This window comes from Mustela nivalis, assembly GCF_964662115.1.
Source record: "Mustela nivalis genome assembly, chromosome: Y".
In the NCBI taxonomy this organism is placed as follows: Eukaryota; Metazoa; Chordata; class Mammalia; order Carnivora; family Mustelidae; genus Mustela; species Mustela nivalis.
Genome location: NC_139041.1, coordinates 28,926,299 through 28,998,387, shown reverse-complemented (window position 1 = coordinate 28,998,387; position 72,089 = coordinate 28,926,299). Strand labels below are relative to the sequence as shown.

Below are 72,089 nucleotides of genomic sequence, written 5' to 3'. Positions count from 1 at the left end.
GGGATCTTTGTGTTCTTACTCAATAAACTTTGCCTGCTGCCTAGCACTCTTTTTCGGGTCTACATCTTCCTCCCTCAAAGTGGCATGACCAAGAACCCAGGCACTGAAGGAAAACAAATCCTGAAATGCTTCCAGTTATGGAATCAATAAATTAGAGGAACAAAAGGTACAGATAATACAGTTGATGTTGTTGTAAAAGTGTTGTATGGTGACAGATGGTGGCTAACCTTGTGAGCATAGCCTAGGTACAGATTTTTCAAATAATTACTGTACACTGAAACTAACATAATATTATATGTCAAGTACACACTAAAAAATAATATAATAAAATTTAAACATTTTTTAAAAACCAAAGGGACAAATTCAGAATTGAACATAACCTCTTTTTCAGTGAATCCCCTAAGAAAAAGCCAGGGATCTATTCTCAGATACTGGCTAGAATAAAAGCTAAATCCTATTGAGAGCCTTGAACTTTCTAGACATGAACTTAAAAAGGTCCTGAGTTGTCCCAACAATGCAGTCTCACACTGCTAGAATCCATGTTAAATCTCTTACTATAGGGCTTTCGATGCAGTGCTTATAAGGACAGTTTTTCAGTGCTTACCTCTAAATAAGTAGCCTATAAATAGACCCCAATGGTCATGACTTTATGATATTTAAATCCTTTAATCATTTCCTTCCTCTGAGTATACTGGGGTTGTGACCATCTAGTTACAAATAGAAAGCAGTAATAGTGATGGGATGTGCTTTCTGATACAAAGGATCAGAAGGATACAAAGACTATTATTTCTAACTTCTTGTTTGCTTTCTCAATGTCTCTTTGGGAAGAGAACTGCTGTTATGTGTTGAATATAAACAACTTTGTTATTGTTAATGGGAGCTCTTGATCTTTAAAGACATTACCACTCAGACAATGGACATTTTATATCATCATATCAAAACCTTTTTAATTCTAAATGCACAAAATACTACAATAGTCACAAAGAAACTGAGGCCACTAATTCCTTAATAACGGAACTTAAAGATGGAAGCAAGAAGAGGGCAGAGATGCTATGGCAACAATCAAGATGAAGCAACAGTGACTACGGTGGAGAAAGTGAGAAGTGGTTTGACTTCATTAGTATTCTGAAGATAGAGCCATCAGGATTTCTCAGATGAAAGTAGAAGGGAAGGAAGAACTCAAGGATGAGAGCAAAATTTCTGACTGACCAACCGGAAGGATGGAGTTGTCATTTCCTGAGATGAAGATGACTGCAAGAGGAAAAGAGCTGAGGAAGCAGGGGAAATCAGGCACTCTGGGTTAAGTCAAGATAGTGACATGTATTAAATACCTAAGTGGAGCTGTCTAGTAGGTACTTGGATAAATCAGTCAAATATCAAGGGTAGATAAATAAACCTTTGGCATTTACTGGGATACAGAAGAGACTGCCAAAGGCTAGATAGACATAAATAAAAGAAAAAAGCACAAGGAATGAGACTTGGCTTACCTCAAATTTAGGGAACAATCCTGGAAACTAGGGACAGACAAGATCAGACAATGCATGTGATATACCAAGAGCTAGATAGATACTGTAAATTACTTAACATCAACTATTTAAAAAAAAAGAATGTTAACATTTTAACTAAGATTTATTTTGAAACACGTGGACAATTAAGTAATAAAATAAAAAGAACAAATTCAAATGAAATGAATCTGTATTCTCTATAGACAATTAGATGTAGTATTATACTTAGGAAAACTTAAGTGACAAACTAAGTACATGTGTACATACACATCTATGCATGCACACACACATCCTAAGTGTGAATGCCTTAGAGCTGAAAAGAAATGTGGCACTGAAACACTGTTATCTATTACTTGTAAGAAAGAAATGGAAAATGAAACAAGATGGGATTGGGAGGGAAACAAACCATAAGAGACTCTTAATCTCACAAAACAAACTGAGGGTGGGGTGGGGAGGAGGGTTGGGTAGGGAGAGGGTGGCAGGGTTATAGACATTGGGGAGGGTACGTGCTATGGTGAGTGCTGTGAAGTGCGTAAACCTGGCTATTCACAGACCTGTACCCCTGGGGCTAATAACCCATTATATGTTAATTTAAAAATACAAAGAAAAAATAAAAAGAAAAATGGAGAAGAGCCTTTAGTAACTACTGTTATTTTAAGTATGACTTTAGTGTTGGGATTCTAATTAACAACAGAGAATTGTACTGAATTTAGACTCTGCAGTTATTTAGAGTTCTGTCATCCTGGAGACTTGTAAGCCCCCTAAACTCAGAATTGAACCCCTGAACAACACCTCCTAAACTTAAGGATGACATCCTGATCTCAAGAAACCACTAGAAGCTTCCACCTCTAATTTCATCTTTTAGAAACCAATGAATTCCTGAGCCTGTGCAGATGTACTAGAATGTGTTCCAACAATTAATTCCACTTCAGTACGACAAGATAAAGGAAATTTTCAACTTTTAATATCTATGGGCCCTATTGCTGGCTCCCAGGGAAGGAAACTACACTTTGTCTCCCAAGGTCAAAATGACTTGGCAAAACCTCAAAGCATCGGCTCTATTTCTGCCCTGAGCACACATTGTCTATCTCCTTTGTTTAAAAAAAAAAAAAAAAATAACATCTCAGTGGCTCATTTGTTAAGCATTTGCTTTTGGCTCAGGTCATGATCTGGGGTCCTGGGATCAAGCCCCACATCAGGCTCCCTCCTCCATGGGAACCCTGCTTCTTCCTCTCTCACTCCCCCTGCTTGTGCTCCCACTCACACTGTCTCTGTCAAATAAATAAAACCTTCAAAAAAAAAAAATAACAAAAAGCCTTCCAAACATTAAAAAAAAAAAAAAAGAAAAGACCTTCCTTATTCCCAAAAGATTAAAGTCATACAGCCCTGCATATACTAGAGACTTGATAAGTTGAAATGTGCTTTGTCTAAACAAGGTAAGCTGGATTGTCCTTTGTCTAAAATCTTTTAAGTTTTTATGTAAAAAAATGTATATAACCCTATACAAAATGTTCCTTTGCAAGAGCACTTTCTTCTCTTTTTGAATATTTTGTATCTTGGGCAGCTGTCCTAAACTTGAGTCCAAATAAAACTTTATTTCCTTGAGAAATTCTAAAATACTTGTTTATTTTGTGTTGACATTTCTTGGCATAGTCATCAGGGTATCAGAGCAACTCACCTGAAATCACCTGTGGGTCATCTGGAACTCAGTGCTCAGTACCAGCATGGGCCTTTTGTGACCCCGAAAGTTCTCAGCACCTTATAGGTATATGAGTTCTCCTTATATCTGGATCTCTTCAGTTTGACTTGCAGGTCCTACTTCTATTCAAGGTGTGATGTTACTAGTAATATTCTCTAGGTGGGAAGAACCTAAGAGGGATTGGAGTTGATGGGTTGGCTGTTCAATTTGCATTATATTGATTTACATTATGGAGATAAGTCAATCAGTAATTGGAGGTAACTAAAAGGCTACAAAAGTGTCTGAGGATACTCTTCCAAACAGACAGTGGTTCCATAAACATCCCCATCTTTCAAGGTAATTAAAAACAGGCTTATACAGGGCCACACTCACATAAGGATTGAAAGTCCACTGCTCTGAACACCCTTGATGGTCTCAGACCTTATTGGGAGAAACTGAGACACATTAAGGGAGTACGGCACAACTACTTGGAAATAACAGAAACAGCATTCTCTAAATTCATTACACCCTTACATTTTGCTCAAAGTTTATTCCCAAAATGAAACTAAAAAAGTGGAGAATTGTGCTTTAAAATACAGACAACTCCTGGAAAGCCAGCCACCTCCCTCAGGGATTCTGGCAGGCTCTATGCACAACACATATGAGCCTCAACTTCTAAGAACTTACTTAAATGGAAAATTTAACTAAGGATAAGCTGAATCTCAGGTAGCCCAAATGGCCTTTTTTTGAAACGTGTGAATTAGTTCCTTCCATGCACAATTACAGAGAGTGGGCGATAAGACTAACCAACCAGAAAGCAGGACGCCATTTGGTTCAGTCAATGACACCAACTTTTGAAGAGAAATCAATGCCCAAAGAGATACTCTGCAACTTTTGGTATTTTGGGGTAAAACTGGACGTATTCTAGTTTAAAATGGAAAATAACTAACTAATGGATCCATAAATTACAATGCTATCTTGTGATTAGATTTGTTTCAATAAAAGGGAGATATTTGGAAAGTAGGTCTTTAATGTCCACTTACAAATGTTAGTGAAAAGAAAGGCAGATTTTGTTTGCATCCTCTGGATGAGATTGCTTAAAATTAATTTGTAAAGGAGCTCTACTTATTTGGTTTAAAGGAATGCACTTATAAAAAGTGGGCATTCTAAAACTCAGAAAGATAAGAACTAGCCCGAATATTTTTCATGTTCATGTGAACTGAGATGATCTTTGATAAATTAAAAGTCAAGGTTGTTGGTTTACTTAAATTAGACTTGTCTTTAGTGTTACCAGTACTAAATATAAAAGTTATCCTAAAACTGTGGAAAGAGCCAAGACGCCCTTCAACAGACAAACTGATAAAGTGGATGTGGTCCATATATACAATGGAATATTACTCAGCCATCAGAAAGGATGAATACCCAGCTTTTGTACCAACATGGATGAAACTGGCAGAGATTATGTTGAGTAAAATAAGTCAAGCAGAGAAAGTCAATTATCATATGGTTTCACTTACTTATGAAGCATAAGGAGTAACATGGAGGACACCAAGAAAAGGGAAGAAAAAGTGAATTGAGGGAAATCGGGAATAAGAGATGAACCACCAGAGACTGTGGACTCCAAGAAACAAAATGAGAGTTTCAGAGGGGAGGGGTTGGGGGACGGGTGAACCTACTGATGGGTACTAAGGAGGGCACAGATTGCATGCAGCACTAGGTGTTATACACAAACAGTGAATCTTGGAACACTACATCAAAAATTAATGATGTGGGGAACCTGGGTGACTCAGTGGGTTAAGCCTCTGCCTTCAGCTCGGGTCATGGTCTCAGGGTCCTGGGATCGAGCCCCGCATCAGGCTCTCTGCTCAGCAGGCAGCCTGCTTCCTCCTCTCTCTCTCTCTCTGCCTGCCTCTCTGGCTCCTTGTGATCTCTCTGTCAAATAAATAAATAAATATTTTAAAAAATAATAATAATCTGTTCTCCTGGGGCGCCTGGGTGGCTCAGTGGGTTAAGCCTCTGCCTTCGGCTCAGGTCATGATCTCAGGGACCTGGGATCGAGCCCCGCATTGGGCTCTCTGGGAGCCTGCTTCCTCCTCTCTCTCTGCCTGCCTCTCTGCCTACTTGTGATCGGTCTGTCAAATAAATAAATAAATAATCTTAAAAAAAAAAATAATAATCTGTTCTCTTTGTAACAGGACACCAATGGAAACACTGGTTATTTTAAATAAGACTTTGCCTGGATGCTGTCTTTGAGAAAGACATGCATAGACTCAAATATGAACAGCTTCGAGGGACTACAATTGACTTTATAAAACATGGAGCCATAAAGCCCTTTGGAACTGTTGGTCTAATACCTTCCTTAGAAAGTTCCCAGCAGCCTTACCAGTAAAGAGTAAAGAATGTTACTTCCTGGTAGATGCAGGAACATCAAGATATATTGGGGACCTTGCAAAGAAAGGAATTCACCCAAATTTACAGGTATTGCTGGCAACTCTGATAACAAGTATGTAGTTTGGCTTCTGGCCTTCTAAAAGTCTATTAAAAATGCAATCAAAGGGATGCCTGGGTGGCTCAGTCGGTTAGGCCACTGCCTTCATCTCAGGCCATGATCCCAGGATCCTGAGATTCAGTCCCACATCCTGCTCTCTCTGCCTCTGCCTGCCACTCTGCCTGCTTGTGCACATTCTCTCTCTGACAAACAAATAAATAAAATCTAAAAATGCAATCTAAAATTACTTGTTAAAAGTTCCAGCAAAGCATGTTTTAGAAAGTTTGTATGATCAATCACTATTCTTGTTGCATGTATATAAATAATTAGGCCAAGTTTGTTAAAACTTGGGTTGTTTTACAAATTAGTGTTAATTTGGGTGTCTTTGACAGAAATGAAGATGATTTAATTTTTAAAAGACTTATTCATTCATTCATTCATTCATTTGAGGGAGAGCACTTACCAGGGGAGGGGCAGAATCAGAGGGAGAAGGCGTAAACATACTCTCCACTGAGCACAGAGCCTGACACAGGTGCTGAAACTCACACCATGCAATTATAACCTGAGTCCAAAATCAAGAGTCAGATGCTCAGTCTAATGAACTAACCACATATACCAGAAATGAGATAATTTCAGAAAGAAATCCATCTTCACTCTCCCTAATACACACAGAGCATGGGGGTACCCACAAACCAGTTCTGTATACTATGCACCAAATATGGCACTGCTGGAACAGCCTGTTGCACAAGGGACTTCTCTCACTTGCTGTCCTCCCACTGCTGTGAGGATTACAGCCAGGTACACCTAATTCTGTATCTCTAGAAGTGGGCACACACCCAGCCACACTTGTCACCAGCATCTCAAACTTGCTACATGACACCTATATGGACAATGATACCATCATTCACAGCACTGTGACCTCCTATAGTTCCATACAGTACCTACTGGACATGCGCTGCCACTATCCATTAGGTATTTGGACCATAATTCCATCGCCTCTCCTGCCTACAGTCTGTATATCCCAAAGTGCTACCCCCCAATCAAGATGACCAAACTCAAAGAAAACAGGCACCCTAACTACAATTATCCAGCCCTCTCCCTGGGGTCTGAGGCCTAGAGACCCCAACAGGGCTCAGGAACCAGGTTCCAATGCTTAACATGCCTGGCTATAGCCCTGGTGCTCTTCAAAGGAGAAGAAAGCTCTCTTGAAACTCCCAATGCCAGCAATTTCATGCTCAATGGGAACCAGTGCAAGGGCACTTGCATTGGAGACCATACAACATATTCTCACCATCCTTCCCCAGGAAAAGTTCAGCTATCAGGTACATTGCTGGAACCATGGCCACATTGCTATGATAAGACCAGGCACCTAAGATCATTGGCTCTGTGTTGGTCACACACATATATCCACAAACACAAGGGCATGAACACACAAGCTGCTGCATTCAGCCCTAGCCCCAAAGGCCTAAATCTTAGGGGTAAGGACTGCCTGGGACACCCCCAGATTTCCGAAGAGAGAATAAAGTTAACGTCTTTAAAAGTTTCAATAACACACCTTTGTGGATGTTAGAGTCTAATCCTGATGAATTAACTTTGCTTCTTGTTTGCCTGTAAAATTGGTCTGGATCCTGAATTATCCTGGTTTCCTCAAGTATCTTACTGACACTCTCCAAACTAAGGCTTCAATCTGGCTCCCATTTTCTTGACATGGAATCATCAAGAACTAAAAGTGCCCTTTTTCCAGAAACCCTGTAGAATGAAGCCGGACAACAGGAGGTAAATTTCAGAGAAACAGGTCATACATAAAGAACCTTCATGCCTCTAGCTCTATGGGCCTTTAAATTACCAAAGAAATCTGAACTAAAACCAGAAAAACCCATCAGATTGCTGCTGCCTTCTCCCACTCCATCTGAGGATGCTTGGAGCCTGACATCTAGAAATCTCACTGCCAGCACTCGGAATTCAGACAATGGGTTTATAACTTGCTCCAACTGTTAACTTGTGCTTTTTCTGTTGTTTCTGCTGTGTCCATCCATATTAATTACTTGATTGCTTACACAACATAGGCCTAGCTTTGAAAGGCTGCCTGCAGGGCCACCTCATAAAATGAGAATACTGTTTAAATTACACTAAGCCTGGTTCACAAGATATGGAACAACTTCCTACATGAGGTCAAAAGAGAATAGTCAAACTCCAAAACTTTACCCCATTTCAACAGGAAGGACCCAAAGTAGTAATCATCCCAGTTCAAGATTAAGAGATGATCATAACCAGAGGAGAACCAGAACTGTGTCCATAGGGTTAATGAGGTTGGAACTGATGAGAACAAAGGCAAAAGAAATGTAGATAAAATTGTATTTCCAGGGCGCCTGGGTGGCTCAGTGGGTTAAGCCTCTGCCTTTGGCTCAGGTTATGATCTCAGGGTCCTGGGATTGAAGCCTGCCGCTCTCTGCTCAGCGGGGAGCCTGCTTACCTCTCTCTGCCTAATTGTGATATGTTTCTCTCTCTCTCTCAAAAAAAAAAAAAAAAAGATGTTTTTAAATCTTAAAAAAAATTTTTTTTAATTAAATTTCCATACAATCTGTAGCCTATTGGCAAATACTTGATACAGAGAAAGTAAAATCCTCCTCAAGGAGCTCACAAGACTTTAAAGTTAATGCTTTGCTAGAGGTAAAGGCTTGATAATAGCCACAGCTGCAGGATTCTGTAAGTCTTCCTCAATATATCAACAAAAGACAACCCTTTTAGAAGCTTCCTTTATCTCTGCAAACCCTACCCACAATACACATTAAGAATCTTCCTTCAGTCTTACAACCCACTGATCTACATCTGAAGATCTTACTATTTTACCAAACAATAGTGTATATCTTTATCTTAACAGCAGCTAGCCCCTCAAGGTCTTAGAAACTTTGCTTCCAAATTCCTTGGGGACTTACACTATCATTATTAACTCTCCACTAATTAATATCACTCCTCATAATCTCAGTGCAGTTCTTTCTGCCCATGGGTCCTATCCCTGTGCTTTAATAAAAACACCTTTTTGCTCCAAAAACATCTCAAGAATTTTTTAACTGTTTGCTCCATTTGCTTCACATCCCATCAGAAACTAGCAGAAGTTAAGCTTGTTTTTCTAAGAAGCATTTTCCCCTATCAGCTACTATGTCTTTTCAGACCCCACTAAGAAACCCACTAGCTCTCTCTACAGAATCCTGGACTCAAGATCAACATGCAAAATCAATGGATGCAGTTTTAGGCTATGAATTAGCAAAGACCTATTATATACAACAGATAAGAAGTCCAAGACTTCAGCCAACTTAATAGCATATCCATGGCCTTCTCCTTATCATAAGATAACCTCCTGATGACAGGGGCTAAATTTAGACTCATTTTTTTAAAAGATTTTATGTATTTATTTGACAGACAGAGATCACAAGTAGGCAGAGAGGCAGGCAGAGAGAGAGGAGGAAGCAGGCTCCCTGCTGAGCAGAGAGCCCGATGCGGGGCTTGATCCCAGGACCCTGGGATCATGACCTGAGCCGAAGACGGAGGCTTTAACCCACTGAGCCACCCAGGTGCCCCTAAATTTAGACTCATTTTGATGTTAAGTCTCCACCCAAAGGTAAATATGAAATATATGTTCTAAATATGTTTACTCAATATTCATGCTTCGTTTTTCCTCATGAATAATCACAAATGTTCCTACCCTTTTAAAGATGAATATGAAAGATTTAAGTGCATTCCAACATTACATTGGTTCCTTCCAATTGTAGTTACTGTAATTGTACACTCCATGTATCTTTGTTATGTTATATCAAATATAAAATTATACAATCTAAACCAAGTACATGTAGTATTTTTGCTTATCAGTTAGACTTAATAGAAAAACATGTATCATTTTTAAGCTTCCCACCATTTAAATTCCAGTAAGATCCCCCAACAATAAGCTTAAGATAAAATTTTTTAAAAATACATATATATATTTTTAAAAATACATATGTATATATATATATATATATATAATACATATAACAAGGACTTGATGGACACAGGGCAGACATGCCAATCACCCTGGCACCAATGGGCATATAATTGATTACCAATGCTTTTTGAGAAAAGATTATTGATCAAAAGGAGTAAATGATAAATAAAGGAAATTTCCAAATTTTAATTCATGAACCCTGGAATGCAAGGGAAGCTATACTGTAACATTTACCAAAGTTAGAATGGCTCAGCAAACCTCAAAGCATGGACTGTATTTTTGCCCTGAGCACCACTGTACAGCTGTATTATGAAAGGAAAAAAGCAAAAAGGACCATTCTGAATACAAAAATATGAAAAAGGAAACGAATGTGGTTCCCTTAAGACTAATGTCATAGTGATGCATATACTACCATCTTGAAATAAGGTCTGAAACTATCTGGAATTTCCTTTGTGTAAAACTTTTAAGTAAAAGTTATATGTAATCCTGCACAAAATGTTCCTTCTCAAGAACATTTTCTTCTTTATGAAGATGGAGTTTTATGGGCAGCTATCCTAAGTAGGGCTCAAATAAAACTTTGTTTCAGAAATTCTAGTAGTATTTTTCAATTTTCAAGAACAATCATATTAATCCATTCTGAATATTTCTCTAAAGGTCTAATAAAAGGCATCTCCTTATCCTTTTTTTTTTTTTTAAGATTTTATTTATTTATTTGACAGAGAGAGATCACAAGTAGGCAGAGAGGCAGGCAGAGAGAGAGAGGGAAGCAGGCTTCCTGCTGAGCAGAGAGCCCGATGTGGGACTCATCCCACGACCCTGAGATCATGACCTGAGTGGAAGGCAGCGGCCCAACCCACTGAGCCACCCAGGCGCCCCACCTTATTCTTATTTAGGGAGGCAAAGGTGACTCTTAACAAGTTCACTTGATGTAGTCTATCTATAAGTCAACAAGAACCAGGATCATGTGACTTTGGTTTTGTCACAGTTTTACAATTAAATTCTTAAGAAAGAGTGACCATCTAATCATCTTGGGAACTCTGTGAAAGGAGCATATGAAGAGGCTTAGGTAACTCAATTTTGGCCTCCCCCATGTATTTTTGTCAGAAGGGTGCAAAAATGCTGTCATACAAACATCAATCACAACTTGGCCACCCAGGGAAAGCTACTTTTCAAATATTTTCACGTTTTAAAAATTCGATAAATGATGTAGAGCTAAATTTTTAAAAACTAAATATAGAGTTATTGATATTTTAAAATATCATTTAAAAAGTTACTTTCTTGAATCTGCTTTTTACAAACATTCGGGTTCTCTAATACTTAAGATAAATACATTAAATGCAATGATAGGAGGTGATAAAAATTTATCTAGAAATCTCTAAACAAACTAAGGACTTGGGTTTTGCCATCCCTAGGTCGCTAAAGACTTCACCGAAACCTCCTTAGACATCGCCCTCCGCCATACGCCAAAGTATGAATAGTGTTTTGGGCGTTAATAAGTCTGCACGGCACTCTCCCAGCCAACCACCCAGATGCAGGGAGGCAGGTCTGGAACCCATGTTATAAAATTATGGATTTAGGAAAGAAAGTTCACTGTTCACAATCATACCCCAAAGAAGAATACTACTTTCAGAACTCCGCCATGGGAAATGGAAATGGCCAGCGGCCGCGTCAATTGCGTCACTCACCTCGCAGGACTGACGAGAAACGCTCGACTTTGTTAGGGTTGCCTTCAAAATTGCCTGAACAAATATCCTTCATCTCTGCGACGGACAGATTCCCAAAGTTTGCTCTTATTTTTTAGTAAGTATGCCAGCAACTACTATGTAAATGTAGGCGAAAAGAAGTCCAAACAGAGAGGCCCGTCCTTCACTCGCCATCCTTTTATGTCAGGATTGGGCCCTGGTCGGTCTTCCGGTCTCCGCTTCTACGACACAAGGGGACCTGCGTTCGGCCCGACAACGGTTGGGATGATTTCCTTTCCTTCGGAGCGCGATGGCGGCTGGTGAGGCTGGAGTAACTCTGGGGCAGCCGCATCTTTCTCGCCAGGATCTCTCAACATTGGTAAGGTTTCGTTCTGTGACATTCGGAAACACCTCAGGAGTCGGGATAACCGGCCTTAGTCATTCAGACGTGACAGTGTTGAACTGTCTGGACAATGGGTTAGGAGGAAAACGCTACAGCCGGACGCAGTAAGGCGCGCTTGCGCTTCCGTCTGCACTTCCCCTTGTCTTCTAGACCAGCGAGCTGTTGTGAGATCGTTGGGAATTCAAAACCCGTAAGGATTATGCTCAAAAGTATGCTGTTCAGATGTCTCTAAGATTTTTATCTCTGAAGGTCTGAGAAAAGCATATATTAAACAGATTAAGTTTGCACCTTTAAAAGGCTGGGTAGGGACAGTTTCTGAGGAATGCTAAAATTTGGGGCCTTTGCTTTTCATATCTAAAGTGAATTTTGCAGTTTTTCTTTTAAGTACAAACGCTTTCAGCATTTATTAGCCTGGTCATTCTGTTTCCGGAATAAAGACACCTTTTATAATAAAGCTATTTGTTTTGTTTTGTTTTTCTTTTTGTTTTGTTTTGTAATCAGTAGGGAGTTGAATTGATGGTGGCGACCTGTACAAATAAAAACCAAAATCACACTCCTGGTTTGTTACACAGAGTAGATTTAATAAAATGTTTCATTGCAGGATGTTACCAAATTGACCCCACTTTCGCAGGAAGTTATCAGCAGACAAGCCACAATTAACATAGGTAAGCAAACTGATTGCATACATTATTAAACTTTGAAGTCCTGACTTGGCTATTATCCAATAATGCTTTTTAATCTCTTGTACAAATAAACTGAGTTACAGAAGGATTCATATACCTATATAAACATTCATATATGTAAACTACATACTGTATATAAGTTTATATATATGTTCATATACACACACACACGGAATGATATATTCCTGTATATATACAGATTGAAATTCAGCCACAAAAAGACCTGCTAGAGTTCCTTCAGAACACAGTGACTTCAGCTCACCTTGATGGCTCAATCCTTAAATCTCTCCCTTCCGCTCAGGTCCTAGGATGGAGTCCCCAGGTAGGGCTCCCTGCTCGGCAGGGACCAGGATCCTCCTCTCCCACTCCCCTTGCTTGTGTTCCCTCTCTCACTGTCTGTTTCTGTCAAATACATAAAATCTTAAAAAAAAAACAAAAACCCACAATGAAATCTCTTCATGTCTTGCTTAAGAAGCAAGTGTTTCAAAAAGACATAGATGGGGATGCTTAAGTGGTCCAGTGGGTTAAACCGCTGCCTTCAGCTCAGGTCATGATCTCAAAGCCCTGGGACCCAGTACCATAGAGCTCCCTGCTCAGGGGAGTCTGCTTCTCCCTCCCCCTCTGTGGTCGCACCTCTCTTTCTCTCAGATAAATAAAACAAAATCTTCATTTAAAAAGTACTGGAAGTATATTTTTTAAAAAGACATAGATTTGTGAAAAAAACAGTATGTTCTACAGATAAGGTTGTGCATAAACCAGAGGTTAAAGAAACCCTAAAATGCTAATGAACACAGGATTATTGTTAAAACAGGTCTTCAAAAGTCTTTATATGTTATGATTAAGTAAAAATTTTTCTTAATTGGCAACTTCCTAATTTACAACACAAGTTACTTGGTTGACTCTAAAATTTGGATATTTTAGGATTTCTACAAATAGTAAAACCTTTTAAAACTCATAGTTATGAAGAACTTGGAAAACATTATACCACTTCTAAAGTATATTTAATAATCGTAATTAAACAAACACTTTTTGATTTTTATGGGTTCTCTTTTTTGTATCTCATTTTTATGCATAATTACCTCACTCAAAATACTGATAAGTTTTTAAGTACACAAAACTTTGTGTATTTTTCAATAATTTTTATTTCAAGGAGCTTTTTTTTTCCAGATCAACAATACACTTAGCAGCTTATGTTAACACACCAAGAGTGTTCGTATACAAGCTGGGTATTTAGAAACTTATGTTTGGTCGAGCCCCACAACGGGCTCTCTGCTCATTGGGGAGCCTGCTTCCTTCTCTCTCTCTGCCTGCCTCTCTGCCTACTTGTGGTCTTTGTCTGTCAAATAAATAAATAAAACTCTTTTGGGGCGCCTGGGTGGCTCAGTGGGTTAAGCCGCTGCCTTCGGCTCAGGTCATGATCCCAGGGACCTGGGATCGAGTCCCGCATAGGGCTCTCTGCTGAGCAGAGAGCTTGCTTTCCTCTCTCTCTCTCTCTCTCTTTCTGCCTGCCTCTCTGCCTACTTGTGATCTTTCTCTGTCAAATAAATAAATAAAATATTAAAAAAAAAAAAAAAAGAAACTTATCTTTGGTCTTGTTTCAGGAAAGTTTTGTATAGAAAGTGTATGTGGAAGGAGAAATTCATTATTGGTTATAGATTGGCATATTTATAATGAGTTATGCATTTGGTTTCTCTACACTAAAATATTTGGTGTAATTGGATGCACATAGATTAATTTTTTTTGTTTTTTTGTAGGTACAATTGGTCATGTTGCTCACGGAAAATCTACAGTTGTAAAAGCTATTTCCGGAGTTCACACTGTCAGGTTCAAAAATGAATTGGAGAGAAATATTACAATTAAGCTTGGATATGCTAATGCCAAGGTACATAAGATGTTCAAGTAGAAACTATGTTTATGTTACTTGTCAAATATACAGATGGCAATTTCAACCTTTTCACTGATTACAGATTTATAAACTCGATGATACAAGTTGTCCTCGGCCAGAATGTTACAGATCCTGTGGCAGTAGTACACCTGATGAGTTTCCTACAGATATTCCAGGGACCAAAGGGAACTTCAAACTAGTCAGGTGATTGTTTTTGTAGTAAACATGCTTGTTTGTCTTGTGCTTATTTAAATATTTAAATATGTGCTAGAGAGGGGGCGCCTGGGTAGCTCAGTGGGTTAAGGCCTCTGCTTACGGCTCAGGTCATGATCCCAGGGTCTGGGATCGAGCCCCACATCGGGTTCTCTGCTCAGCAGGGAGCCTGCTTCCTCCTCTCTCTCTATCTCTCTGGCTACTTGTGATCTCTGTCTGTCAAATAAATAAATCTTTAAAAAAATAAAATAAAATAAAATAAATATGTGCTAGAGATATTAAAAAATGATTAAAACCAAAGCTTTTTTTTTTTTTTTTTTACAAATTCATATGTAAAGCTTGATACATATGAATTTGTTTTGATATGTAAGATATTTTGAAGAATGTTTTCTAGGTAAGAGTTTATAATACATAATTTTTTATAACAGTTTTTAAAATAATAAATATATAATAAGAGATTGCAAGGCTGATAATTAAAATGTATTATGTATGTGCAGATTCTCTAAAGAATTACATGTAAACATGAAACCATTACATTTGGTAGTTTCTTTGGACTTTTGTTTTCAACATTGTTTCTGTTTCCTATCAGAAGAACAAAGACATTCTTAATTATTTTTTTGTGATTCCTTTGATAGTCTGCTATTTTAGGAATGTTACATTCCTTGATTCCTCAAAAGACAATATTGACATACACCAAGTGATATATATGGGTACCCAGTGAAAGTTTAGATCATGAGGATATAAATATGTAATTTTTGAAAATGATAAGTTTTGTTTACATGGCCTTTTTTTTGTTTTTAAGGTAAGCCCTCACCTTTTTGCATTAGACTGGCAATCCCAAATGGTTTTTCAAGATGCTAGAGATTTTTCAACAAATTCCTTTTTTGGATGACCATTCCTATTCTGTAACAGTTGTATTGTTTTTCCTAAACCAATCTAATTTGTTTCAGATGATCACAATTTTACCTGCTGAAAACTATTAAAAATCTCCCACACTTTTTTAATGTAAATTTTAACATTAAAATTTACAGTCAAAATCTATAAATCCTTAAGGTATATCTTAGTAATTTTTTAATGTAAGGATTGTATATACCTAAAATTATAAATCTTTGCACATGCAGTCTTCTTACATTTTTCAGCAGTTCTCCTGTATTATATTTATTTCATTTTTAACTTTGATAAATTTAGTCTTACAGGAAATTGGGAAGGTGGCAGAGAGAATTCCCTGACCCTTTTTCCCCACAGTTCCGTAATTGTGTCAAATCAAAGCATAACCTCTAAACAAGGAACTTGATATTGGCATAAAGTGGGTTTGTATGTTCACCCTATTTTTCATGTATCCATTACTATAACTAGCACACTTTACATAAATAAAACTGGGGTTTTTGTTGTCTTTACAACAGGGGGTTGTTGTTGTCTTTACAGATATTTTTTATTGATGTAAAATTATGAAGAAAGATAACTGTACAGATACAGTTCAATTATTTTTGGCTAGTGTGTACACCTAAGTAATCAACGTTCCAATTAGCAATAATCGCGCCTCGGATAAACCTCATTGGCTACGATCCTGCCACTGTGCAGAGCTAGTAATCAACGTTCCAAATAAGACACAGTACATTTCATTCCAAAGAATTCTCTTGTGCTTGGCCCACAATGGTTTATCGCTTTCTAAATTTTTATCACCAGAAATTAGTTTTGCTTGTTGTGAGTTCATATGAAAGAGATGACACTGCATGTACTATTCTGTGGTTAGATTCTTCAATTAACAATGTTTTTGAGTATTTATTGAAAATTTCTTTTGCTGTATGAAGAATCAGGAATTTATTTTTTATTGCTAATTAGTGTTCCACTGTATGAATATGCTAGTTTCTTTATCACTTGTCAGGAAATAAATGAGTTATTTCTGGGTTTGGGCAGTTTAATAGAGCTGCTATGAATATACATAAGCAGTCTGTTTTCTTGGACTAAAATTAAAATACCTGTTCAGTAAGTACCTAGGAGTAGAGTTGTTCAGATGTGGATTAAGAGTATGTTTAACTTTGTAAGAAAATTCCAAGGAGTTTTCCATAGTTTTGTATGAATTCACATTCTTTACCGAATTATATGAACATTTCATTTGTCCTACATCTTTCCCAATATGTGATTATTTCATTTTTTAAAACTGTCTTACATATTTACTCTTTAAAATTCTAGAGGGTAAAAGAAGAGCCAAAAAAATAAAGAATAAAAATAATAAAATTCTATGGGGCGCCTGGGTGGCTCAGTGGGTTAAGCTGCTGCCTTCGGCTCAGGTCATGATCTCAGGGTCCTGGGATCGAGTCCCGCATCGGGCTCTCTGCTCAGCAGGGAGCCTGCTTCCTTCTCTCTCTCTGCCTGCTTGTGATCTCTCTCTCTCTCTCTGTCAAATAAATAAATAAATATCTAAAATAAATAAATAAATAAAATTCTAGAGGGTGTAGGATGGTATCTCATTATACTGCTAATTTTTATTTCTCTGATGAATAAGGATACTGATTACCGTTTATTTTCATACTTGACATTAATGTCTCCGTTTTTAAAAAAATATATATTACTTTTTTTATTATGTTCTATTAGTCACCATACAGTACTTCATTAGTTTTTGGTGTAGTGTTGCAAGATTCATTGCTTCATGCGTCCCTTGAGTAATTTTGGGCTCAAATTTATCGGTTTTGTTAATTTTTGTTTTAGAATTAAACTTCTTATTTTTTATCTTTCAACTGTAAGATTTTCTTAATACCTTCTCCATAGAAATCACCATACATGTACTACAAATACTTTTTCCATATGTAATTTTCTTCGCTATTCACAGTGATTTTTTTTTTAAAGATTTTATTTATTTTTCGTTGGGGGGAGAGTGAGCACAGGCAGACAGAATGGCAGGCAGAGGTTGAGGGAGAAGCAGGCTCCCTGCTGAGCAAGGAGCCCAATGTAGGACTCGATCCCAGGACACTGGGACCATGACCTGAGCCGAAGGCAGCTGCTTAACCAACTGAGCCACCCAGGTGTCCCCACAGTGATTTTTAATGTGCAGAAGTTTCCCATTGTGATGCAGTCTGATTTTTTTAAGAAAAGGTTTTTTTTTTTTTTGTTTTGTTTTTTAAGATTTTATTTATTTATTTGACAGAGAGAAATCACAAGTAGATGGAGAGGCAGGCAGAGAGAGAGAGAGGGAAGCAGGCTCCCTGCTGAGCAGAGAGCCCGATGTGGGACTCGATCCCAGGACCCTGAGATCATGACCTGAGCCGAAGGCAGCGGCTTAACCCACTGAGCCACCCAGGTGCCCCAAGAAAAGGTTTTTTGCATTCTCTGTAAGTCATCTTTTCCATCATAAGACAGGTTAAATATTCTCCTGTTACTCTTTTACTTCTAGATGCTTAATAGATTTTTTGTCTTTAGTTCTGTGAAATATTTCAAATTGATTTTCATGTATAAGGGTTAGGATTTTTTCCTACATAATTACATACTTGTTCCAATATGAGTTGTTGAAAACTCTTCTATTAATATCATTCCATTTCCTTAGTATTTACATTCATGTGTGAGTCTTTTTCTGGATACTACTCTCTTTTTGGTGAATTATTTGTGGTTATAATAATGATATAATATCTTGAATACTGTAATCTTATTTCTTTTCCATTTTTTATTTAAATACAACTATTTAACATATACAGTATTATTAGTATTACAGGTAGAATTCAGTGATTCATAAGTCTTTTGTAACACCCACTGCTCATTACGTCACTTAATACCCTTCACCCAGTTACCACATCCTTTCACCCACCTCCCCTCCAGTAACATTCAGTTTGATTCCTAGAGTTGAGAGTTTTTTATGGGTGTTTTCTGGGGGGCTCAGTAGGTTGAATGTCTGCCTTTGGCTCAGCTTATGATCCTGGGCTCCTAGGATCAACTCCTGCATTGGGCTCCCTGCTCAGTGGGAGTTTGTTTCTTCGTCTTCCTTCTCCTTTTATCCCTCTCACTACTCATGCTTGCTCTCTGACATGTAAATAAAAATATTTTTTAAACAGTCTTATCATTTGTCTCCCTCTCTGTTTTTGTCATCTTATTTTTCCCTCCCTTCCCCTAAGCTCCTGTTTTATTTCTTAAGTTCCACATACGAGATCATATGATCATTGTCTTTCTCCGATTTGACTTATTTCACTTAGCATAATACTGTCTACTTCAATCCATGTAATTGCAAATGGCGATATTTCATCCTTTCTGATGGCTGAGTGGTAGTCCATTGTGTGTGTGTGTGTGTGTGTGTGTGTGTGTGTGTATATATATATATATATATAACCATGTCTTTATTCATTCATCTGTCAGTGGACATCTGGGTTCTTAACACAGTTTGCCTTTCGCGGCCATTGCTGCTATAAATATAGGGGTGCAGTTGCCCCTTCAGATCACTCTGTATCTTTGGAGAAAATACCTAGTAGAGTAACTGCTGGGTCATACGGTAGCTCTATTTTTCTATAGGGTATCTCTATTTTTCTATTTTTAATGTCTTGAGAAACCTACATACTGTTTTCCAGAGTGGCTGCACCAACTTGCATGCATTTTCATCAACAGTGTAGAAGGGTTCCCTTTTCTCTGCATCACCTCCAACATTTGTTTTTTGCTGTCTTGTTGATTTTCACCACTCTAGCTGGTGTAAGTTGGTATCTCATTGTGGTTCTGATATGAATTTCCATAATGCTGAGTGATATTGAACATTTTTCATGTGTCAGTTGGCCATTTGTATGTCTTTGCAGAAATGTCTTAATGTCTTCTGCCCATTTCTTAGGACTGGGTTATTTGTTCTTTGGGTGTTGAGTTTGATAAGTTCTTTATAGATTTGGGATACTAGCCTTTATTTGCAAATATTTTCTGATTGGTTTCGTTGGCTGTGATATTTGTTGTGCAGACGCTTTTTATCTTGAAGAAATCCAAAAAGTTCATTTTGCCTTTGTTTCCCTTGCCTTTGGAGACATGTCTAGCAAGAAGTTGCTGCAGCCAAGGCCACAGAGGTTTCTGCCTTTGTTCTCCTCTAGGATATTGATGGATTGCTGTCTCGCAATTAGGTCCTTCATCCATTTAGAGTCTATTTTTCTGTGTGGTATAAGAAAATGGTCCGGTTTCATTCTTCTGCGGTGGCTTTCCATTTGTTGAAGAGACTCTCTTTTTTTTTCCATTGGATTTTCTTTCCTGCATTGTTCATCCCTTTGGCTGTTTGGGGTCTTTTATGGTTCCATACAAATTTTAGGATTATTGTTCCAACTCTGTGAAAAATATTGATGGTATTTTGATAGGGATTGCATTAAAGTATAAATTGCTCTAGGAAGCGTAGACATTTTAACAATATTTGTTCTTCCCAGTTGATGAGCATGGAACATTTTTCCATTTATTTGTGTCTTTCTCAATTTCTTTCATGACTGAGGATAGATCTTTTTGGCTCTTTGGTTAAGTTTATTCCTAGGTATGTTATGGTTTTGGGTGCAACTGTAAATGGGATCGACTCCTTAATTTCTCTTTCTTCTGTCTTGCTGCTGGTATATAGAAATGGAACTGATTTCTGTGCATTGATTTTATATGCACAGATTTTATATGATACTTTACTGAATTCCTGTATGAGTTCCAACAGTTTGGGAGCAGAGTCTTTCAAGTTTTCCACATAAAGTATCATATCACCTGTGAAGAATGAGAATTTGACTATCAATTCAGATGCATTTTACTTACTTGTTGCATGATTGCTGAGGCTAGGACTTCTAGTACCGTGTTGAACAACAGTGGTTAAAGTGGGTGTCACTTTTCTGTTCCTGAACTTAAGGAAGAAGCTCTCAGTTTTTCCCCATTGAAAATGATATTTACTGTGGACTTTTCATAAGTGGCTTTTATGATACTGGTGTGTGCTGATCACACGTTATCATATACCTGTATCCTTACATTATAAGGAATTTTAATGAAGAAAGAATGTTGTACTTTGTCAAATGCTTTTTCTGCATCTATCAAAAGGATCATATGGTACTTGTCCTTTCTTTAATTAATGTAGTGTATCACATTGATTGATTTGCAGATGTTGAACCAAACTTGCAGACCAGGAATAAATCCCACTTGGTCATGATGAATAATCCTTTTATTATACTATTGGATCATATTGGCTAGGATCTTGTTCAGTATCTTGGCATCCATGTTCTTCAGAAATGGTCTGTAATTCTCCTTTTTGGTGGGATCTTTGGTTTTAGGTTAAGATAATTCTGGCCTCATAGAAGGAGTTTGGAAGTTTTCCTTCCATTTCTATTTTTGAAACAGCTTCAGATGAATAGATATGATTTTTTTTTTTGTTCTTTTTCTTTTCTTTTTTAAGGATCTTATTTATTTATTTGACAGAAATCACAAGTAGGCATAGAGGCAGGTAGGCAGAGAGAGAGGAGGAAGCAGGCTCTCTGCTAAGCAGAGAGCCCAATGAGGGGCTCCATCCCAGGACCCTGGGATCATGACCTGAGCTGAAGGCAGAGGCTTAACCCACTGAGCCACACAGGCACCCCAGATATGATTTCTTTGAATATTAATAGAATTTTATGGAAAACTGACCCTGGACTCCTGTTTGTGGAAAATTTTTTATTGTTGATTTATCATTATATCCTTGCTGGCAGTGAGTCTGTTTTCTGTTTCTTCCTGGTTCAGTTTTGGTAGTTTATTTTTTTTATTTTTTTTTTTTTTTAAGATTTTATTTATTTATTTGACAGACAGAGATCACAAGTAGGCAGAGAGGCAGGCAGAGAGAGAGGAGGAAGCAGGCTCCCCGCTGAGCAGAGAGCCCGATGCGGGACTCGATCCCAGGACCCTGAGATCATGACCTGAGCCGAAGGCAGCGGCTTAACCCACTGAGCCACCCAGGCGCCCCCAGTTTTGGTAGTTTATATGTCTCTAGGAATGCATCCATTTCTTCCAGATTGTCTAATTCGCTTTCATATAGTTGCTTATAATGTGTTCTTATAATTGTTTGTATTTCTTTGGTGTTGGTTGTGATTTCACCTCTTTCATTCATGATTTTATTAATTTAGGTCCTTTCTCTTTTCTTTTTGATAAGTTGGCCAGGGGTTTATCAGTCTTATTAATTCTTTCAAAGAACCACCTCCTAGTATTATTGATTTGTTCTACTGTTCTTTTGGTTTCTCTCTTCTTTTTTTTTAAGATTTTATTTATTTATGGGGTGCCTGCGTGGCTCAGTGGGTTAAAGCCTCTGCCTTCGGCTCAGGTCATGATCCCAGGGTCCTGGGATCAAGCCCCGAATCAGGCTTTCTGCTCAGCGGGGAGCCTGCTTCCTCCTCTCTCTCTGCCTGCCTCTTAGCTTACTTGTAATCTCTGCCTGTCAAATAAATAAATAAAATCTTCAAAAAAAAAAAAGATTTTATTTATTTATTTGACAGAGAGATCACAAGCAGGCAGAGAGGCAGGAAGAAAGAGAGAGGGGAAGCAGGCACCCTGCCTAGCAGAGAGCCCGATGTGGGACTCGATCCCAGGACCCTGAGACCATGACCTGAGCTGAAGGCAGAGGCTTAACCCACTGAGCCACCCAGGTTCCCGTCTTTTGGTTTCTATTTCTTTGATTTCTGCTCTAATCTTGATCATTTCTCTTCTCCTGCTGGGTTTAGGCTTTCTGTGCTGCTTTTTCTCCAGCTCTTTTAAGTGTGGGTTTACTCTTTTAAGTAAGAGTTTCCTCTTAGGACTGCCTTTGCTGTATCGGGAAGGGTTTGAATGGTTGTGTTTTCATTTTTGTTTGTTTCCATGAATTTGTTAAATTCTTCTTTAATTTCCTGGCTGACGCATTCATTCTTTGGTATGATGCTCTTTAGTGTACATGTATTTAGTTCTTTCCAAATTTCCTCTTATGATTGAGTTCCAGTTTCAAAGCATTGTGGTCTGAAAATAACTGGGAATGATCCCAGTCTTTTGGTCCCAGCTGAGACCTGATTTGTGACCCACTATGTGACATATTCTGAAGAATGTTCCATGTGAGGATTGTGTATTCTGGTGCTTTATGAAGAAATACTTTGACTATATCTTTTAAGTTTACCTGATCCAGTGAGTCATTCAAAGCCCTTGTTTCCTTATTAATCTTATGCTTAGATGATCTGTCCTTTGCCATGAGTGGGGTGTTAAATTCCCCTCCTATTATTGTATTATTATCTCTGTGTTTCTTTAATTTTGTTGTTAATTGGTTTATACACTGGTCCCATGTATTCACATGTTCCCATGTGAGAGGCATAAATATTTACCATCATTAGATCTTCTTATTGGTTAGCCTATTTAATTATGATATAGTGTCCTTCTTCATTTCTTATTACAGCCTTTGGTATAAAATCTAGTTTACTGACGTAAGGATTGCCATCCCAGTTTTCTTTTGATATCCATTCACATTATAAATAGTTGTTCACCCTCTCACTTTGAACCTGGATATGTCTTTGGGTCTAAAGTGAGTCTTGGGCACCTGGGTGGCTCAGTGGGTTAACCCGCTGCCTTCGGCTCAGGTCATGATCTCAGGGTCCTGGGATCAAGTCCTGCATCGGGCTCTCTGCTCAGCAGGGAGCCTGCTTCCTCCACTCTCTCTCTCTCTGTCTGCCTCTCTGCCTACTTGTAATCTCTCTCTGTCAAATAAATAAATAAAAATCTTTAATTAAAAAATAAAAAAAGGCCAAGGACCCTTTTTAAAAAATAAAAAATAAAGTGAGTCTCTTGCAGACAGCATATCAATGGCTCTTTTTCTTTTATCCAGTCTGATAACATGTGCCTTGTTATTGGAGTATTGAGCTCATTTACATTTGGAGTAACCATTGAAAGATAGAAATTTATTGTCATTGTATAACCTGTAAAGTTACTATTTGTTTGTATTGTCTCTGTTCTTTTCAGGTGGTATCTCTCATCACTTAAAGAATCTCTTCTAGTATTTCTTACAGGGCTGCTCTAGTGTTCCCAAATTCCTTCGTGGCAATTCTGGACCTCTTTCTCTTTGGAATGATAGCCTTGGTGGATCAAGAATCTTTGGCTACAGACGTTTCCCATTTATAACAGTGAGTCTCAAATGCCAGTCCTGGGGCACCTGGGTGTTTAACAGTTAAGTAGCTGCCTTTGGCTCAGGTCATGATCCCATGGTTATGGGATCGAGCCCCACATTGGGCTCTCTGCTCGGCAGCAAGCCTGCTTCTTCCTTGCTCTCTGTCTGCCTCTTTGCATACTTGTGCTGTCTCTCTGTTAAATAAATAAAACCTTTTAAAAAAAATAAAATGCCAGTCATTTTTTGTGGACTGACAGGTTTTGTGGACAGGTCTGCTGCCAGGCATCTGTGTCCATCCTTGTTAGTTCAGGACCTGGTCTCCTGAGCTGCTTTCAGGGTTTTGTCTTTGTTTCTGAAATTTGCAAGCTTCAATATTCTATGTTGGGGCATTGACATATTAGCATTGATTTGAGGGGAGGTTTTCTGTGCCTCCTGGACTTGATTATCTGCCCAGATCATAGAAGTTCTCAGCTACAATCTCCCCTTCTGGGATCCCAATAATTTTAATTATGTTTTGCTTTATGTTAACACTTATCTCTCAAATACTCCCCTCATGATCTAGTAGTTGCTTCTCTTTCTTTTCTCAGTTCTTTATTTTCCATTATTTTGTCTTCTGTATCTCTGATTCTCTCTTCTTCCTCATTTATCCCAGTAGTTAGAGACTCCATTTTTTATTGCGTCTCAGTAATGGCATTTTTTAAAAAATACTCATATTTTTTTTTCTTTAAGATTTTATTTATTTATTTGACAGTGAGAGAGAGCACAAGCAAGGGGAGTATCAGAAGAAGAAACAGGCTTCCCACCAAGCAGGGAGCCTAAAATAGTGCTCTATCCTAAGACTCTGGGAATGTGACCCGAGCCAAAGGTAGCCACCCAACGACTGAGCCACCCAGGTGCACCAGTAATGGCATTTTTTTATTTCAACCTGGTTAGACTTTAGTTCTTTTATTTCTCCAGAAAGGGATTCTTTAGTGTCTTCTGTGCTCTATTCAAGACCAGCTAGTATCTTTATAATCATTATTCTGGACTCTAGTCCCCACATCATACTTATGTCCATGTTGATTAGATCTCTGGCAGTCAGTACTGTTTCTTGTTTTCTCTTTTGAGGTGAGTTTTTCTACCTTGTCATTCTGTCCAGAGAATTATAGATGAATAAGAGAACAAGGCCCTAAAATGTCAAGGATGACTCCAGAGAAATATACACTAAACAAATCAGGAGAAACCCGAAACCACAAAAAAAAAAAATTTTTTTTTTAAAAAAGGAGAATATAATCAGACAGGTGAACAGAATAGAGCAATAGGCAACCTGGGTGGCTCAGTTGGTTAAGTTGTCTGCCTTTGGCTCAGGACATGATATCAGGTCCCACATGGGCGGGGATGGGTAGGTCCCTGCCCAGGAGAGAGTCTGCTTCTCCCTCTTCCTGCTGCTGCTACTGCTTGTGCACTCACTCTGTCTGTCAAATAAATAAATAAAATCTAAAAAAAAAAAAGATTAAAGAAAACTGGCGGCATCACGTTACCTGATTTCAAGCTTTACTACAAAGCTGTGATCACCAAGACAGCATGGTACTAGCATAAAAACAGACACATAGGCCAGTGGAACAGATTAGAGAGACCAGATATGGACCCTCAACTCTATGGTAAAATAATCTTCAACAAAGCAGGAAAAAATATACAGTGGAGAAAAGACAGTCTCTTTTTAATAAATGTTGCTGAGAGAACTGAACAGTTATATGTAGAAGAATGAAACTCGACCATTCTTTTACAACGTACACAAAGATAAACTCAAAATGGATAAAAGACCTCAACATGAAACAGAAATCCATCAGAATCCTAGAGGAGAACATAGACAGTAACCTCTTCGATAACGGCCACAGCAACTTCTTTCAAGATAGGTCTCCAAAGGCAAGGAAACAAAAGCAAAAATGAACTTTTGGGACTTCGTCAAGATCAAAAGCTTCTGCGCAGCAAAGGAAACAGTCAACAAAATGAAGAGGTAACCTATGGAATGGGAGAAGATATTTGTAAATGACAGTACAGACAAAAGGTTGATACCCAGCATCTATAAAGAATTCCTCAAACTCAACACACACAAAACAAATAATCATATCAAAAAATGGGCAGAAGACATGAACAGACACTTCTCCAATGAAGACATAAAAATGGCTATCAGACACATGAAAAAATGTTCATCATTACTAGCCATCAGGGAGATTCAAATGAAAACCACATTGAATGGCCAAAATTAGCAAGGCAGGAAACAACGTGTGTTGGAGAGGATGTGGATGAGGGTGAACCCTCTTACACTGTTGGTGGAAATGCAAGTTGGTGCAGCCTCTTTGGAGAACAGTGTGGAGGTTCCTCAAGAAATGAAAAATAGAGCTTCCCTATGACCCTGCCATTGCACTCCTGGGTATTTACCCCAAAGATACAGATGTAGTGAAAGGAAGGGCCATCTCTACCCTAATGTTTATAGCAGCAATAGCCACGGTTGCCAAACTGTGGAAAGAACCAAGATGCCCTTCAACAGACAAATGGATAAGGGAGTGTGGTTCATATACACGATGGAGTATTATGCCTCCATCAGAAAGGATGAATACCCAACTTTTGTGTCAACATGGACGGGACTGGAAGAGATTATGCTGAGTGAAATAAGTCAAGCAGAGAGAGTCATCATATGGTTTCACTTATTTGCAGAGGATAACAAATAATATGGAGGACATGGGGAGATGGAGAGGAGAAGGGATTTGAGGGAAATTGGAAGGGGAGGTGAACCATGAGAGACTATGGGCTCTGAAAAACAACCTGAGGGTTTTGAAGGGGCGGGGGTGGGAGTTTGGGTGAGCCAGGTGGTGAGTATTAAGGAGGGCATGTATTCCATGGAGCACTGGTTGTGGTGCAAAAACAATTGAATACTGTTATGCTGAAAAGAAATTTTTAAAAAATTTACATTAAAAAAAGGCAATATAATGAGACATGTGAACAGAACAGAGCAATATGCTAGATTGTGGGTGTATTTTGGTCTGTTAGAAGAAACTTCATCACATAATTGTAAAAAAAGAAAAAATATTGTAAAGAAAGAAAAATAAAATGAAACTCAGTAAAAGGATAGAATGTAAAGTAGAAAATTTGAAGACTTTAAGAAAAAACAAGAATATAATCAGACAGATGAACAGATTAGAGCAATACAGTAGAATTTGGGTATTAGAAACTATATCCCAGAATTGTAAAGAAAGGAAAGCTTGGATGTATATAAAAGTGATACTACATACAAAGAAATGTACAGTTACAGAATGTAACTGCAAAGGTGAAAATGATAAAAGACTTAATGATTTGATAACCTAAGAAATTGGTTGAAAAGGAAAAAGAAAAAATTAAAATTGAAATCATGCAGGGTCATCCCTCACCAGAGCAGATTTCTAAAAATTCCAATTTTGTGCTCATCTGCTTTTCAACTTTCCTTTAGCTGGCTGATGGAGGCTCACTCCCCGCTTCAGTCTATCTTCCCATATATCCCATCAGATTCACTAGAAAAAACTAATAAAAAATTATTGTCCTGTACTCCTCTGCCTCTTCCTCCTTTTATAGAACTATTCTATCACCAGAAAGCTCTCTCTCTCGATGTCTGTTTAAAAAGTCTATTGACTTTTTATGTCTTGACTATTCTCCTGCATAATCTTTAATCCTTAGCAACCACTAATCTGTTAGTATTAATTTTTTTTGTTTTGACATGTTACATAATTCAATGTACTCTAAATTGACTTTTGACATTGATTTTTTTTCACTCGGTCTTTGAGAGCCATCCAAGAAGTTATTGAGCATGTCAGTAAGCAGCTTATTTTTCGTTTCTCTTGTTTTTAGTAAACTTTATCTTCTAGATTGGTTTTAGGTTTGCAGCAATATTGAATAGACGGTATAGCGATTTGTCATATGCCTTCATCCCTTGGCATATATAGCTTCCTCCATTTTTAGCATGCCCAACCTGAATGGTATATCTGTTATAAATGGTGAATCTAATATTGACACATCATCATTATCCAAAGTCCAAAATTTTATTAGGATACAGTGTTGGTGTTGTATGTTCTGTGGATTTGCACAAATTATAAAACCTGTTTTCATAGTTACACTGTGGTGCAGAGTATTTCACTAACCTAAAAATCCTCACCTGTTAACTAACACTCCTCTCTAACCCCTAGCAACTACTGAGCTTTCTGTTGTCTCCAAAGTTTTGCCTTTTAAAATTTCTATTAGATTTTTATACTTACACGTTTTACATTTAGAACTGTGATCCCTGGGCACCTGGGTGGCTCAGTGGGTTAAGCCTCTGCCTTCGGCTCAGGTCTTGATCTCTGTGTCCTGGGATCAAGCCCCACATCTGGCTCTCTGCTCAGCAGGGAGCCTGCCTCCCCCTCTCTCTCTGCTGGCCTCTCTGCCTACTTGTGATCTCTGTCTGTCAAATAAATAAATAAAATCTTAAAAAAAAAAAAAAAAACTGTGATCCCTTTTGAGTTTTTTTTTTTTTTTTTTAATTTAAACCCATCCCACTACCTACTTTCCTTCTAGTAACCATCAGTTTGTTGTCTAGAATTTCAAATGTCTCGTTCTTTTACTTTTTCTCCTTATGAGTAAAATTACATAGTATTTGTCTTTCTCTGACTTGCTTATTTTGCTTAGTATTATATCTTTTGAGTTAATTTTTGTTCCAAGTGTTAGATCCATGTCTAGGTTTTTTTTTTTTTAGATTTTTTTTTTATTTGACAGAGATCACAAGTAGGCAGAGAGGCAGACAGAGAGAGAGGAGGAAGCAGGCTCCCTGCTGAGCAGAGAGCCCGACATGGGGCTGGATCTGAGGACCCCTGGATCATGCCCTGAGCAGAAGGCAGAGGCCTTAACCCATTGAGCCACCCAGGCACCCCTACATTCATTTTTTTATATATTGCTGTCCCACTTTTTTCACATCCACCATTTGTTGGAGAGATTATCTTTGCTTCATTGTATTGCCTTGGTCCCTTTGTCTAATGTCAGTAATCTATATGTTAATCTTTTCCTGTGGGTTCTGTTATATTGACATATTTGTCTATTTGCTAATACCACATTATCTTGATTACTGTAGCTTTTAAATTTAAGTATTAAAGGAGAATAGTATGCTGTAATTATGCTGTAATTTTGTTATTCTTTAACAAAAGAAGATTTTTATTAGCTGTTTTTAGTGCATTGCCTCTCCATAAAGAGTTGAAAAAAAAAATTTTTTTTTTAAAGATTTTATTTATTTATTTGACAGAGAGAAATCACAAGTAGGCAGAGAGGCAGGCAGAGAGAGAGAGAAGCAGGCTCCCGCTGAGCAAAGAGCCCGATGCGGGGCTCGATCCCAGGACACCGAGATCATGACCTGAGCCGAAGGCAGCGGCTTAATCCACTGAGCCACCCATGCGCCCCAAGAGTTGAAAATTAAGTTGTTGATACACATAAAGTAATTTACTGGGATTTGAGTTGTTATTTCTCTTAATCTTATAACAGTTTTAGAAAGAGCTGATGTCTTATATTTGGGTTGTCCCATCCATGAACTTGGACTCACTGTCCATTTATGTAGTCCTTTGATTTTGTTCATCAAAATATTGTAATTTTCTTCCTTTTGATTTTGTATATATTTTGTTAGATTTTTATCTAAATGTTTTATTTTTAGAGATCCCAACATCAATAGTTTGTTTTTTAAGTTCTAATTCTAGTTCATTGGTGGCATACAGGAAAATGATTGATTTTTATATCTTAACCTCAGATCTATAGCATACTATAGTTATTTACTAGTTCCAGGACCTTTGATTACTTCCTTTGGATTTCCTAAATAGATGGTTGTATAATGTGCAAGTAAAGATGATTTTATTCTTTCATTTTTAATTGTGATCTTTCATTTCCTCATTTGTCTTACTGCATTAGCTAGGACTTCCATTATGTTCAAAAGCAAGGGTGAGAGGAGACCTTTATCTTTCCCTAATCTTAGTTGAAAAACATTCTGTTTCTCACCATTAATTATGATGTTAACTGTGGGGTTTTATAAGTAATCCTTGTTAATTTGAAAAGGGCATCCTTTATTTCTAGTTTGGTAAGAGTTTTTTAATGAATTGTTGGATTCTGTTAAATGTTTTTTCTGTATTTGCTGATAAAATCGTATGTTTTTTTTCTTCTTTAACCTGTTGATGGTAAGAATTACATAAGACTTTATTTGACAGACAGAGATCACAAGCCAGCAGAAAAGTAGGCAGAGAGCGGGAGTGTGGGAGTGGGAAGCAGGCTCCCCGCGGAGCAGAGAGCCCTATGTGGGGCTCAATCACAGGACCCTGAGATCATGACCTGAGCCGAAGGCAAAGGCTCTAACCACTGAGCCACCCAGGCACCCCACATTAGTTGTTTTCAAATGTTGAACCAGCCTTGCATATCCAGATTAAATAGTTTCATACTTAAATGTTTGGTAGAAAACACAGTGAGCCTGTTTGTTTCTGGTACTTTCTGTTTTGGAAGAATAATGATTGATTTATTTCTGTAATTGAGGTAGACCTGTTTGCATTATCTTTTTGTTGTGTGAATTTTGTCAGGTTGTGTCTTTCCAGGAGTTGGTTCCTTTCATTCAGAATATCAAATTGATAGGCATAAAGTTGTTGATAATATTCAGTTTTTTTCAATTATGCATAAGAATCTTTGTGAAAGGCCATCTTTCATTTCTGGTATTTGTCATTTGTATACTCCTTTTTTTTTAGCCAGAGGCTGCTTTTATTGATGTGTGCAAAGAACCACCTTTTTTGTTTTATAAGTTTATTTCTGTTGATTTCCTATTTCCAATTTTGTTGAGTTAGCATACTTTTTTAATGCTAAATAGTATTCTGTCATGTGCATGCAGCAATGTTAGCCATTCACCTATTATAAAACATTTTGAGGGTACCTGGCTGGCTCATTTGGTGGAGCATGCATGGCTCCTGATCTTGGGATTCTGAATTCAAGCCTCACTTGGTGTAGACATTACTTAAATAAACATATATATATTCTTTTTTTTTTTTTTTTTTTTTTTTTCTTTTCAAAGATTTTATTTATTTATTTGACAGAGAGAGATCACAAGTAGGCAGAGAGAGAGAGAGAGAGAGGAGGAAACAGGCTCCCCACCGCGCAGAGAGCCCGACGCGGGACTCGATCCCAGGACCCTGAGATCATGACCTGAGCCGAAGGCAGCGGCTTAACCCACTGAGCCACCCAGGTGCCCCCATATATATATTCTTTTAATGTTGGTTGCTTGTTGGGGTGCCTGGGTGGCTCAGTGGGTTAAGCCTCTGCCTTCCGCTCAGGTCATGATCTCAGGGTCCTGGGATTGTGCCCCACATTGGACTTTCTGCTCAGCGGGGAGCCTGCTTCCTCCTTTCTGTCTCTGCCTGCCTCTCTGCCTACTTGTGATCTCTGTCAAATAAGTAAATAAAATCTTTTAAAAAAAATAGAATTTTGGTTGCTTCTAGTTTGGGGCAGTGAAATAAAAAAGCTGCTAAGAACAGTTATGTATAGGTTTTACACAGATCTACTTTTTCTTTTCTCTGAGACATATGCCTGGGTAAGTGATTACTGAGTTACAGTAATTTGTTTGTTTAGTTTTCTTAGAACATACTAACCTATCTTTCTAGAGTATCTCCTGTTTTATATTTCTACCAATGGTATATAAGAAATCTACTTTCTTATCCTCATCAATATGTGTGATTGGGGCTTTTTTTTTTTAAGGTCTTCCAGGTTTTTATTTAAATTCAAGTTGGGTAACATACAGTATTCGTTTCAGTGGTGGAATTCACTGATTCATCAGTTGCTTATAACACCCACTGCTTATTATATCCCATGATCTCCTTGCTAATGCATCACACAATTACCCCATCTCCTTACCCACCTCCCCTACAGCAGCCCTGTTTATTCTCTATTGTTCTGAGTCTCTTGTGATTTTTTTTCCCCTCTCTATTTTTTGGTTTTTTTCTTAAGATTTTATTTATTTATTAGAGAGAGAGAAACAGAGACAGCAGGAGGAGACGGGGGCACAGAGCAGAAAAGGGGGCAGAAGGAGAGGGAGAAGCAGATTCCTTGCTGAGCATCATCCGTTTGGGACTCAGTCCAAGACCCTGGGATGATGACCTGTTCCAAAATCAGATGCTTAATGACTGAACCACCCAGGTGCCCCTCCTTCTCTGTTTTTATCTTACTTTACTTTTCCTTCTCTTATACATTCTCTTTTGTTTCTTTCTTTCTTTTTCTTTTTTTTTAAGATTTTACTTGACAAAGATCACAAGTAGGCAGAGAGACAGGCAAAGAGGGAGAGAGGAGGAAGCAGGCTTGCCACTGAGCAGAGAGCTACCTAGGCGCCCCCATTCTGTTTTGCTTCTTAAGTTCCACGTGAGTGAAATCATATGATACTTGTCTTTCTCTGATTGACTTATCTAGCTTAGCATAATAGTCTCTTGCTCCATCTACATCATTGCAAAAGCAAGATTTCATTATTTTGATGCCTAAGGCTATTTCTTACTTTAGCTGTTCTAATAGGTTATAGTGAACTTGCATTTCCCTGGCTATGGTTGAACTAAATGACAATGAAAGATAACAAAATTTGTGGTATTTCCTAAGCAATGCTTTGGAAGAGAGATTGATAGCACCAAAAGCTTACATTACAACAGAGTGAAATTTCAAATTTATAATTAACCTCACAGCTTAAAATATAAGAAAAAGGAGAGCGAAATTAATTCAAAGCAGGCAGAGAAGAAACAAATAAAACCAGAAATATGGTGGAGAGAATCAATGAAATAAAAAGTGATTTTTCAAACAGATCTAGAAATTTAAAAAGCTTTAGTAAGACTGAGAAAAGAAGACTAAAGGCACAAGTTACTGATTTCAAGAATGATCCTGTATGTATAAGACAAGACCCTGGCAATATCAAAATAGAGACTACTATATGCACCTTACATAAATAAGAGAACAGAGATAAGATCATGGATGTCTGAAGCATTGCAGACTGTTGTAAGTCACCTGGCATGAATTACTTAGATTGAATGTCTCATAGATAATAAGTAAGTTGAACTTATATTTGAAAAACTTGAGAAAGGGGACATCTGGGTGGCTCAGTTGATTAACCATCTGCCTTCAGCTCAAGTCATGATCTTATGGTCCTGGATCCTGGATCCAGTCCCACATTGGGCTTCTTGCTTACTGAGGAGCCTGCTTTTCCTTCTGCCTGCTGTACCCCCTGCAGGGGGGTACAAGTCTAGTATTCTAAATGTATATAGGCACAAAGGTTACTTACATTTAGCACATAAAATTGAGAAATATGTAAAAGACTTAAGTAGCATGAGAAAATAGGTGTTCATTTTAGGGGATAGCCAGGCCAATATAGTATTTGCAAAGTATTCAGTGATATTCTCCTTATCAGGACACTAAGAAGAAAAATTCTATGTTCATATAAATTGATGAGGAAAAAATTCAACTAGATAACTAGGAATGCAAATTTCTTCATCTTGATAAAGAACTGCTACAACAAACCTTATGTGAAAATGGGATAAGACTTAATGTTTCACCTTAAGTTCAGTAATAGTGAATGCAAAGATACCATCTCTCACCATTTTTATTATACGTGGTACTAGAAGTTGTGATGTAAGGCAAGAAAATGTAATAAAAGACATAGACATTGGAAAGAAAAAAACTTTCCTCATTGGCATTTGACACCATTTACCTGCACAGAAGTTCCGAGGGTATCTAAAAAAAACTTAACCAAGGTAGCAGGATATAAGATTAACCTAACAAAAATTTTATTTCTGGGGGCACCTGGGTGGCTCACTGGCTTAAAGCCTCTGCCTTCGGCTCAGGTCATGATCTCGGCATCCTGGGATTGAGCCCCACATTAGGTCTCTGCTCATCAGGGAGCCTGCTTCTCCCGCTCTCTGCCTGCTTCTCTGCCTACTTGTGATCTCTCTCTCTCTGTCAAATAAATAAAATCTTTTAAAAAAAATTTTTTTTTATTTCTGTTGACTAGCAATGCATGAATGCATATGTGAAACTTAAAATACTCTAAATCCCTTAGAAAAATTAAATACTCAAATGTGAAATTAATTGTAAAACACCAAGGGTACTTAAGTGAAAATTGCATAGCTTTGAAAGAAATAAGGTGTAAATGAATATACCATGTCATAGATTAAAATGCTCAACAGAGTGAAGATGCTATTTTTTGCTCAAATTTATCTATTGCTGGTGAAGGGAGGGCTAAATAAGTGGAATACAGTTAGAGATCCTAGAAATAGATTCATGCAAATATGTCTAAGTGATTTTTTTTTTTACAAAGAAAGATTAAGGGGAATATAGACTTTTCAATAAATAGTCCTACAGCAGTTCAATGTCTGTAGTCAGAAACAAAACAAAACCAAAAAAAAGAGTCTAGTCTTAAACCAGACACCTTTGATTCAAGCTGTACACTTCAGGGTGCCTGGCTGACTCATTTAGTGGAGTATTTAACTTGTGATTTCATGGTCATAAGTTTGATCCCCACACTGGGCATAGAGGTTACTTTAAAAAAAAAAAAAAACACACACAAAAATGTACACTTTAGGGGCGCCTGGGTGGCTCAGTGGGTTAAGCCGCTGCCTTGGGCTCAGGTCATGATCTCAGGGTCCTGGGATCAAGTCCCACATCGGGCTATCTGCTCAGCGGGGAGCCTGCTTCCCTCTCTCTCTGCCTGCCTCTCCATCTACTTGTGATTTCTCTCTGTCAAATAAATAAAATCTTAAAAGAAAAAAAAATGTACACTTTATATTCCACATTTGTGTATATTCACATTTTCAGTACATGCTCAAAATGTACGTACACTTGAGTCTTAAATGGATCAGATAAATTCTTAAAAGGAAACATAGTCAAAATTGTTTAAGACCTAGGACTAGGGGTGTTTTTAGATATTATGCTAATGTGTAATTCATAAAAAAGTAAGGTTGGAATATTACAGTTCATTAAACTTATAAATAATTGCTCTGCAAAAGATCTATTAGGAGGATCAAAGGAAAAGCTAATGACTTATAGATAATACATTGGTTCTTGAACAAGATGAATATAAATTGCCAGAGTCTGTTTGCACACTTTTTTCAGTAAGTACAATACTGTGTTTTCCTTTTAATTTTCTTAATAACACAGTCGAAATACAGAATATAAGATGTGTACAAACTCTGTGTTAATTGGCTGTTCATGTTACTGGTAAAGCTTATAGTCAGCAGTAGGCTATTAAATTTTGGGAGAGTCTGGGGGCGCCTGGGTGGCTCAGTGGGTTAAAGCCTCTGCCTTCGGCTCAGGTCATGATCTCAGGGTTCTGGGATCGAGCCCCGCATCGGGCTCTCTGCTCATTGGGGAGCCTGCTTCCTCCTTTCTCTCTGCCTGCTTCTCTGCCTATATGTGATCTCTGTCTGTCAAATAAATAAATAAAATCTTTAAAAGAAAAAAATTTTGGGGGGGAGAGTCTGAATTTGTACACAGATTTTCAGCTATGCGGGAGAATTGGCACACCAATCCTGCATTTCTTAAGGATCAACTCTTTGCAAATCATATGTCTAATAAGAGACTAGAGAGCATAAAGAACTTTCAGAAACTCAACAGTTAAAAACAAGTGATGCCTCTCAAATTCCTCATATCAGAGAGATCATTTGAGAGGCATGACGGGTAGGGAAGGAAAAAATGAAACAAGATGTGATTGGGAGGGAGACAAACCATAAGAGACTCTTAATCTCAGGAAACCGAGGGTTGCTGGAGGGCAGGGGGAGAGGAATGGGGTGGCTGGGTGGTGGACATTGGGGAGGGTATGTGCTATATGAGTGCTGTGAAATATGTGAGCCTGATGAGTCACAGACCTGTACCCCTGAGGCAAATAATAAATTATATGTTAATTTAAAAAAAATAAAACAAAAAACAAATGATGCATCTAGAAAATGAGAAGGACATGAAGAGCATATATGGAAGGCAAATAAACACTTATATGTCATTAAGTTTGGCTTTCGTATCATATTTCTAGTATACATTATATATATAAAGTCTGCATTTTCCTCACTTTCATATTTATCTTTGGGTGTTTTCCTAAGGTTATTTGAGCCTTGTTTTGGGGTAAGTTCTATCTGTAACTAGTTTCACCTGCTTTGTAATGACATTTCATCATTTTAATTTCCGCTGGCAATCTCATTTTAAAATTCTGGAACCATCAGGTTTTGAAGCCACTTTGCAGCAAGAATAATTATTTTCAAAGTGATTTAACTGTTGGAAGGCAGTGACTTGAATGTTCAAATATTAATTCTAAATCTGATTGTTTCTTAATTGTTAGACATGTTTCCTTTGTTGACTGTCCGGGCCATGATATTTTGATGGCTACTATGCTGAATGGTGCAGCAGTAATGGATGCAGCTCTTCTGCTGATAGGTAAATAATATCAAAATTGGTTTGACAAATCCCTTTGAAACCAATCCCATTTGGAATATTTAAAGGGTACTAGTGCCTTTAGGGGCCATAAATGAGAACTAGCAGGTCACCCAAATTAACATCCATGTGTGCCAATATGAAAAAATACCAAGCAAGATGAACCCGGGGCTAATATCTAGTGACAATTCTTATAGTAGTATGCCCCTCACCCCCAAAAACTCATTTCTAAGTGAACAGTGCTTTCTTGCTATTGTTTAGAGTTTTACATATAAAAGTATGCTAGGTTGGAAGAGGTTATTTTTTAATGTTTCTGGATTGTCTGTAGTGTTATTGAATAGTGGTTTTTTAGATATAACTCTTATATGAAATGCTGACATAGGGCCTGCATAGAGGTTTTCAAAGTAAGGTTTTGCTTTCTTCCCTGGGTGTACTGTCAAGAGGTTTTGTGACTAGAGGCTACATGGAGTTTCAGGCCAAATACAAAGTTAAAGAGATGTTTCCATCCAAGATTGCCTTTAGTTCTGACACCAAATGAATGTCGGGAAGTTCCTGAATCATCTTTGATAGTTTATTAGACTCCTATCTCATTGAAAGCTGTACACTAAACACCTGAAATTTATTATAGGAAACGGATGCATATTAAGGTGAGCCAAAGGGAGAGACATGTAGGTCATAGTCCAAAAGGGTTTCAACCATGAAATTTCCATTGTCCTCTGGAAGCAGAGGGTTATTTTCTCAACACTTTTTATAACATAAATCACAAAATATTACAAACCAAGGGAAATCTCCTGAGTTTTGGTGTCGGAAATTTCTACGGAGGTGCCATTAATAAGTTCACTCAGACGTCACTTTCTCCTCAAGTGGACCTTTCCATAAGTTGTCTAGTTGTCCTCATGACATTTCACCTGTTTTTTTCCCCAAGTGGGAAGCCAGAGTCCTTGTGATCTAACTCAAGAAGTGATATTACATCACTTCTGAAATTTTCTTTGTTATTGGATGGCTTTCCAGTATTTAAAGGGAAGAATTTTACAAGGGTGTGACTATGAGATCATAGGGATTACTGGGAGCCATCTTTGTGGTTGTCTTCTGTAGGCTTGGATAATTATAATTTGTAGACTGCGTTAAGCTACTTTCCTTCTTAACTGCTCCAGATTGGGTCAGAATATCCCAACTGGATAGAACCAGAGGGATATATGTTATGTCTGAGTAAAAGCCATGAAGACTTTGAAAGAAGCCGAATTTGTTAAATTCAAGGACTGTACTTAGGATAAGGGTTTAAAAGGTGGAGAGAACCCACGGAAATCAGTTGTGAAGTTTAAACAGGGTCTCACAGCGTCACCTGAGTAGCTCAGTCATTGGATCTTTGCCTTTGGCTCAGATCAAGGTCCCAGGGTGGTGGGATGGAGCCCCATATCGGGCTCCCTGCCTAGCTAGAAGCCTGGTGCTCCCTCTCCCAGTTCTCTCCTTGTGTTCCCTCTTTTTCTGTATCTCTCTCTGTCAAATAAATAAAATCTTTAAAAAAAATAATAAAAAATAAACAGAGTAAACAGGGCCTCACAGAGATACTTGGCAATGGTATAAGGAATTTGGTTTGAATGAGACATCCAGAAGTTTATTGGATGCCAACTAATTCTTATGACTCATTTTGTTTTTTATTCTTTATCATCAATTTAGCTGGTAATGAATCTTGTCCTCAACCTCAGACTTCTGAACATCTGGCTGCCATAGAAATAATGAAACTGAAACATATTTTGATTCTGCAAAATAAAATTGATTTGGTAAAAGAGAGTCAAGCTAAAGAACAGTATGAACAGATACTTGCCTTTGTGCAAGGTAAGATGCTATGATGTTAAATAAACATATGAGTTACTTTGAGAGCCATTTAACCCAGAAATCTTCATGTAATTATCAAAAACGAAGTGACTTGATGAGTTAAAAGCCTCTTTATCGCCCATTACTTAATACTTTTATTCCTTTTAGCCATCTGATAGAAGCAGTGAAATTTTTCTGAATTTGATTAAAGTGCATGTCAGCCGGAAAAGAAGTTCTAGTCTATAAATGTTACCAGTTGGCTTGGGAGAGGGGGTGTTTTGAGAAGTAAATACTTAAAAAAAATTGGGGGGGAGCACCTTGGGTGACTGAGTCATTTAAGCAGATCTTCCTCACATCATGATCCCAGAGTCCTCGGATCGAGTCCCACATTGGGCTCCCTCCTCAGTGGAGAATCTGCCTCTCTCTCTCTATGCTTGCTTATGCTCTCTTTCACTCATTCTCTCTCTCAGATAAATCTTTTAGAAAAATTTTTAGCAATATAATAACATTTTATTACAATAATAAAAATATTAAGCACTTCGTGAATTTGGGTTTCATCTTTGCATATGGGGCCATGCTAATCTTCCCTATATCAATAAAATTTTAGCACATATGCTACTACCAATACCACCACCAATCATATGTTCTAAAAAATCTTTTTCCGGGGAACCTGGGTGGGTCAGTCAGTTAAGCATCTGCCTTTGGCCCAGATCGTGATCTTGGGGTCCTGGAACGAGCCCCTCATCGGACTCCTTGCTCATGGGGGAATCACCTTCTCCCTCTGCTGCTTCCCCTCCTTGTGCTCTCTCTCTCCTCCTACTGAATAAATAAATTTTTTAAAACTACTAATAAAAAAATAAAAACTTGGGGTGCCTGGGTGGCTTAGTGGGTTAAAGCCTCTGCCTTCGGCTCAGGTCATGATCCCTGGATCCTGGGATCGGGTTCCACATTGGGCTCTGCTCAGCAGGGAGCCTGCTTCCTCCTCTCTATGCCTGCCTCTGCCAACTTGCGATCTCTGTCTGTCAAATAAGTAAAATCTTAATAAAATAAAATAAAAACCCTAATGATAGTAAAATGAGTGAAACTATCTTTTTATATCTTGGTTTATGTTCTAATTATTCTGACTTTGTTTCTTCTCATTGAGTATCTGTTTCTAGAATTAGACCCAGTAGTGATTTTTTTAATCTTCATAGTGGCCCTTTCACTAAAACTTAGTTTTTATTTGGAGCAAGACATGATTTATCTTTTTGGTACTTGGTTCTTTGTCTTTTTTACTTGTTAAGAAGCTCTTTCTAGGGACGCCTGAGTGGCTCAGTTGGTTAAGCAGCTGCCTTCGGCTCAGGTCATGATCCCAGTGTCCTGGGATCGAGTCCCACATCGGGCTCCTAGCTCAGCGGGAAGCCTGCTTCTCCCTCTGCCTCTTCCTGCCATTCTGTCTGCCTGTGCTCATTCTCTCCCTCTCTCTCTGATAAATAAATAAAATCTTTAAAAAAAAAAAAAAGAAAGAAAGAAATTCTGTCTATAGTATCCAAATTATGCAGGTAATTTTATCCTTTTCAGATTCTAGTTTAACTTCATAATTTTTACTTACAGGGCATAATACTGAATTTTAGGGGGGGAAATATGGTGGATGTTCTAAACAATGGTCACGATCACTTTTCAGCCTTTTGGCTAAGATCAGTTTAAACAGAATGATCAATTCTTGTTACTGACATTTGTATAGTGGTGTTTGATGCCTACACAACAGTTTCTAGAAAACTGTCAAATTTCGGTATTTTTGGTTTATCAAATAGGTACAGTAGCAGAAGGAGCTCCTATTATTCCAATTTCTGCTCAGCTGAAATACAATATTGAAGTCGTTTGTGAGTATATTGTAAAGAAAATTCCAGTACCTCTAAGAGACTTTACTTCAGAACCCCGACTTATTGGTAAGAACTTAACCTGCTGGCGTTTATTGACCCTACCTTTTCATATGGTTGTTTTGCCCTTCCTTCAGATGAGTTCCTGGAATTATGACTTCAGTGTATGAATTATTAAGGTGAGGGCCATCCATAAGTTAGCCTATAAAAGTCATCCTTTCACATAATCATACAGATACAGTGTTATGTTCCTTTATAATAGTTATGTTGTACTTCATGGGAAAGCATAAATATGTCACTTACTGATCAGGTTAATTTCATTCTCCATTATACATAAAACTGCAGTCTGATTGGAATAATAATATTTTCCTATAATATTTTTCTACCAAGTCAGCTCTGAGATACAGATTTCAAGTGGCTACTGCTGTACAAAATACTAACTTGAATAAGTATTTTTTCTAATTAAAATAACAGGATTAGCTTTATGGTTTCTTTTATTCCTTATCATCTTCACAGTTATTAGGTCTTTTGATGTCAACAAACCTGGCTGTGAGGTTGATGACCTTAAAGGTGGTGTGGCTGGTGGCAGCATTTTAAAAGGAGTATTAAAGGTAAACTAAATTGTAAATTTTTGTTTCCTAAATGGAAAAAATATATGGTTAAACAAAATCTAAAAATGTTAGAAATATGTATTTTTACTACTTTGTACTTTAAATATGTCTGGTGTGAATCATAGCTTTCTTATATGTAAGTGGTTAATTGAGTGGTTATTAGCTTTCTAACTTCTGCATTTTTAAGTTTTTTGTCTTAGAGTAATACTGAAATTATTGTTGGAATTCATGCCTTTTCAATTTAGCAGTCTATCAGTTAGGACTGTTCACACATAAAGGTAATTGTGTTGTATCAAAAATTTTAATTACTCTCTTTTAGGTGGGCCAGGAGATAGAAGTGAGACCTGGTATTGTTTCCAAAGATAGTGAAGGAAAACTCATGTGTAAACCAATCTTTTCCAAAATTGTGTCACTTTTTGCAGAACACAATGATCTTCAGTATGCTGCTCCAGGGGGTCTTATTGGTAAAAATTTTCATTTCATCTATAAGCTGTTATTAGTGGTTAATCATAATACTATATCAAGTGCATTATCTGAAAGTATATGTCTCTGATTAGATATTTTAACTCAATGTGGGAAAGCAGGCTATGCAAGTATTATATAGGTAGGTTAGTTAGTGATTTTATTTTTTATATATTTATTTTAATGATTTTATTTAATTTGACAGAGACAGCAAGAGAGGGAGCGCAAACAGGGGGAGTTGGAGAGGGAGAAGCAGACTCTCCACTGAGTAGAGAGCCTGAGGCAGAACTCGATCCCAGGACCCTGGGATCATGACCTGAGCCGAAGGTGGACACTTAACAACTGAGCCACCCAGGTGCCCCAAAATCTGGGATTTTTTTTTCCTTTTATTTATTCTTTATTTTTTAAAAATTAATTATTTTTAACTCTGGTATACTTAACATACAGTGTTATCTTAGCTTCAGGTATACATTATAGTCTTATACATTACTCAGTAATTCATCATGGTAAGTGTTCTCTTGTTCCCCTTCAGCTTAATTAATACCCACCTACCTCCTCTCTGGTAACTATTAGTTTATTCTCTAGAATTAAGAATCTCTTTCTTTTTTCTTCTCTTTTTCTTGTTCATTTGTTTTATTTCTTTTATTCCACATATGAGTGAAGGCAAATGCTGTTTGTCTTCTCTAACTTATTTCACCTAGCAGAACCTGTAGATCCATACATGCTGTTGCAAATGACAAGATTTCATTCTTTTTTATGGCTGCTATTCCATTTTGTATATACACATCTTTTTTATTCATTTTATAGATGGACATGGGCTGTTTTATATTTTGCTTATTTTACATAATGGTGCAGTAAACAAGTGGGTGCATGTCTGTTTGAATTAGTGTTTTCATATTCTTGGGATAAATACCTTGTAGTGGAATTGCTGAATCATGTGGTGTTTCTATTTTTAACTTACTGAGGAACCTCCATACTAGTTTGCAGGGTGGCTTTACCATTTTACATTCCCACCAACAATGTAAGTAATCCTTTTCTCTGATGCTTCCCATACCTATATTTTTAATTTCAGCCATCTTTTTAAAAAAGATTTTATTTATTTATTCGAGAGACAGAGAGCATAAGCAGGGGGGCGGGGTGGGAGATGGAGAAGCATACTTCCCACTCAGCAGGGAGCCCAACATGGGGCTCTATCCCAGGACCCTGAGGTCATGACCTGAGCTGAAGGCAGACGCCTGATTGACTAAGCCAGCCAGGTGCTCCTGATTTTAGCCATCCTTTTTTTTTTTTTTTTTTTTAAGATTTTATTTATTTGACAGAGAAATCACAGGGAGACAGAGAGGCAGGCAGAGAGACGGGGAAGCAGGCTCCCTGCTGAGCAGAGAGCTCCATGTAGGGCTCGATCCCAAGACCCTGAGACCATGACCTGAGTCCAAGGCAGTGGCCTAACTCTCTGAGCCACCCAGGTGACCATGATTTTAGCCATCTTGACAGGGGGAGGTTGGAATTTTGATTTGCATTTCTCTAATGAGATGAGTCATGTGGAACATCTTTTCATGTGTCTATGGCCATTTACATGTCTTCTTTGGAAGAATGTCTGTTCATGTCTTCTGCCCATTTCTTAATTGAATTATTTGGTTTGGGGGATGTTGAGTTTGTTAAGTTCTTTATATATTTTGGTTACTAACCTCTTGTCAGATATATTATTTGCAAATATCTTCTCCCATTCCATAGTTTGCCTTTTAGTTTCCTTCATGTTTAAGCCATTATTATTTATTTTATTTATTTATTTTTTTAATATTCTTTGTTACTTTCTTTTCTCTTTTTAAATGATACGTGTCCTCTCTGAAGACTAGATTCTCTCCTCTCTCAAGGGTTTGTTTCTACTACTTAACGTTAGTTGTCACTGTATTTACTGACTTTCCTGAACTAATTCTGTAATGTCTGTTTTTTTTTTCATGTGTGCTCACGGAAGGGTAACTTAGTTAGTTTACACTTAGCCAGTAATTGAGAGGAAGAAATTTCCTTAATACCTAGAACCTGTAGTCCTCCCAGCCTTTATTAAAGAACTCTGGTATGTCAATGACATATCACTAACTAAACAAAGCTAAACAAGCTAAGGAGGAGGTGGAGGGTAGGGAGGGAGAAGTGAAACAAGATGGGACCAGGGAGGGAGACAAACCGTAAGAGACTCTTAATCGGGGCACCTGGGTGGCTCAGTGGGTTAAAGCTTCTGCCTTTGGCTCAAGTCATGAATCTCAGGGTCCTGGGATTGAGTCCCGTATGGGTCTCTCAGCTCAGCAGGGAGCCTGCTTCCTCCTCTCTCTCTGCCTTGCCTCTCTGCATACTTATGATCTCTGTTTGTCAAACAAATAAATAAAATCTTAAAAAGGGAGAGAGAGAGACTCAATCTCAGGAAATGAACTGAAGGGTTGCTCAGAGTTCGGGGGCGGGATAGGATGGCTGAGTTATGGACATTGAGGAGGGTATGTGCTGTGTTTGAGTGCACTGAGTGCTGTGAATTATGTAAGCCTGATGATTCACAGTCCTGTACCCCTGGGGCTAATAATACATTATATGTTAATTTAAGAAAAGGGGGGCGGTTGCATAGGTGGCTCAGTGGGTTAAAGCCTCTGCCTTTGGCTCAGGTCATGATCCCAGGGTCCTGAGATCGAGCCCCACATCAGGGCTCTCTCTATTCAGCAGGGAGCCTGCTTCCCTTCCTCTCTCTCTACCTAGCTCTCTGACTTCTTGTGATCTCTGTCAAATAATAAATGAAATCTTAAAAAAAAAAAAAAAAATTATCGGTGTAGGCTTTTAACTCTCAGCCAGGCAGTTAAACAACTCTGTCTGATCCTTTACGTCCATTTTAAAACTAGTAGATATAAGAGCTTAAAGCATTATCAGGTCTTTCCTGAGCATGTGCACAGCCTTAAACTTATACGTTATTCACTGGATTTGGTTTTTTTTTTTTTTTAAATTTTATTTATTTATTTGAAAGACGGAGATCACAAGTAGGCAGAGAGGCAGGCAGAGAGAGAGAGAGAGGGAAGCAGGCTTCCTGCGGAGCAGGGAGCCTGATGCGGGGCTCGATCCCAGGACCCTGAGATCATGACCCGAGCCAAAGGCAGCAGCCCAAACCACTGAGCCACCCAGGCGCCCCTATTCACTGGATTTGAACATATATGTCCAGATTTTCAGAGTTCCCATGGACATGTTTTTTTGTTTGTTTGTTTTTTGTTTTGTTTTTTATTGTTTTAAAGCTTTTTGTTAATGTGTTGTTTTCCCCACTTATTATCCTCCAGTTCCCTGAGGAAAACACTTTTTACATTAGACATCCAGTCTTGGAAGTGGAATCTTTTAGGGAGATTCAGACTAATCAAATGATAGCCATTTGGGAATGAGAATTTAAAGGAACTCCAGCCCTGTTCTCTGTATAGCCTTGCTAGTTTTCATGACAAATGCAAGTTGTTATTAGTGCTGTCACGGAGATATTTTTGAATAGTGATGGGAGAAGGATAAGTTAAAATGTGACAGTTTTCCGCTCTTACTGAGATACAGATGTTTTTCTTAGTAAATGTTGCTTAGATTATAGCAAGCCTTTGGCTAAATTTCAGAATTTTAAAAGTGTTTTGACATTTTTGTCAGTTTTTCATTCTGTGTATGGAAGACAAAGCTTGGGCCTTTACTGCATCATTTTACTAACACTTTTTCTTTGCAGAACTTTATTATATATTGATAATAAAAGTTCACAGTGTATCATTGTAGATTTTTTTTTACAAATATGAAAATTCTTTTTTTTTTTTTTTAAGATTTTATTTATTTATTTGACAGAGAGAGATCACAAGTAGGCACAGAGAGAGAGGAGGAAGCAGGCTCCCAGCCGAGCAGAGAGCCCGATGTGGGACTCGATCCCAGGACCCTGAGATCATGACCCGAGCCGAAGGCAGCGGCTTAACCCACTGAGCCACCCAGGCGCCCCGAATATGAAAATTCTGAACATGTTCATGTAACCTTTTATTATACCAATATACAAAAATACAAGAATAATGTAATGACAATCCTATATACCTGCCAACCAGCATTAACAATTACCAATTTTATTTCTGCAAATCAATCATTATCAGCTTTGTAATTTTTCAGATTTTAGTAAGATAAAATATCTTACTAAATGGTTGTTTTCTGTTAAGCAGTTCTCCCTTTATTTTATAATTTAAATAAAAATGTTTTTTTAGGGGCGCCTGGGTGGCTCAGTGGGTTAAGCCGCTGCCTTCGGCTCAGGTCATGATCTCAGAGTCCTGGGATCGAGTCCCGCATCGGGCGCTCTGCTCAGCGGAGAGCCTGCTTCCCTCTCTCTCTCTCTCTGGCTGCCTCTCCGTCTACTTGTGATTTCTCTCTGTCAAATTAATAAATAAAATCTTTAAAAAAAAAAATGTTCTTTTATTTTTAAATTTTAATCAAGCCTTATTTCCAACCCTGTTCTTTTTTAGGTAAAGCTAAGAGTTGATTGTAGGGGAATTGTTCAGGATTTTAATTTTTAACTGTGATATGGTATCAATGTAACAAAATTTGGTTAAGTTGTATAGCTACGTGTTGTACTAGTTTGACTAACTTTACCTTTATAAACATTTTTAAGAAATACAAAATTGAAATATGTGACATATTTTATTTTATCTCAGGAGTGGGAACAAAAATTGACCCCACTTTGTGCCGGGCTGACAGAATGGTTGGACAAGTACTTGGTGCAGTTGGAGCTTTACCAGAGATCTTCACAGAACTAGAAATCTCCTATTTCCTACTTAGACGGCTGCTAGGGGTACGCACTGAAGGAGACAAGAAAGCTGCAAAGGTATTTTTTTTTTTTTTTTTAGATTTACGTGTTTATTTGAGAGAGAGAGAGAAGCACACTTCCTGCTGAGTGACTCTTGGTTTTAGCTGAAGTCCTAATACAAAGGTTGTGAGATAGAGTCCTAGTCAGACTCCACATTCAGTGCAGAATATGCTTGAGAGTCTCTCTCCATCTGCCTATCCCCACTCATGCACTTACTCTCTCTCTCTCAAATACATAAACTAAAAAAAAAAAAACAATAAATCAATCAACAAAACTTGTATTTGTCATTTTGGGGGAAGTTCTTTTAATAAAGATGTACTGTCTGAATTTTAATGAAATAAAAAGACCTTAAAGACACTGATCTGAATTTGAACATGAGGTTGTAAGCACAGACAGCAGCAGTAATACAGTGGCTAGTAATTCCAATAATTATATGTGTAAATGCTAGAAATAAAACAGCTAAGAGTGATATAATAGGTGTTACCCAATTTTATAGAATCCAAAAGATTTAAATATGTACTTTACATTAATGGAATTAGACCTCCAGACCCACTTAACTATCATATTCTTGTCTTGCTGCCCCTTTCAAGAAATTGTGCAAACCCTCTCTACCACAAGCCTCTTCAGATTTTAAGAGTTTGGTTGATTTTATTATTTTTTAGTAGTTTATTTTAGTGTTAGATCATTTGAATGTTCTTTTAGTGCTACATAAACCTTTTGCTTTGATACCTGTAGTATATATATACTTCAGATCTTATAAGTGTAATTTGTGCAGAATTTCTTTTTTCCTCTATAGTTAAAGTTTTTTGCAGTAGTATTTAATAAATTCTCACTTTGTATTGGAAAACATTTTATTATGTTAACGGGTTTTTTCCTTAATTTATTTTCCTAGGTGCAAAAGCTTTCTAAGAATGAAGTTCTTATGGTAAACATAGGGTCTCTATCAACAGGAGGAAGAGTGAGTGCAGTCAAGGCTGATTTGGGCAAAATAGTTCTCACTAATCCTGTGTGCACAGAAGTGGGAGAAAAGATTGCCCTTAGCCGCAGAGTTGAGAAACACTGGCGGTAAGTTTTTCAATTTTGCCTCTGTCACTGGTGTCAAGAAAACAGCAGGAATATGTGGCTGACTCAGTCAGAAGAGCATGTGACTCTTGATTGTGTGTTTGAGTCCCACAATGGGTGTAGAGATTACTAAAATAAAGTGAATACACTTAAAAAAAAAATAGCATACTATCTTTCGGTATATTCTTTTTTCTTTTTTAAGATTTTATTTATTTATTTGTCAGAGACACAGCAAGAGACGGAACACAAACAAGAGGAATGGGAAAGGGAGAGGGAGAAGCAAGCTCCTTGCCAAGTAGGGAGCCTGATGCAGGGCTCAATACTGAGACTCTGGGACTGTGACCTGAGCCAAAGGCAGTTGCTTAATGATTGAGCCCCCCAGGTGCCCCTCTTGTGGTACATTCTTCATGGTATATGTACTCATGGTCATACATACTTTTCCTTTCATCTTAAACTGTTTTTATATTTTAATTGTGGTGTAGTTAACAGTGTTATATTAATTTCAGATGTACAATATGATGATTCAGCAATACATTACTCATTACCCATCATACTCCTTAATCCCCATCATCTGTTTAACCCATTCTCCCACCACCACCCTTCTGGTAACCATTAGTATGTGCTCTGTAGTTAAGGATGTGTTTTCTTGCTTTGTCTCTCTCTTTTTTTTTTTTAAGATTTGATTTATTTATTTTAGAGAGAGAGTGTGAGTAGTGGGAAGGGAGAGGCAGACTCCCTGCTGAGCCGGGATTCCAAACATATTTATTTATTTATTTATTTATTTATTTATTTATTTATTTATTTATTTATTTATTTATTTGAGAGAGAGGGAAAGAATGAGCAGGGCAGAGGGGCACAGAGGCAGGGGCAGAAGCAGTCTCGATCCCAGGACACCAAGATCATACCTAAGCTGAAGGCAGATGCTTAACCAGCTGAGCCACCCAGGTGCCCCTCTTTTTCCTTTTGCTTATTCATTTTATTTCATGAAATTTGTAAACTCCAAATATGAATGAAGTATTTGTCTTTCTCTGACTGCCTTTTTTCTCTTAGTACTCTCTAGCTCCATCCACATTGTTATAAATGGCAAGATTTCATTCTTTTTATGGCTCAATAATATTCCAATATATGTAAACCACATCTTTATTAATCAGTGGATGAACACTTGGCTGCTTCCATAGTTTGGCTATTGATAATGCTGCTATAAATATTGGGGTTCTTTTATCTCTCAAATTAGTATTTTTATATCCTTTCGATAAATTCCTGGTGGTACAATTGCTGGGTCGTAGGGTAGCTCTGTTTAACTCTTTGAAGAACTTCCATACTGTCTTCCCGAGTGACTGTACCAACTTGAATTCCCACCAGCAGTGCAGGAGGGTTCCTTTTTCTTCACATCCTCACCAACTTGTTGCTTCATCGCTTTTTTTTTTTTTTTTAAGATTTTATTTATTTATTTGACAGAGAGAGATGACAAGCAGGCAGAGAGACAGGCAGAGAGAGAGGATGAAGCAGGCTCCCCGCTGAGCAGAGAGCCCGATTTGGGGCTCGATCCCAGAACCCTGGGATCATGACCTGAGCCGAAGACAGTGGCTTAACCCACTGAGCCACCCAGGCGTCTCTTCATCGCTTTTTATTGAATTCAGTAGTTTTCTTGGCATATTTGTATAATTGGAATTCTTTATTTCCAATCCTGATTTGTAAGCCTATATAGTTCAGATTTTTATTTCAGCTACTATAACTAGCTTTCATTTAATCTCAGACACATCTGTATAAAATCTTTCAGAATCAGTTTTGACTGTATTCTTATACATGTTTAACTTAGTTGATCTTTTTTAAACCACTGATTAAGGACACCTGGGTGGCTTTGTTGGTTAAACATCTGCCTTTGGCTCATATCATGATCCCAGCATCTTGGGATTAAGTACCATGTCCAGCTCCTTGCTCAGCAGGAAGACTGCTTCTCCCTTTCCCTTTGTATCTCCCCACCCTGCTCATTCTCTCTTCTCTCTTAAATAAATAAAAATCTTTAAAATAAATAAAAAGATAAATCACTAGCTTTAATCTTTAAAATAAATAAAAAGATAAATCACTAGCTTACATAACCCCTACCTCATATTATTTCAGTGTGTATTTCTTAAGAATAAGAATAGTGTCTGTGTAACCACTTCAGGAATTTTAGCATTGACAAAATACTAAAATCTGCACTCTGTGTTCCTGTTTTGACATTTGTGTCAATATTGTTCTTTATTGCATTTTTCTTTCTTAAGTCCAGAACCACACATATCACTTCCATTTTGTTTCTATAGTCTTTTTCATTTTTTGTTTTTTTAAAGATTTTATTTATTTATTTGACAGAAGAGAGAGAGTGATAGCAGGAACATGAGCAGGGGGAGTGGGAGAAGGAAAGCAGGCTTCCCACTGAGCAGGGAGCCGGATGCAGGGCTCAATCCCAGGATCCTGGGATCATGACCTGAGCTGAAGGCAGATGCTTAAGGACTGAGCCACCCAGATACCCCTATTGACTTTTTTTTTTTTTTTAAAGATTTTATTTATTTATTTGACAGAGAGAAATCACAAGTAGATGGAGAGGCAGGCAGAGAGAGAGAGAGGGAAGCAGGCCCCCTGCTGAGCAGAGAGCCCGATGTGGGACTCGATCCCAGGACCCTGAGATCATGACCTGAGCCGAAGGCAGCGGCTTAACCCACTGAGCCACCCAGGCGCCCCCCTATTGACTTTTTTATACAGAACTTTCTTAGCATTTCTTTATCTTAGCATGAATTGACCTTTAAACAATAAAAGCCAGTTTCCCTTACTAAAATTGAGGTTATATGTTCAAGACCAGAGTGCTCTAACGGTACCATTGTATCCTTAAGAATCACATATCAGGAAACTGGGTGGTTTAGTGATCAAGACCCACATTGAGCCCCACGTTAGTCTTCCAGCTCACCAGGGAATCTCCTTCTTCTTCTCCCTGTACACACTCTCTGTCTGTGTCTCGATCTGTCTCAAATAAATAAATAAAATCTTAATAAAAGGGGGGAGAGGAATCACATTTCAGAAGCACGTAGGACATCTGGTTATACCTACAGTGTGAAGTTAATTTTGTTCATGTCATCAAGGTGTCTTTTACAAAGTTTCTCTTTTCATGGTTGCAACTAACAAGCCATATATAGAGAACTTTTGAGATTTTACAAATACCCTATTTCTCATGACTTGACCCTTTCGTTACTCTTTTTTTTTTTTTTTTAAGTAAAAAGTTATCTCCATGTCCATCCAGCCTGGGACTTTAGCTCACAACGCAAAGATCAAAAGCTTCTTGCTCTGGGCGCCTGGGTGGCTCAGTCAGTTAAGTGTCTTCCTTCAGCTCAGGTCATGTTCCCAAGGTCCTAGGGTTGAGTCCCACAATGGGCTCTGCTCAGCGGGAAGTCTGCTGCTCTGTATGCCTGTGTCCCTCCCACCCACTCTCATGCTCTCTGTCTCTCTCTTGAATTTATTTTAATAAATAAATTTTTTTTTTTTAAGTCTCATACTCTACCAACTGAGCCAACCAGGTGCCCCCTTTTAATTATTCTCCCCTGGATTAATCTTGTCTCTGGGAATAGCAAAATAATGTTTGTTTTCTGTATCAGTGCCACTTTCCACATGTATCGTTTGGCATCCCCTCTTTCCTGTTTATTTATTTAGGTATATATTACAGCCTGGGCTCAAAGGTATTTATTCAGTGAGTTGTGAGCCGTTACTTCTGTTTGTTTTTATTTTGATGGTCATCACCACATTAGGATTCTCTTCAAGTTTATTCCTAGGTTCTTTTGAAGTGACTCCAGAGCATTTTCTTTCTTTCTGGTATAAGTCATCTGGCCTCTTCTCTTTCTCTACCAGCACTATTCCTGGACCCAAGCATGTTTTTGTGTTCAGAAACAAATGTCTTGAAGTGCCCATTGCTCCCAGGCTTCTAAGTCCATAAATCTGTGACACCTGCTGGTGGTTCTTTTGCTCCTTCCCAGATTATGTCCTGAGTCTATCCTTTCCATTCTGAACAGCATCATTGTAGCTCATACTGTCATTATTTCACACTTGTATTTTTCCTTTTCAATGACTTCAATGCCTGATCAAGTATAGTCTCTCCAAAAGAGTTCATCATACTATCCTCAAAAAATTCCAGTAGTTCTTCACATTTCGTTAATATGCAAGGCTGGCTTCAGTCTGATGTTTTCTCTGCTTCTTCCATGTAAACCCTTACAATTATACTTATTTTCAGTGTCCTTCTCATTATTTGAGACTCAACTTTGACTCTCTGTACCTTTCTATCTTCCTTATTGATTCTTCCCTGATGCCCACTGTCCTATGATGATTTCATTGATCATTTATCATCTAGAAAATTTATCTAACTTACTGGTAATCTTTAAAAAGTTAGGTTTTAGGGGTGCCTGGGTGGTGCAGTCAGTTAGACATCTAACCTGAGACCCAGGGTCTCAGGGTCATGAGAGCGAGCCCCACATCGGATTCTGTGTACTATTCTCTCTTCCTCTTCATCTTTCCCTACCCCCCCAGCCCTCACTCAAATGTGCACTCTCGGGACGCCTGGGTGGCTCCGTTGGTTAAGCAGCTGCCTTCGGCTCAGGTCATGATCCCAGCGTCCTGGGATCGAGTCCCACATCGGGCTCCTTGCTCGGCAGGGAGCCTGCTTCTCCCTCTGCATCTGCCTGCCACTCTATCTGCCTGTGCTCACTCTCTCTGTCAAATAAATAAATAAAATCTTAAAAAAAAAAAAATGTGCACTCTCAAAAACAAAAAAAAGTCAAGTCTTACTACCTTTTAAGTAACTGATTCTGTTTTGTAGTGATTTAAGCTCATTTGATTGTAACATCTCCTCTGTTAGAAACATTATTTCCACACTATATAAATAAGTATAAATAATACAAAATTTTCAGAGCTCTTTAGCATGGAACACATCACTTAGTAGAATGAAACGTTTCCAGAAATGCATCTCATCTGTGACTGAACACTTGTATTGGTTTCATTGTTTTGGTTTTTAAAGATTTTTAAGTAGTCTCTTCAAGCCCACCTAATGTGGGGCTTGAACCTATAACCCTGTGGGTCTTGAACTCATCCAGAGTGGTATGCTCTGGGGCTCCTGGGTGGCTCAGTTGTTAAGTGTCTGCCTTGGGCTCTGGTCATGATCCCAGGGTCGTGGAATGGAACCCCACCTTGGGTTCCCTGCTTAGTAGGAAGACTGCTTCTCCCTCTCCTTCTGCCCCTGCTTGTGTTCCCTCTCACTCTGTTTGCTCTCAAATAAATAAAATCTTTAAAGAAAAAAAAAAAAGTGGTGTGCTCCACTGCCTGACCCAACCAGGCATCCGTGCTTTCAATTTTTGGCTGTTCTGCTTTGATGAACTTAGGAACATGCTATATGGTATATAAATATCTGTATGTATTAGTGTCCCTACACTCAATTTTTTGGGGACGTATATGCCCTGAAGTAGATTGCTGGATCATAGGATATTATATTATATTATATTATATTATATTATATTATATTATATTATATTATAATATATTATTATAGTGTTCAAGTCCTCTGCTTCCTTATTGGTTTTCCTTTCTCCTTGTTTTATCCATTTAGAAAGTGGATTATTGAAGTCTCCTCTTATTGTATGCCTATTTTTTCTTTAAATTCTGTCAACATTTCCTTCATATATATAAAAGCTCCAGTATTGGGTGCATATATGTTTTAATTGTTACATCTTCCTGGTAAACTGACTGTGTTGTCATATATATTTCTTTGTCTCTTAAAACAGTTTCTGCATTAAAATCTATTTTATCAGGGCGCCTGGGTGGCTCAGTGGGTTAAGCCGCTGCCTTCGGCTCAGGTCATGATCTCAGGGTCCTGGGATCGAGCCCCGCATCGGGCTTTCTGCTCAGCGGGGAGCCTGCTTCCTCCTCTCTCTCTGCCTACTTGTGATCTCTCTCTGTCAAATAAATAAATAAAATCTTTTTAAAAAAAAGTCTATTTTATCTGATAGTAGGATGATCATTGTTCCTTTCTTTTGGTTTGTTTGCATGAAATGCCATTTGGCATCCTATTTCTTAAACACCTTATGCATGTCATTAGATTTAAAGCACATATCCTCTAGATATGTGGTTTGATCCTATTTTTTAACCATTGGGCTAATCTGTGCCTTTTTATATATATATATATATATATATATATATTTATTTATTTATTTATTTACTTTAGAGAGAGAGAGAAAGAGACAGAGTAGGGGAATGGCAGAGGGAAAGGGAAAGAATCAACCAGTGTCCATGCTGAGCAAGCTTGACCAGGTGCTCGATCTTACAACTGAGATCATGACCTGAGCCACAACCAAAAATTGGCTGCTCAGTGAACTCAGCCACCCAGACATGCCCTATCTGTGCCTTTTTATTGAGAAATTTAGTCTGTATGCTTTTAAAGTAGTTACTCACATAGGTAGTAATAATACTGCCATTTTATTACTGTTACCCCTCATCTGCTGTTTCACTTTCACATTTTTTACATACCCGCTGTCAACCACAGTTCAGAATCAGATGCTCCTGCTTCTTAACAATCATCCAAAGGTTAATATGAATGTAATGCTACATCATAATGCCTGTGCCATTCAACCTCACTTCATCTCATTTATTCATTTTTATCTCATATCTTAAAAGTTGAGATATTTTGAAAGACATGACATCCATATAACTTTTATTATAGTACATTGCTATAACTATTCTTTTCTAGTAGTACTTAAATCTTCTAACGTGCCTCATTTATCAGTTAAAATATCATAAATGTGTATAGATGTATAGCAATCTATACAATCTAGTTTCAGGCATGCACTAGAGAGTTTGGGATGTATCTCCCACTGATCAGGGAATTACTATATTTGTTTTCCATATGTAGTTTTTTTTTTTTCCTCCTCATTGCTTCCTTGCTACCTTCCTTTGTGTTTACTTGGTTTTTTTTTTTTTTTTAAGATTTTATTTATTTATTTATTTGACAGACAGAGATCACAAGTAGACAGAGAGGCAGGCAGAGAGGGAGGGAAGCAGGCTCCCGCCGAGTGGAGAGCCTGACACGGGGCTTGATCACAGGACCCTGAGATCATGACCTCAGCCTAGAGGCCCAATCCACTGAGCCACCCAGGCACCCCTAGTTGATTTTTTTATAGTGACAAATTTTTATTTCCTTATATTTTCTTTTGTTTATATTCTGTAGTGTGTTTTGAGATTATTAAAAAGTGTTTATTGCTCTTCCTTTTGTTATAGTATTACATATAATACCTTAAAGTTTTATATTTTTACATGTTGTACACCTAATGTACATTTATTACAACTTTTTTCATGTTTTTGTCATTTAAATTCTGTGCACCAAAATTATATAATAATAATAAATAGCCCTAAGGATAATTCACTCAGCTTCTCTTTCTCTTCAGAATGTTTATTTTCTTCATTTTGAAAAACATTTTATTTATTTATTTGATAGAGAAAGAAAACACAACAGGGGGAGGAGCAGAAAGAGGAGAAACAGACTCTCCACTGAGCAAGGAGCCTGATGTAGAGCTTGATCACAGGACTCAGGGGTCATGACCCGAGTCGAAGATAGATACTTAATGACTGAGCCACCCAAGTGACCCAAAAGAGTTTATTTTAAAAAGTAAACAGGGACACCTGAGTGTTTCATTCGTCAAGTGTCTGCCTTCTGCTCGGGTCATTATCCTAAGGTTCTGGGATTTAGCCCCACATCAGGCTCCCTGCTCAGTGTGGAGTCTGCTTTCCCCTCTTCCTGCTGCTGGTGCGCTCTCTCTCTCTCTCTCTCAAATAAATAATATTGAAAAATAAAACTAAAAAATGAAAACTAAACAAATTTTGGAGCTGAAAAATAGAAAAATATTCAAAAAACTCATAAGATGAGTAAAAAAAGTAGACCACAACAGAGTCCTTTTCCTTATTTCTTTGTATCTTTGTTTGTTTTGTGGTCTTTATTAAACATTTTAAAATTTTATCTTTATATTAGGGATTTGAAAAAAAAACCCACATTTCTCAGTCTTTGCAGACTGAGTTGTAGGAAAAGATCTTCAGTAGTCAACCCATTATGAAGGCTTATGGCATTCTGAGGCCATTTCTGAGTAGGCATCTTTTCTAGAGCTACGTGTGTTCTTTCACCCAGTTCTTCAATATGCACAGCCACTTGAAATGTCTTAACTTTTCTTAATGCCATCCATTTTCTTTTTGAGGGTGTTTCACTGTATTCCTCTGTTCATAGTCTCTTCCTGCTAGGCATTTTGAAGTCCCCTTGAAGTCTTCAGTCATTCTCTCCCAAACCTTGGCTTTCCAACCTGATATGCAACTGTGCCATAGTTCTCTTAGCACTCTGAGACAGGACACAAAGTAGTCTGTTGAGTATCCACAGCAGGTCAGAATTTTGAAAACAAGTTCTGCTCCACCTCTTCAATCCTGGGAGAAACTGTTTTGTTACCTTCTTGGGTGTACTATACTGGGTAAGATAATTGGCACCACATTTTCTTCATTTTGAGTGTAGCTGTTGGGCATTTTCTTGGTTGCTGCACATCCACAACACTATGTAATTTACTCAGTGTTTCTGTGGATAAACAAGGACCACCTCAACTCCTCCATATTGGTAAGTTTCCTCTTCTCCGTATATTATTTACAATTGTAGTTTTTATTTATTTAGATGGGTTTTGGTCTAGAAGCTAGTTCAGTTGTTCAGTTCAGCATGAGATCTTGATCTCGGGGTCATGAGGTTGATCATAGAGATTATTTTTTAAAAATACTTAAAAAAAAAAAAAGTAGCACGGAGTGTTAAGTATCTGATGCTTGATTTCAGCTCAGGTCATTATTGTAGAGCTGTGAGATTGAGCCCCAGGTTGGGTTCCACATTCAACAGTCTCCTTAAGATTCACCCTCTCTCTGTACCTCTCCATTTTGCTCTTTCTGACTCTTTCTCTCTAAAATAAATAAATAAATCTTTTTTTAAACTAATCTGGGAGTGCCTGGCTAGCTCAGTCAGTTAAGCATCTGCCTCCAGCTCAGATCATGATCCTACGGTCCTGGGATCAAGTCCCGCATTGGGCTCCCTGATCAGCTGGAAGTCTGCTTCTCCCTTTGCTTGCTCCTCCTCCTGCTTGTGTACTCTCTCTCTTTAGGGTCGACTGCATAGCTCAGCTATTAAGCATCTACCTTCTGCTTCCTTGACCGAGCCCCGAATCAAGCTCCTTGCTCAACAGGAAGCCAGCTTCTCTCTCTCCCACTCCCCCTGCTTGTGTTCCCTCTCTTGCTGTTTGATGTCCCTCTCAAATAAATAAAATCTTTAAAAAAATTAAAAAGTAGGGGTGCTTGGGTGAACAGGGAGTCTCCTTTTCCCTTTCCCACTCCCCCACTTGTATTCCCTCTCTTGCTGTCTCTCTCTCTCTCTCAAATAATCTTTTAAAATTTTTTAAAAAGTAATGTTTACAGACTATATGTTCTACTTTCTTATTTTATTTCCCTTCATTTATTTCCCTTATGCCCACTATAATGTTTTGAGGTATTGTGAGAGAGGTATTTTCCCAGGGGCGCCTAGGTGGCTCAGTGGGTTAAAGCCTCTGCCTTCAGCTCAGGTCATGATCCCAGGGTCCTGGGATCGAGCCCCGCATCAGGCTTTCTGCTCAGTGGGCTTCCTGCTTCCCTTCCTCTCTCTGCCTGCCTCTCTGCCTACTTGTGATGTATCTGTCAAATAAATGAATTTTTTAAAAAAGAGGTATTTTCCTAAGAGAAAAGGACTGGTGATTTTTTTTTTTTTTTTTTTCAATTAGTTCTGTGTGTTTTATCTAGTGGCATGCTTCTTTTCAGGGAAATGAAGTGCTTTTATTTACTGATTTAATGAAGACAAATTTTTTTTTAGAGAAAGTTATGCATGTTTATGGTAACAACTTCTCCCCTTTTCTTTGGTCATTCATGTTAGCCAAATCTATTATCTCCTTAATCTTAGGAGATAATACAGATTTTTCTTTATAGAGGAACATGTTATGGAAACAGGTTTGAATTTAGAAGATAGTAAAAATCAGTTATGTCAAGATTTTATGATGATGCTGATAAAATAGATTAAAAATTCATGATTTCTTTTCTTTTTGCAGTTTAATTGGTTGGGGTCAAATAAGAAGAGGAGTAACCATCAAGCCAACAGTTGAAGATGACTGAAGAATATCATTTAAATAGCACATTTAGATGAAATTACAATTTCCCTTAACCTGGGTTGTAATTTCAAAAAGCAATACCGGGAATATATTTCATAGTTCTTAGTTTAGTAGAAGCTGTAACATTATTCTTATCTTCTTGTGATGATTTAACTTCTAAATAACAAAGTCTACAATAGTTGCCAAAATTGGCATAATTTTGGATTTAATCCAACATTTTAGCAGAAGCTGATTATTGCTAAACATTATCAAATTTATACATCACTTCATGTTTGAAATAAAAAAGCAGTTAAAACCAGCCTTTTCTAAGGTATGGGTACCACTCAACCTGTCTAAAGTGAAGTTTTTCTTCTTACTTTTTATGATACGTCTTTGCGTATTCTCTAGGCTTGAAGGGATTTTACACCAGTAAAAACCCAAAGACACAAAGTCTTCTTAAAAAATGAGCTCACTTTCTACCCCATTTTTTATGCAGCCTTGTCTTTAAAATTTAGTATGAAATTGGTAGGCTTAAATTAAATTGTCTTTTAGAGTATGAGTGCTCATTTATGTGGACAAACCTTTTCTTCCTCTTATTCTGTTCCTAGATAGGAACATAGAAAGCTAAAAGCAGTTATCCTTAGCCCTTTTACTTCTTCTTTTTTTTTTTTTTTTTTAATGATTTTATTTACTTATTTAAGAGAGATAGAGAGGATGAGAAGGGGAAGAGGTCAGAGGGAGAAGTAGACTCCAGGGAGCCTAAGGCGGGACTCAATCCCAGGACTCCAGGATCATGACCTAACCTGAAGGCAGTCACTCAACCAACTGGGCCACCCAGGCGCCCCAGCCCTTTTATTTCTATACTGATTTCTCTTTAGTTTTTCCTGAAACCAAATACTGTTTTACTCAAAACAGTATTTTCTTTCTGGAAAATACGGTTTTACCAAATAATTCTAGATAAAGAACATAGTTTTCTAAACTCTTCATTTGATATAATTTAAACACAATCTAATAGTAGTAATTTTTTCTGCTATCAAATAGCAAGTATTATTGCCACTTTTCTTAAAATACTTGAAGTTATTAACAGTTGCCAAAATTGCCAAAATACCATTTTAATCCATATTGAAAAAAACTAGAGCTTACAGAATATGCTGATATTTTAAGCAATTTACCAAAGGGAGTAAATTATATTTTACCTGTTTTTTAGGTTCCATATTTTGAATAATTATAAATCTAAATCCACTCATTAACTAGCTAATATATAACAGTGTTTAAAAACTGGTACTCTGGGGCGCCTGGGTGGCTCAGTGGGTTAAGCCGCTGCCTTCAGCTCGGGCATGATCTCAGGGTCCTGGGATCGAGTCCCGCATTGGGCTCTCTGCTCGGCAGGGAGCCTGCTTCCTCTTCTCTCTCTGCCTGCCTCGCTGCCTACTTGTGATCTCTGTCTGCCAAATAAATAAATAAAATCTTTAAAAAAAAAAACAAAACTGGTACCCTGTGATAGTACCGAAATTCAAATCTTATGCACTATTTGTTTTACTATAAAAAAAAACAAAAAGCACTAAACATTAACATTAGGCTGTTGGGGATTTATTTATAAATGTATTTGTATTTAAAGATTCATCTATTTTAGCTTGAGAGAAAGAAGCAGGCTCCCCACTGAATCCAGAGTTCCACTAGGGACTCGATCCCACAACCATGAAATCAACAGTAATCCTTATAAAGATTCTTTTTTTTTTTAATTTGTGTGTGTGTGTGTGTGTGTGTGTGTGTGTGTGTGTGTTACAAAATTCATTGTTTATGCACTACACCCAGTTTGCCATGCAATACGTGCCCTCCTTAATACCCACCACCAGGTTTACTCAACCCCCCACTCTCCTTCCCTCCAAAACCCTCAGTTTGTTTCTCAGAGTCCACAGTTTCATGGTTTGTCTCCCCCTCCCTATAAAGATTCTCTATATGAAATTCGAAGTACTCCATTGCCTTTGTGAAGCTACTGGAATCATAACGCGAAATTGTTTGAATGCATTTTCTGGGTGTGACAAAACAATGTTTTTGTTCTTAAATACATTTGTGGGGTGCCTGGGTGACATAGTCCATTAAACATCTGGCTTTTGTTTCAGTTCAGTTCAGGATCTCAGGGTGGGGACTGAGGACCACGTCAGGCTCTGTGCTGAGCACAGCGTCTGCTAGGGATTCTCTTCCTCTTGGTTCTACCTCTTCCCCTGATGTGCATTCATACTTTGTCTTTTTTTTTTTTTTTTTTAATCTCAAAGTAAATTAAATCTTTCAAAAAAAGAAAAAGATACAAGGGTTTCTCAACTTTAGAAGCAGTGGGAGTAGCCTTATGCTTAGCTCATTAAAAGTGCAGTGTAAAACAAAACAAAACAAAACACATTTTACTCAAACTTGTGCTTGATAAAACTTATCAACTTATTAAGTACTAGGGTGACTGACTGGCACAGTCCATAGCACATGCGACTCCACCCTTGGATTATCAGTTCAAGCCCCACATGAGGCATGGAGACTACTTTAAAAAGAAAAAATATATATTAAGTACTTACTGTGTATTTCACACTAAGTTATATATAGTAGTTTGTTACAAAATCGCACCTAGCTAGGTCCAAGTGTACTTATGCCCATTTTAAACCAAAACAACTGAGGGTCAAAGAAATTTGCTCAAGTCTCTAAATAACAAAATTGGAACTCTAACCTGGGTAATTTGATTGCCAAGTTTATAACTTTAATCTTAAAGTTACACGGTCTCTATTGGACAGTTTATTTTGCATTTGTTAGGTGCAGTACTTTATATTTTCCAATGAGATAAATCTTCATAAGTGTGCTATTCAAAAGCGTTTCATTCTAACATATTTTCTTACTTTGTTACTTTTTCTCTTACTATTTTTAGTACTTGTTCTCTTTGTGTTAAGATCTCCCTTTATGATAGAGACCTCATGATTTCCTCTGCGGTTGCACAAGTCTTTGCTTTGCATATGTTTAGATTGGGTACAAGTAAATTGGACAAACTGTCTTTTACCCTAATGAAATAAATGTCTTAAACTATTTTTTTGGCTAGTAAAACTTACCTGCTGTTAGTGTATCTATACCAGCAAAAATCTGTGTCTACCAATAGTATGTCTTAAATTTCAGCCTTTAGTTTCACCATAATTTTAGCCAATTTTGAACCAGTTGGGAGTTAATTTATTTTTTAAATTTCTGTTGGAAGATCCGAAATATTTAGGGCCACCTGGGTGGCTCAATCAGTTAATAGCCTGCCTTCAGCTCAAGTCGTAGTCCCAAGTCTCATGTCAGCCTCTCTCTTTATTGAGCCTTTCTTCCCTCTCCACCTCTGCCCTTCTCCCCTGCTTATTTGTCTCTCTTTCTCTCCCTCCCCTTTCTGAAAATAAGTAAAAAAAATTTTTTTTAAGATTTTATTTACTTATTTGACAGAGAGAGATCACAAATGGGGTAAGGGTAGAGGGAGAAGCAGACTCCACTGAGTAGAGAGCCTGATGCAGGACTCCATTCCAAGACCCTGAGATCATGACCTGAGCCAAAAACAGACCTCAACCAACTGAGCCACCCAGATGCCTAGGTAATTTTTTTTTTTTTTAAGAAGTATTCACGTTTGTGTTCCTGTAAGATATTATGAACTGGTTTCTTCAGCCAAACTAGGATATATAGTCTATACTGTGTCATTGGTCCTTTACCAACAAAGAAGTTAGAGACAGGCTGTAGATCATAAGGTCTATATTTGACATAAGAATTGCCCTATAATAAGGTCATTGCAAGAACATATTCAGCTTTTCTTATAATCTTTCTGGAAATTTAGTGTGGTTGAACATTGAACATCAAGGTTTGAATTATGTGGGTCCACTTAACATGGATTTTTTACAATAAGTACTATAAAACTTATTTTCCTCACAATATTTTTCTTTAGCTGACTTTATTCTAAAAAATACAATATATAACACATGCACAAGGTATGTATTAACTGACCATTATCGCTAAGGCTTCTAGTCAGCAGTAGACTGTTCAGAAAGTTTTGGACGAGTCAGAAATTACATGTGGATTTGGCTGCACGGGTATCAGCAGCCCTAAACCCTGCGTTGTTCAAAGGTCAACTTTAATTCTTCTAAATTTAATTTTGTATAAAATATTTCTTTTCACATAATTGGTTTTTTTGTAAGTAGGCTTCATACCCAATGTGGAGCCCAATGTGAGGCTTGAACTTGCGATCCTGAGACTTAAGACCTGAACTCTATTAAGACCCAAGCTGAGATCAAGAGTCAGATGCTGAGCCAACAGAGCCATCCAGGTGCCCTTGTGTAAAATATATCTTTGTGAAAAACTCATGCAACTGAAGTATGAGGAGTAAAAGGTCCACTGCTCATCCTATGATCATTTATAGCCATGGGAGGATCTGAATCTTTAAAAAAACTGGGATGGTTTACAGGGAGGTAATGGTTTCAAAGGATAAACAGATGGTTATAACTAGTTTTTCTTGTCAGTGAATAACAGATATAGTTCTTCAGATATGGCCTGTTTCTAATGTGTACAAACCAACTTTTAGTTCTCATATAGGTGACAAAAGTGACTAGAAAGGCCCAAAAGAAAGGAGAAGTTAATAAAGAACTATAAGAAATTTTAAGAAATAAACGGGAAAAAGTAACGAATGAAAGATACTACTACTGGTTGTGGTAGCGATGGTGATAATTATTGGGATTCTAAGTATGCAAGATAAAGTTTCACTAAGGGAACCTCTCTATTATGCTATTTAAATGTTATGAACGTAGAATGCTATAGGTTTTATTTCTTAAGATTAGAAATAGCAAAAGTGGAAAGATAGTCTCATTGATGCCACACTCAGGAATGGCAGGGTTTTTTTTTAAAGATTTTATTTGTTGGAGAGAGAGACAGAGTGATAACAGAGCATGAGCAGGGGAGAGAGGCGGAGGGAGAGGGAGAAACAGACTCCCTGCTGAGCAGGGAGCCCAACATGGAGCTTGATCCCAGGACCCTGAGATCATGATCTGAGCCAAGGCAGACACATAGCTGAGCTACCTAGGTGCCCCTTCTTTTTTTTTTTTTTTTAGTGTCAAATATCTCATTGCATATATATATATTATCCATGTATATGGATATACATTATCCATGTGTATGGATATACATTATATTTATCCATTTGCCAGTTGATGGACATTTATATTGCTTCCATCTTGGACTGTTAGGAATAAAACTGTAAACATTCATGTACTGATTTTTAAGTAGACATATGTTTCCATTTATCTTGGGTATATACCTAGGAGTGGAACTGCTTGGTCATAGTACAACTATATTTAATCATTTAAGAAACTGCCATGTTCTTTTTCCAAAGTTGCCACACCATTTGACATCTCTGCCAGCAGTGTTTAGGAATTTTTTTTTTTAAGATTTTATATATTTGACTGACAGACACAAGTAGGCAGAGAGGCAGGCAGAGAGAGAGGAGGAAGCAGGCTGCCTGCCGAGCAGAGAGCTTGATGTGGGGCTTGATCCCAGGACCCTGGGATCATGACCTGAGCTGAAGGTGAGGCTTTAACCCACTGAGCCACCCAGGTGCCCCAATTTTGAGCACCTTTGATGTGCTTCTTGGGGATTTGTATTGTTTGGGAAAATGTCTGCTTAGATCATGTGCTTATTTTTTTAACTGATTAATTTGTTGAGTTCTACAGGTTCTTTTTATATTCTGTCTACATTATCAGATATTATATACATATATTCTCTTATGAGTTGAGTTTCAATAGGTTGATAGTGTCTTTTGAAGCACAAAAGTTCTTTTTCTACTTGTAAACGTCTCTTTGGCTTTTGTAGTTTCATAATAATGTATGTGGAAAGAATCTCTGCATTTGGGGCGCCTGGGTGGCTCAGTTGGTTAAGCAATTGCTTTCGGCTTAGGTCATGATCCTAGAGTCCTGGGATCCAGTCCCACATCAGGCTCTCTGCACAACGGGGAGTCTGCTTCTCCCTCTGACCTCTCCCTTCTCATGCTCGCTCTCTTTCTCTCTCTCAAATAAATAAAATCTTTAAAAAAGAGAGAGAGAGAGAATCTCTGCATTTATTGATTCAGTCTTCTTTTTTTTTTTTTTTTTTTTTTTGATGTGTTGATTCATTTGGGAGCTATTTCAGCCATAGCCCCCCCTTTTTTTTTAAGAATTTTATTTATTTGGGGCACCTGGGTGGCTCAGTGGGTTGAGCCTCTGCCTTCGGCTTCAGTCGTGATCCCGGGGTCCTGGGATCTGCCGCTCTCTGCTCAGCGGGGAACCTGCCTCCTCCCCACCCCCGCCTGTCTCTCTGCCTACTTGTGATCTCTGTCAAATAAATAAATTTTTTAAAAAGAATTTTATTTATTTAAAAGAATTTAAATTTTTTTTTTTTAATTACTTATTTGAGAGAGGGAGAGGTGAGAACACAAGCAGAGGGAACATCAGGCAGAGAGATAAGGAGAAGCAGGCTTTATACTGAGCAGGGAGCCCAATGGAGGGCTTAGTCCCAGGACCCCGGGATCATGACCTGAGCTGAAGACAGATGCTTAATGACTGAGCCTCTCAGGCACCCCTCTTTCCTTCTATTACATGTAGTTTATGTGATTGACTTGGGTTTTGGTTTGGTTTGGTTTAAGATTTTATTTATATATTTGACAGAGAGAGGTCAGAGAGAGAGGGGAATCAGGCTCCCTGCTGAGCAGAAAGCCTGATTTGGGGCTCGATCCTAGGACCCTGAGATCATGACCTGAGCTGAAGACAGAGGCTTAATCCACTGAGCCACCCAGATGTCCCTATCTGCTTGATGTTTTTCACAGGTTTCTTAGGTATGGGTTTATTAATTTTTTTTTCTGAGACTGGATAATTTCAGTTGATTCATCCTACAATTTGGTTACTCTTCTGTTGAATTCTCTAATTTTTCACTTCAGTTAATGTGCTTTTTTCTTCTCTTATGATTATTTTTTAGAACAGTTTTTATACTTACAGCAAAATTGAAAAGAAGGTATGGGAATTTTCCATATTCCTCTTATGTACACACATGCATACCCTTTACTATTATCAAAATCTCTGCACTGGAATGATATTTTTGTTATAATTGATAATTTTGTTATAATTGTTATAATCCACCTTGACACATCATTATCAACCAACGTCTATGTTTTAGACCAGAATTCACCCTTGGTTGTGCATTCTGTGAGTTTTACAAAATATAATGACCTGTATCCATCATTAGTAGTATCAGAGAGAGTAGTTTCACTGCCCTAAAAATCATCTGCGATCCAGCTTTTCTTCCTGAAACCCCTGACAACCCCTGATTTTTTCACTGTCTCCATAGTTAAAATCTTGTAGTATATAGTCTTTATGAATTGGCTTCATTCATTTAGTAATACGCCCTTAAAAATCCTCCATGTCTTTCCTTTTTTTTTTTTTTTTTTTTTTTTTTTCCTTTATACCTAGCATGGGGCTTGAACTCAATACCCTAACATCAAGAATCATATGCTCTACGTACCTACTTCCATGGCTTTTCATTACTTGATTGCTTATTTCACTTTAGCACTGAATGATATTCCATTGTCTGGATGGACCACAGTTTATTCATCCCTTCACTTACTGGAAACATTTTGTTTGCTTTCCAGTTTCGGCAGTTATAATAAAGTTGCTGTGCACATTCACATGCAGGTTTTAACGTAAATAAGTTTCAGGTTATTTATGGTAGTACTAAGGAATACAGTTGAAGGATTGTTTGGTAAGAGTATATGTTAGTTTTATAAGAACCTGCCAAGCTGCCTAGCAAAGTGGCTGCACTATTATTTTGCATTCTCATCAGCAGTGAATGAAACCTCTGTTGCTCACCAAAATTTAGTGTTGGCAGTCTTCTGGGCCTTGATAGATTAACAGACAACCTGATAGAGCGATTTTTTTTTTTTTTAAATAGGGTTGGGTCCAGTGTGGGACCCGGGGCTTGAACTCACAACCATGAGCTGAAATTAAAAGTCAGACACTTAACCAACTGAGCCACCCAGGCACTCCATCTCCTATATTTTTTATTTGCATTTCTCCAATGATCTATGATGTGGATTATTTTCTCACATCTAATTTACCTATGGTATATCTTTTTGGTAAGAAGTCTACTTAGGTCTTTCACCTGTTTTTTAATGAATTTTTAAATTATTCTTAAGGCTTTATTTTTTTAAGATTGTGTATTTCTTTTAGAGAGAGAGAAGGAGCACAAGCAGGGAGTGGGGATGGAGGGAGAGAGAGAATCTTAAGTAGGCTTCATGCCAAGCACGAAGCCCTATGTGGGGCTTGATCTCATAACCTGAGCCGAGTAGAAATGAAGAGTCAGATAATCAACCAACCAATCCATCCAGAGGCCCCTTACTTGTAAATTTTAAATGTTTCTTTGTGTATTTTGGATAATAGTCTTTTTTCATATATGTCTTTTAGAAATATTTTCTTTCATCCATGGCTTGTCTTTAGTTCTTTTGATACAGTCTTTAAAATCTGGCCTATCAATTCTTTCATAAGTCATGGCATATATGAAAGACATCACTAGACCTAGGATCTTCTAGTTTTTCTCTTATCTTAAACAAGTTAATAGATTTTCATTTTATATTTTGGTTTGTGACCCATAGTTTATTTAATTTCTGTGCTAAGTAAAAGGCCTGTATCTATTTTTTGTTGTTTTTGTATGTGGATTCAGCATTGTTGCAACACCATTTGTTGAATATTATCTTTCCTCCATTGTGTTATTTGCTTCCTTGTCAAAAGATGAATTGACCAAATGAATGAGTCTATTTCTGGACTCTATTCTGTTTCATTGATCTGTTTGTCTATTCTTTAACAGATATCACACAGTTATGATAAGTCCTGAAGCTTGATAATATCAGCTTTTGATGGTCTTGTTATACACTCTTCATCTCTAAAATATTTGTTTATTCTTATTTGTTCTTTTTATAATGTTTTCTACATAGGAAAGGTCCATGCTTCATGCATTTCTTAAGTCCTTTGTTCATGGCTTTCTATAATTATTTCAACACTTATAACACATTGGATTAAAAGTCTTCATCTAGTAATTCCAATATTCTTTCTACTAATTTATGTTTTTTGTACTTTTTTGTTTCTTAGCATGTCTTGTATTTTCTTTGCTGAAAACTGGATATTTTGAACATTGTAATGTGGTAATCTGAAAATCAGTTTTTTCCTTCTCCCTAGTCTGTTATTTTTTGTTATTATACTTTATACAGTGACTTTTTAATACTATTTTAAATGACTATATTTTTTTGTTTTGTGTAGTTCCTGAATGTTTATTTTTTGCCTTTATAGTGATTTAACTGCAAGTTCCTTAAACACCTGGAATCTAATGAATGAATGAAATGGACAATAAAATGAACAAAAAGAAAATATTCTCCCAGGTTTGTAGTTTGGCTCTGTTTTGGACTACTTTTTCAACAGTCAGCAACCTATATAAACTAAATCTTAGCCTTCCTCCTTATTATCTGAAGATTAAAACAGAAATGGAAGCCTGCGGACTTCTGGTTCCTTTATGAACATGCTCATGGATTATTTTTTAAGATTTTATTTATTTAGGGACTCCTGGGTGGCTCAGTTGGTTAAGCAGCTGCCTTCGGCTCAGGTCATGATCCCAGGGTCCTGGGATTGAGTCCCACATCGGGCTCCTTGCTCGGCAGGGAGCCTGCTTCTCCCTCTGCCTCTGCCTACTTCTTTGTCTGCCTGTGCTCGCTCTCTCTCCCTCTGTCTCTTAGAAATAAATAAATAAAATCTTTAAAAAAAAGAAAGATTTTATTAATTACTTGACAGAGAGGGAAATGGCTGAGAGGGAAAACAAGCAGTGGGGGTGGGAGGAAGAGGCTTCCTTGAAGCAGAGAGCCCAATGGGAGGCTAGATCCCAGGACCCTTGGATCATGACCCAAACTGAAGGCAGACGTCTAATGACTAAGCCACCCAAGCACCTCTGGATTTCTTTTTGTATTAAGGAGCTTTCCAAAGCCCTATTCCTGAAATTAAACTCTTTCCCAGGTTTTCTTTCTAGGGTTTCACTATATCTCTTAATTGTCCTAACTATAATCTTTTGTGTTTGGAAGGGAATCAGATCTTCACTTTACTTTCAGTGTTTTGGGGACAAAAAGATGTATGCATCTTTGTTTTTATTTCAGCACTATCTGTGATAGCCAAATTATGGAAAGAGCCCAAATGTCTTATCAACAATGATTGATAAATAAGTCATATGCATACAAAACAGAAAATTACTCAGCTATACACTGAAATCTTGCCATTTGCAATAATGTGCATGGAGCTAGACAGCATTATGATAAGCAAAATAGGTTAGAATTACAAATGCCATATGATTTCACTCATATGTGGAATTTAAGAAACAAAGCAGCATGGGGAATAAAAGAAGCAAACCAAGAAACAGACCTTTCTTTTTTTTTTTTTTTTTTTTAACTTGACAGAGAGACAACACAAGCAAGCAGGGAGAGGAAGAAGACTACCGCTTAGCAGGGAGCCTGATTTGAGACTGGGTCCTAGGACCCTGAGATCATGACGACTTGAAGGCAGACGCTTAACCTATTGAGCCACCCAGGCACCCCAAAGAAACAGACTCTTAACTCGGGAGAACACACTGATGGTTATCAGAAGGCAGGATGGTGGGGGGATGGATAAAACAGCTGATGGGGATGAAAGAGTGTACTTGCGATGAATAGTGAGTATTGTGTGGAAGTTTTGAATCACTGTATAGTACACCAGAAACTAATATTGCAGTGCATGTTAAATACGATAATTAAAATTTTAAATTAGCATTCAAAGGACAAAAAATGGAAAATATAGGAATGTTTACCTTGGTAGCACATACCCCAAAGTTGTAATGATACAGAGAAACATCATAGCCCCTGTACAAGGATTACACACAAAGTTGCAAAGCATTCCATATTTTAAAGGAAGAAAGGGAAAGGGAAAAATAGGCAGTGTCTCTTGGACATCAGTCTGAAGAATATTTTTCTGAGTCTGTCTCTTAAGCCAAGGGTAACTAAACCAAAAATAAACAATTGGATCCACCTCAAAATAAAAAGCCTTTACACAGGAAAGACAACTTACTGAATGGGAGAAGGTATTTGTAAATAATAGCTCCAAAAAAGATTAGTAAGTAAAATGCATAAATAACTTCTATAATTCAACACTAATAAAAACAAATAATCCAATTAAAGAATGGGCAGAATAGACACTATCTCCAAAGAAGAACACATCCATATTGCCAACAGACACTTAAAAAGAATCTAAACATCACTCATCAGGGAAATAGAAGTCAAAACCTCAATAAGATACCAGTTTACACCTATCAGAATGACTAAAATTAACAGGACCAAGTGCTGCTGAGGATGTGGAGAAAGGGGAAACCTCCTATGCTGTTTGTGGGAAAGCAAACTGGGACAGCCACTTTGGAAAACAGTATGGAACTTCCTCAAAAAGTTGAAAACAGAACTACCATATGACCCAGCAATTGCACTGCTGAGTATTTACCAAAATAAAATAGTAACACTAATTCAAAGTATATATGCACCCTATCTGAGTGTTGATGGATAAAGAAGCTGTGATTTTTATATATTGAATATATATAAATATATACATGATATTACTCATATAAAAAAGATCTTGAGGCGACTCAGTGGGTTAAAGCGTCTGCCTTCAGCTTGGCTCAAGATCTTGGGGTCCTTGGATCAAGCCCCGCATTGGCCTCTCTGCTCCGCAGGGAGCCTGCTTCCTCTCTCTCTGACTGTCTCTCTACCTACCTGTGATCTCTGTCTGTCAAATAAATAAATTAAATCTTTAAAAAAAAAAAAAAGATCTTGCTATTTTTGACAAAATGGCTTGACCTAAAGGGCATCATGTTGACTGAAATAAGTCAGAAAAAATACCACTGGATTTGATTTGTATGTGGAACCTAAAAAATAAATGAACAAGCAAAAAACATTAATAACTCATAAATACAGAAAATAAACTAGTCGTTTCCAGAGGGAAAAAAAGTAGTTGGATGGGCATAAAAGGTCATGATGATTAAGATGGACAAACTTCTAGTTATAAATCAGTCATGGGAATGAAAAGGACAGCATGAGGATATATTCGTAATATTGTGATAACTTTGGTAACAGATGGTAACTACACTTAATGTGATATTTTGTAATGTATATAATTGTTAAATCACTGTGTTATAGTCTTGAATTTAATATTGCACGTCAACTCTAAATTTTTAAAAAATTGTTTTAGGGGCGCCTAGGTGGCTCAGTCATTAAGCATCTGCCTTCAGCTCAGGTCATGATCCCAGGGAACTGGGATCGAACCCCAAGCGCCAAAGCATTTGGCTCCCTACTCAGCTGGAAGCCTGCTTCTCCCTCTCCCTCTCCCCCTGCTTGTGTTCCCTCCTTGCTGTGTCTCTCTCTATCAAATGAATAAATAAATATTTTTTTTTCTTAATAAAAATCATTTTTAAAAATTTATTTATTTGTTTGTTTGACAGAGATCACAAGTAGGCAGAGAGGCAGGCAGAGAGAGAGGAGGAAGCAGGTTCCCCGCTGAGCAGAGAGCCCGATGCGGGGCTTGATCCCAGGACCCTGAGATCAAGACCTGAGCTGAAGGCAGAGGCTTTAACCCACTGAGCCACCCAGGCACCCCTGAAAATCTTTTTTAAAACATTGTTTTAAGGAATGTGCACATCAAAGATTAGCCAAGGAGGCCACCATGGAAAATAAAATGGCTGCTACTATACTTCTGTCCTCACCTCAGGCCCTGCAAGAAGCATGCGATCAAGATCAACAAGGGCATACCTAAAGCTTGGAAAAAGCTCAGCTACCCCAAACATTCCCAGGGTCCAAGTGTGGAGTGGCTGAAGAAACTGGGAGCCCCTCCATTGACAGAAAATAGCCCCCTCTCACCTCCACTGCATCCCCGCTACCGTGTGACCCTCAATAAAAATGTGAAAAACCAATACCCTACCAAAAAAGAAAAAAGAAATTGGCCGAAGAGTAATTAATTCAGAACTGTCTTATTTGACTAGAGGAGTGAATGAGCATGAATATGGTCAGAAAATCACCCCGTACCAAATCCAGCAATTTCACCTCTTTGTACTCTAAGTGAAAGTCTTGTAAATGTGGACAAAGATGCATTTGCAAGTATGTGCTAATATTTTGGGGTGTGAAAATATTTTCTTATATAACTTGGGCTTGTTAGTTTTGATTATTGGCTCTAGGAATTGGGCCCAAGAATCTCATTTTTATTAACATGGTTTCTCCTCTGAGAAGAACAGAGAAAGAGGGAGAAGCAGGCTCCAGGCTGAACAAGAAGCCCAATGTGGGATTTGATCCTAGGCCCCAGAGATCATGACCTGAGCCGGAAGGTAGATGCTTTAACCTACTGAGCTACTCAGGTGTCTCCAGTAATCAATTTTAAAATAAGGTAAGTATGGCAGATCCTTTAAATGCAATGTGTAAGATACCTAATGACCCAGAAGTTTCAGTGATATTAGGTGTACTCGAACTCTTAATGTAACTACTTTCATTAATTATATGTGTATATATTTTTATTTTTATTTTTGTAAAGAGCTTTGAACAGTTTGCTCTTTTTTTTTTTTTAAGATTTTATTTATTTATTTGACAGAGTGAGATCACAAGTAGGCAGAGAGGCAGGCAGAGAGAGAGAGAAAGAAGCAGGCTCCCTGCAGAGCAGAGAGCCCGATGCGGGACTCGATCCCAGGACCCTGAGATCATGAACTGAGCCGAAGGCAGCGGCTTAACCCACTGAGCCACCCAGGTGCCCCTATTTTTATTATTTTTTTAAGATTTTATTTATTTATTTGACAGACAGAGGTTACAAGTAGGCAGAGAGGCAGTCAGAGAGAGGAGGAGCAGGCTCCCTGCTGAGCAAAGAGCTCGATGTGGGGCTCGATCCCAGGACTCTGGGATCATGACCTGAGCCAAAGGTAGAGGCTTTAACCCACTGAGCCACCTAGGCACCCCTGTGTGTATATTTTATTTATTTGCGAGATAAAGAGAGAGCATACGCAGGGGGAGGGGCAGAGGCAGAGAAGCTCTCCACTGAGTAGGAAGCCCCATGCCCATTCAATACCAGGAGTGGGGGATCAAGACCTAAACTGAGGGCTGGCACTTAACCTACTGAGCCACCCAGGTGCCCCAGTTTGTTGTAATTTTATATAAACATAAAAACATGTTGCCTTTTAGATTTTTTTTAAAGCTGCATTTTATTATTATTTTTTTAAATTTTATTTATTTATCAGAGAGAGAGGGAGAGAGAGCGAGCACAGGCAGACAGAATGACAGGCAGCCACAGAGGGAGAAGCAGGCTCCCTGCTGAGCAGAGAGCCCCATGCGGAACTTGATCCCAGGACCCTGAGATCATGACCTGAGCCGAAGGCAGCTGCTTAACGAACTGAGGCGCCCAGGCGTCCCACTTTTTAGATTTTTTTGAAAGAAAATTTAAGGGGTCCCTGGATGGCTCATAGGGTCAAGCTTGCCATCTTCCCAGGGTCCTGGGATCATGCCCCGCCGCGCCCCCCATCACTTTCTCTGCTCAGCAGGGAGCCTGCTTCCCCCACTCCCCCTTTCTCTCTGCCTACTTGGGATCTCTCTCTCTCTCTGTCAAGTTAATAAATAAAATCTTTTAAAAATGATTCAGTTACACTGAGCCACCCAGGCGCTCAATAAATAAAATCTTTAAAAAAAAAAAAGTTAAGCTGGAGAGGGGGATGTTAAGGTCCTTGAAAGGAAAATTATTATCTAGAACTTTCGAATAGATATCTTCTGTGCCATTTTTTTTCCTGTTTTTAAAGCATTTCGTGGTTTTAAGATTTATGAAGGACAAATGGCATTTGGGGAATTTGAGATTATGTATGACAGGAAAGTAGTATATATAGCCTATATATTTAAAGATATTTCCAACAGTATGGTATTTGCTTTTTAATTTTTAGTTTGTTGTTTGAACGATTTTCTATATCACTTAGGTCCCTACAGAGAAACTGTGGGATGTCAGGTTCCATATTACAGCACAGGAATACAATATTATTTAACTTTTTACTAGTAAGTTATTTATTTTTTACTATTTTTAAGTAAGCAATGTGCCCAACTTGGGAGTCAAATTCACAAGATCAGAGTTCCTTGTTCTACCAGTGAGCTAGTTGGGCTCTGCTTATTAGT

General features: G+C 37.9%; 1 protein-coding gene across 1 annotated transcript; it reads left to right on the top strand.

Annotated features, from left to right (window-relative positions):
• The first annotated feature begins 11,570 nt into the window (after positions 1-11,570).
• Positions 11,571-57,190, top strand: LOC309856871 (eukaryotic translation initiation factor 2 subunit 3, X-linked-like). The gene is made up of 12 exons (XM_082718661.1): positions 11,571-11,711; positions 12,337-12,400; positions 14,173-14,300; positions 14,386-14,507; positions 35,921-36,015; positions 37,690-37,848; positions 39,621-39,755; positions 40,203-40,297; positions 40,617-40,761; positions 45,439-45,608; positions 46,483-46,655; positions 56,804-57,190. The coding sequence occupies exons 1-12, from the start codon at positions 11,643-11,645 to the stop codon at positions 56,865-56,867; spliced, it is 1,419 nt and encodes a 472-aa protein (XP_082574787.1). The 5' UTR covers positions 11,571-11,642; the 3' UTR covers positions 56,868-57,190.
• Positions 57,191-72,089: the final 14,899 nt, after the last annotated feature.

Bases quoted from the DNA above. Each gene is read 5' to 3' on its own strand.
- LOC309856871 (XM_082718661.1), top strand. From the start codon at position 11,643: ATGGCGGCTGGTGAGGCTGGAGTAACTCTGGGGCAGCCGCATCTTTCT. The intron at 37,849-39,620 runs GTAAGATGCTAT...TTTATCAAATAG, and splicing joins GATACTTGCCTTTGTGCAAG to GTACAGTAGCAGAAGGAGCT. The intron at 46,656-56,803 runs GTAAGTTTTTCA...TTCTTTTTGCAG, and splicing joins AGAGTTGAGAAACACTGGCG to TTTAATTGGTTGGGGTCAAA.